Raw genomic sequence first — 72,089 nt, forward strand, 5'->3', positions numbered from 1 at the left:
AAATAGCATGAATATAAAAAAAAGTAGATACATTAAGAGTAAAATATGAATACTTTTATGCCTCAATATTTAAAAAACTCTAACGTATCAGCAAGGCAAGGCAGGGACGTACGCAAGATTTTTTTCTTTTTTGGGTGGGGGGTGGGGTCTTATTCTTTTAGTGGAGACGTAAATTTTATATTTTACTCAGAGCATAAATTTCAAAAACACTAAACTTGAAATTGTTTCTTTTGCCCCTACTTCACCAATCTTTATTTAACCAATAAACTTAAAGACTCAATCTTCTCTTCGGGAGAAAAGTAAAACAGTAACACAACACAACGGTATGTTACATACTTTTTACTACAAATTTATTAAAGTTTATTAGGGATAGTGCTGTCAGACTGTAGTCCTTCTTGATCGATCTCAGAAAAGACTTGATCCTCCTAAGAATATAAAAGCTTATTTCTGCATCACAGGTTGTAACTGGTAGGATGCAGTAGAGTGCAGTTTTTAGTAAGGTATCACTATCACACTTGTTCAGCGTAGATAAGAGATAAATTGGCGTATCGAATGAGCTTTTCCACCTTATTTTTCACATCTGAAGCTCCACTTCCAAACTTTCGAATCTTGACAAATTTTTTGTGCAGATACACAACTATTGGATGAGATCTAGAAGATTACTGTTGTTCCTTTTGGTAATAAGGTCGCCCAACAGTTCAAAAAAGACTCACTATGACAACATTTCATGGCTTGGAGAACCTGGTACACATTTTTCAAATGACTCTATCCAAAAGTAGAATAAAATGGTGATTTCGGCCTATTCTTTTGGGCTTAAAGCAGGAGTGTAGGCCCAATATTTCTTAATGAAGTCCTTCTTGGTGCTTATTCTTCTCCTTCAACCTCTCAATGAACTGAAGAATGCCTGAGTACCTCGAATCAAATAATTCATCCATCCCACTTATCATCTTGCTCAGTTCATCCAATGAATTGTTGATTTTCACTAGACAGAAAAAAATATACAAATCTCTCTTTGCAGTTTCACTGTGATACCCTTCAACGTCTATCGAATGTTTCTTAGTGATATAAGGGATGTGAAATTTTCAACAGTTTTTGATGAAAGTAACCATAATTTATCTATCACAGTTTTAGGACTCCTCTAGTAAAGATTTGAGCTTTTCATAGTCCAAGTATATATAAATCATGACTCCCATGCCAGAATGTAACAGGGGTTACCAGAATGGACAGATTTAAAGATGTATATTGAGAAAAGTTCCCCTTTTCAAATGTAAAAACGCTTAATGACCAAATTGACATTTTTTATTTCACCTTAAAAAAGTAGCTAACCGGTTGAATTACCAAAATTATTTTTTGATCATAGTCAAGTTGACTAATTTACCAAAATGTAGTGTTATTAAATGTATTATGTTTCAAAAGGTTCATATCTTATTCTTCGAAGCAAATTATGCACAATTTAATGATACAATTGTTTCCTTAATATTATATAATATATTTGGTAGCAGATAAATAAATGATTTTTCTTTTCTAAGATTTACAATAAAAAAATCTTTCGGAGAAATGACTAATTTATCAAATAGTTATTCAAGAAAAAATCAAAGTCTGGCATATAAAAACTAGATGTTTAATATGGAAGAAATTATTGTACATATTGGTAGTAAAAAATAGTACGCTCCACATCTATCCTAGGCTATTAAGTACCTATATTTAAAAAGAAAATGACAGACAGGCATTTTTTGTTCACTGAATTATATCAATGATACTGAACTACAAAAGCAAGCAGCTGAACTATTTACTTGAAGCTACATCAAATGGTGTTTAGGAGTGTAAACTTGTATGGACATCAGTCTTAAGACGATCCAACGCTACTTATTATACAAACTTGCAATGAAAATGATTTCTAAAGAAATACTGGTAAAAATTTGAAAATTTAAATTTTACAACACTGAGATGATTGTATTAAATATTTAGTAAATACTTGCATAAGTTTAAATCTTGTCTGACATACATTATTTTAAATAATTTATGATGAATAAAATATTTATTATTTTATTCACCAAAATGAATAACAAAAGAAAAAAAAGAACCATTTCAAAATTAATTTATCCTATTTAACAGATTTTAGTGTGAAAAAACAACTCCATCTACAACGCCAATTTCAGTTAACGTAGATTTTTCTTTTTTCTTGGGATAAAAAATTGAAAAATTATTTATTTTTAAAACAGTTTCAAAATTCGATAGGAATTTTAAAAAAAAATTAAATTTTTTCCAAAAAATTTTACATATTAAATTTTTGCTGCCTTGCTACTCAATTTACTAGAATTACTTTATTTTTAATAAATGAAAACTTTTTACCCCTATTTTTGCGTAAATTTTTTTCATCCCGGCCAAAACAAATTATAGTAACAAGTAAAAATTCCTTATTTTTTTTTTTGGGGGTACATCCCCTCAATCCCACCCCTGCAAACGTTCGTATAATAGCTTCTTCTGAATGCGATATCCACTGAGCTATGCAGCTCCATTGGAGATGTTATTACTCGGGTTTAATAATAAATAACTTTTTAATGGGTCATTTTTCCTAAAAAAAAAGGAGCCTTACAATTGAATGTAACAAAATATATTACGAGGGTTTTTTTTCTGATGCATTAACTTTCCTTGTCGATATTCCAATAATAGAATGAAAGAAGCAGCTTTATTCTAAAACTCTCTTCAAATTGATAAATTACCTTAGAATTTGGAAAGCTTGAAAATTACTAAAAGCATGGATATCTTTGTTCAATAGTTTATCACAGTCTTTACATGAAGAGTTAAAATAAATTAACTCCAAGTAGATTTGGCATTTTATTGTTCTACACTTTCTTCTCAAAATGCGTATGCTTTGGACTCTTGCTTAAGGTTGTTAAACGCCCCCCACTAGATGTTTAGATACACATGTTACGTTTTTATTATGTAAAAGTGTATTCAATTATTTTTATTATGTTTTAAATATAATTTAGAAATTATTTTTTCGGATAAAGTTAGTCGTAATTAAAGATTTCATTTAAAAAAAAAAGGAGTAGGCGGTTAAGTTAATATCAGTTGCTGGCTAATTGATTTTGGAAAAGAAAATGAATTACTCCTTTAAAAAATAGGCCCTTCTACATTTAGAATAGCAATAATGCATGGAAAATATTGTAATTATACTTAAATTCATATATATTAATTTTATAATGAAGTTTAAAAACAATTTACACCGAAGATAGGCAAAAATGCTTACTTCAGAGACAGAAGTTAACACCACGACGAACTATACAATAATGAACAAAAAAAGAAGAATGAAAACATTCACTAGGGATAAATAATGACATCCTAACTTTAGCTTATAAATTCATATCTTAATGTAAGGTCTTTGATATTAATGATATTAATTTAATGATAACCTTATTTTAACTATATTTCTAGTAAAAGTTTATCTATGAACAATGATGTAAATTATATTGTAATTTTTAATTATTTACAATGGTATATCATTAGCATACAAACAAATTGTTAAAGGAAATTTAGAGAATGCTAATTGTCTGCATGAATTCACATATCAGTGCTGTAATCACGGTTTTGTGATTAATAGGCCAATAATTAATACTGTTGAAAGAAGTATTATGGGACCTGCATCATTTTGCATTGGAAAGAATAGATCATTTTTAACTTTGAAAATAATAGTTCCGTTTTTGAATAGGTATTCAACTATCAATTAATATATTATTAATTATCAGTGTTAGGCAGTAATTTTTATTGGAAAGGGTCTAACAGGAATTACTGCTACATTATGTTTTACTGGACTTCAATAATCGGCCCTTATTTTCTGTATATTTGTCAAATTTACAACAGATCATTTAGAATGTAAGTTAGGTCTTCAATTAACAGAATATATATTTATTGAAATGTATTTCTATGTGTGAACAACTATTAACATCTTGATAAGTAGGAAAGAACAAGGGCGTTTAAAGTAAAATCCACTTTTTTGGTATATTACTTAGCGTGTAGAAAAGATATTATTATGATTTTATTTTTCTGCAAAGTTCAAAATGATACTCGACTTTTATCAGTAATTTATTGTTATAATTAAAACATAATTAAATTCGCCATATTTAATTCTTGATGAACTCATAATTTCAAATCATTTTAGCTTGAATTGCTGTTTTCTACGTCATAAATAATTTAAAAATGGGAAATATACTTCCTGTTTTTCCTGGAATGCGTATGTCTCAAGTTGCTAACACCTTCAACGGTGCACGAAACCATGCATATGGTTACATAAGGAATAGACTATGAAATAAGTCTTCCATGTACTTATAAATCTATGTTCCATTAATTTAATAATAAATCTTCCAATAAATTTTTTAATGTATTTATCAATATTATTACAGGTTACGCATGTATTTTTATCTCCATTAATAAATTATTCCTGTTTGTCACGCAGGGTTAAGATATTTTCAGTCATTCATGTTTTTTTGCATGTATTTTTGACGCGCATCAATCCTTTATGCCCGTCAATCATTGTCTTGAATTTTAGCTTTAACTACCGAGTTTGATCAAATTTGAGTTTTTGACTATTGAGTCAAGTCCAGTACGAGTAAAATCATAAAGCAAAGAAAAATGTTTGTATTTTTGATTGAATTAATGAAATCTATGTTCAAGAATAGGGTATGAATAAAGTAAAAAATTATATAGAGTCTGCTAGGTGGTCTGATATTCTGTAGTTTAGGCGTATAACAAAAATAAGCTAAAGCTGAAATTCAATCATAGCAACCTTTTATAATAAGGATTTACTGGGATGATTGTGAGTTTGTCTCTTGTGGATAATTCAGGAGGGGCTGGAAGAGACACTTGGAGTCGATTATTGGACTGAATGATAAGGCCAAAATATCAAAAAAAAAATAAAGTGCCTTATAAAAGAAGATGTGATCTTTTCCTGTCTCAACCCTAAGTCAAAGTTTCTCAATTTGTTTACAAACTAATGAAAGTAAACAACGCTTATGCCTCATAAAGTCAGTTTAACTACATCTATAAGGAAGTCAATCACACTAGTCACACTAGTCAACAAAAATGTGCCCCTAATTTGTTTTACCTGGAAAAACATGAAAATTACCTCTAGTACATGGACTGAAAAGTCCAGGCTTCGCGAGTAGATGGTGCTATTTTTTTAAAATTCAGCTCATTTACAGTTAGTATCGACCCTCCAAAGACAGCTATCAAAATTATATGTGAATTTCATCTTAGTTTGTGAGTTAAAGAGGAAAATGTGACTTGTAAGGAATTATATATATCATATTATTATTTGTTACTAAATATTCTTTAACTATATCAAAGGATAAATGCGCCCGACAAGTTGTATTTATATTATTTTTACCTTCAAATATTTTTTTTCATTAGACTTCAGATTATAAATATTTTTTTTCTCTAAACAATGTATATACTTGTTATAGTAAATTAAGTCATTTTTAGAAATGTCGGAATAATCTCCTAAATACATCTTTAATATTTTAAAATGCAAAATAAAAATTTAAATTTGACGTTTAAAATAGCAATATACTTCATAAAATAATCTGTTCAAAAATATTTTATTAACCTATTGAAATTTCTAAATTCATATAATTATAGTAATTAATTATTAATTAAAAATTAAGATTTTAAAAATAAAAATATTTGAAGAGGCATCTATGTTTTTAACATACCAAACTATTACAATTCGAATGTTTGTGTAAACTGTTTTCTTTTTCTGACGGTGCCAATTATTCCTTCACTATATGTATTTTATGAGTCAACATATATACCCAATTTTGATGATAAGTATTAGATTGGTCAAAATAACTGATTAAACTGCAATCTTATCAGTCATGTATGAATTAATTTAGTCAGCTGTAGCACCAATCATTATTCAACTCTTGTAATTGTTCAATATATCTGAAATGTCGTCTACATATTTCACAATTCCTTAATATTTAATCTCGACTAACTCTGTCAATATCAACATCACAGTATTTTTATTTATCTACATTATCGTAGATTTGCATAAATAGAAATAAAATATAAATTTTTTATTCTGTTTTTCTATTTTGAAATAGTCTAATATACATTTTTCTAACTTAAAAAAAGAATTAAAACTTAATTGGCGTTATTTTTTTGTTATTTTAGGAGAAAATTTTCAATTATAATGCAACTGCATGTTGATGTATGTAGTTCTAAAATCAGCTCAATATATCATTTCCACTTTATGAGTAAATACTTTTACTCGTAAAAGGAAGAAACTATTATATCATAAAAATGAGTATGATATAATTGTTATTATGAGATAGTTGTTTCATTGATTAGTTTCTCAAAAAGGTATTTATTGTTAGTAATTAACAATTTGACATAGAATATCGACTAAGATAACTATGGAGAGGAAGTGAATTTTTCTCCCACAAAATAACTGCGTCAACATATCGTAGTGTTGCCCTGTTGCACTACACGCCCTACAAAAATAAAAAATGCGTTTGTGGTTCTATTTTTCCTCTTAAAAAAATGCGTATAAATACTCAAAGTATCAAGACTAAAAATATTAGTTTTTTAACTCTAATTCAATCAACATGAAAGTAAGTAACAATGGGAAAGCAAATCCTCAAATTTGAATAATAAATTGACCATACTTTATTTTTCTTGACAGTCCTTCATTGCCTTATCTGCTCTTTTGGCTGTTGCCATGTCCGCTCCCGCTGATCCCTACAGACCAGCTCCTTACCATCCAGCTCCTGCTCCTTATCATCCTGCTCCAGCCTACAAACCCACTCCTTATCACCCAGCTCCTTCCTACAAGGAAGATCCCGCCGTCTACCAATACCAATATGCCGTCAGTGATGAATATGCTGGACTCAACTTTGGAGCTGATGAGGCCCGTGATGGATACTCCACCCAAGGAAAGTACTCTGTTGCACTTCCTGACGGTCGCATCCAAACTGTGTCCTACGACGTTGCTGATGCTTACTCTGGTTATGTTGCTGACGTTACCTACTCTGGAGAGGCCAAATACGAGCCATACCACCCTGCACCATCTCCTTATAAGCCTGCTCCCGTCTACCATGCTGCTCCAGCTCCCTACAAGCCAGCTCCCGTCTACCACCCTGCTCCCGTCTACCACGCTTAAGCTTCATTCTGATAATATTTATTAGTTTACTTATTTATTTTTAATGCTAAATAAATTTATTTCAAACTAATTTGATCTCTTTAGTCATTAATGTAACATGTAAAAAAAGTTTTCTTATTTTTCGAATGCTCAAGTGGTGTTTAATGATTTTATACCGTGATTAATCAGTTTTCAATACTCAGTATTTAGAGTGAATTTACATATAATTTACACTTATAGTTTTTTCATAGAAAAACAGAAACAGACACTCTATTTTTAAGGATCAGTCATTGAATTCTAGAGTCAAAGAATGTTGACTTATAATTTTCATTCCACACAAGGGGAATCCAAAACAAAGGATGGGTTAAAAAATGAAAAAAATATAAATATAGTTTCAAGGTCAAAACTTCATGGATGATCCAAAAACATTATTTTTTCAATTTTCTTAATTACTAACTTGATTTTTTAACAGTTTCAATTATTCTTTGGTATAAAAACAGTTACAATAAAATACCATCCTGTATTTACGTGTAACTTAATAAAAAGCTACGGAATTTTGAAATGTCAAAATAGATTCCAATATTACCAGACAGGCTATTATTTGCGTTTGAGGCAAACCAGTTGTTTTGAAAATTGTCTATATTTTGGGCGTGTTAAAAAAAAAAACTGAATCTCAACCTGGCAACCTTTATAATTTGAAAAATGATTTCAAGGAGAACAGCTTAGCTGGCATGACGTTTCATTAGGTCAACTATAATCAGCTGTGACAAGTAAGGAGGGAGAGAAGAACCTAAACATAAAAGAATAAATAAATTACTTTCTTTTTTTAAGATTTACAATAGAAAAATCCTTCCGAGAAAGGATTAATTTCTCAAATAATTATTTAAGAAAATCGAAGTCTGCCATATAAAAACTGGATGTTTGATATGGAAGAAATTATTCTACATATTGGTAGTAAAAAATAGTACGCTTCACATTTATCTAAGGCTATTAAGTACCTATATTTAAATTAAAAAAACCTGACATACCAGCATTTTTTGTTCACTAAATTATATCAAAGACAAGGATTCCTCACTGAACTGCAAACAAGCCTTACAATAGAAAATAACCAAATATATTAGGATGTTTTTTTTTTCTGAAGCATTAACCTTCCTTGTCGATACTCCAATAATAGAATGAATGTAGCAGCTTCTTTCTAAAACTGGATAAATTTGTTAAATTGTTGAATTACTGCTACATTATGTTTTACTGGACTTCAATAATCGGCCCTTATTTTTTTGTTTATTTGTCAAATTTACAACAGATTATTTAGAATGTAAGTTAGATCTTCAATTAACAGAATATATATTTATTGAAATGTATTTAAATATATAATTAAATTTGCCATATTGAATTCTTGATGAACTCATAATTTCAAATCATTTTAAGTTGAAAAGCTGTTCCCTACGTCATAAATAATTTAAAAATGGGAAATATACTTCCTGTTTTTCCTGGAATGCATATGTCTCAAGTTGCTTACACCAACTACATTTGTAATTTAGCACCTACTCATTAAATACTCGGCCAATTACTCAATTAAGCTCTTCACTAATATATTTTTCATTTTCATTTACATTTTTTTTTAAAATGCTTTTCAGTTTCGTCCTAAAACGTTATTTCTGATTTTATATAATTCTTTATTATCTTGATAATGACTTTTTTGCATATTTATCAATATTTTAATCAAGTTCTAGTGAATATAATTTACAATGTCAATACATATTTCAGAAGAAAATTAATACTCATGAAAAATTAAACAAAGATTGTAAATTGAGAAAATATGTCACAGATCAGGATCGGATGAGCAAAAGCTGAAGGCAATAAAATATTATTATGTAGTTATTATACGAAAGACCTAGATCGGGACTTGAAGAAACTTGTTAGAAAATTAAAGATTGCCTACTTACTCCGTATACCAACTATCCCTGCTACGACCCTTTATAACGAAGATGTACATATATATTTTAGAATAACATTCATAAAGCCAAACAGTTCCAGTGAAGGATCATAGATTCAAACTATATTCATAAATTGTATAATCATTTTTGAGATTAGATTTTAACAAAAGAATATAAAAACACGCATTTACTTGCATAAATTGCTAGTGAAGTAAGACAACAAGATGCATTGGAATAAAGATAATGCCCATTTACTTGCGTTTCATTTAGCCGAACTCATTACCTAAGCCACGAAGTCAAACAGAGGTTATGTTGTTGAATATGTTTGATTACTCATTAATCACCAGGATTACAGCAAAATTTAAAATTGATTTTCATTTCCAACTCGGTACAAAGATTATATATGCTCATAGTAATATGCTTTTAAATTTTGAGAGCTGAAGCTCAAAGAACAAGGTCAAGGTAACACAAACGGTAAAAAATGGATAACGGAAGTTTTGTAATTTAGCAAGTGCCTTTTTATAGTTCCCTTTGTTATCAGAGTCATATTTCGACTCAAGCCATTTTTTATAGAATATTTGTACATTCTGAAGCTTTACACTTAGTAAAATCGTTTGGAAAAACCATAAATTGTAAATATCAAAAGTGGATCTCACTGAATTATTTTGTTGTAGCTCTAACTTCGACCTTGGCAAAGTCTTTAGTCAAGAGCAATATGAAGCTTTCTATAAATTATTATTATAGAAATAGCTAAGATTTATAGGAGAGAAGCTTGTAAGTAAAAAAATATCGCAGAAATAAAGGTCGAGAAGCTTGATGCTCTAATGATAACCAAATTTCCTTCAAGTTTTCCTTGAGCAGTGATTGAAAATACTATTAAATGTTTGTATTCCTAAAATTAAAACTAGGATTAACGGTATAATAAAACACCATAGAAAGATTAACAGTTGACATAGTAGATATGATTTACAGCAAAATTGGCCAATACAAGAACTGGGATTGTAAAAACAGGGTATACATAAGATATATCCACTCTGCTTTTAGAGAATTTACAATTATCATATTGCTAGGGATCCATATTTTTGATTTCCAAAAAGAGACATCCGGTCCAATTAATGTTGCTTACGGTGGGAAAAGACGAATATTCTAAAATTGGACAAGCGAGCGCTACATTATCCCTTCTTTAGAAAAAATTCTCGGTGATCTTACTTAATGATTATAAACAATGATCAATCTATATGCAAATCTGGTATCATATATCTCCAGGTGCACTTTCCTGATCATAAAATTATTTTAAAATAGTTCGATTGCAAAAGTGACATAATCACACTCTGCTGTGGACAAAAAAAACGTTAAAAGGTCTCTTCAATACATCCTTTAACTAACTTAACCAAATTGTTTACCGTACAATATCAATTATACAATAGGTGTCATGAAGTCTCTAAGACCATGTCACAAAATGTAAATGTGCATTTTTGTTGATAATCTTAGATTTGAAATTTAAATATAAATTTTATTTTAATCCTTCTTTATTTTTAAAATGACCTATTTTATATATGTTTTTTTATAACTGAATATCCCTATTGTAAATTAAATTAGGAGACTAATTGTTTCCTTCTGTACAGGCCTGTCGTCTTTACATACTGCGCATAACAAGGGGTAATGGGATATGGAACCCGTTTATTTAAATTTCATTATATACCTATGTTATTAATTTTACCCTCCAAATAAAAAAATATTTGTTGAAATGTCCAAGTAGTAGGTCAAATCGGTTAAGATTTTGATAAAAATAATACAAATGACAATGTTTGCGTAAAGTTGAACAATGATTACAAGTACTTGAACGACCTCCAAATTTTTATTAATTCCCAAAAAATGTTTATTTTGAAAAAGTTAAATTTCAGATTAATTTTTATTCTTAATATTTTATTGAATCTAGCTATTTAATGTCGACCATTTTAAAATAAATTATACAATGGATTATATTTTTGATGAAAAAATATGAATTTATTTCTCAAAAAAACATGTACCAATTAGTGGCATATATTAGAGGAGAGTTATTTTTCGTTTTTATTAAATTAGGTAAAAAAATTGAATAGGAATTAAACTTTTTTCCATTTATCCCATTATTCTAGAAAAAATACCAGTGATGTCAATTATTAATCATCTCATCACTAATTTGTAGGAGTAAATAACAAATATATTTACATATGCTTTCACCTTCAACGGTCGAAAGTTATTTAATATTATTTTTTTAAGGAATAGGCTACTGAAATATATTTTATTCAAAATAGTACATGAGCAAATTAAAAATAATAAATGTTCCTGGTAATTCGTTTAATGTAATTTATTAGAGGAAAAAAGGGTATTTTATTTTGAAATTAGTTAATCTCCATTAATTTATTTAAGATATTTTTCATTCATATTTGGTCATTTTCTTTATTTTAATGTACGCGCATCAACCTATGAACTACCGAATCAAGTTTTATTTGAAATTTCAAAATTAGTATTTATTTTTATTTTTATTTATGTTGAAATGGTCCAAAGTAACACAGCTTAGGTCAAATCGGTTCTGATATTCTGTAGTTTGATACAAAATAAATCTATTGTCCATGAAATGTCCAATGACAAATTTTATAAAATATACAAATGAACAATGAACAATGATTAGAAGTACTTGAACGACCTCGAAGTTTTGAAAATTTCAAATTAAAACAAAAGTGATTTCTTTTTCAATTAATGTGAAAACAGTTAACGACTAAGCTTTTTATGTTTTATGTATACTCTAAGAAATATGTTTGTTGTTTTGAGAAAAAAAAGTTCATTATATACCTTTATATAACCTTCTAAATATGCAAACTGTATGTCAAATTGAGCTATGTTTAGAGATAGGTCGACCATTTAAAATTTAATAATTTATAAAAATAAGATTTCACAGTCAATTATCATCAATATTTTTTTGTTTGCTTTCCTGCAATACATATTTTATTTGTTTTAACAAATCATTATTTATATAAAAAATATTAATAATTTATACCTTATGAATCGTTATTTTTCGTTTTGCTTCCAGAAAATTTTTCTAACTTTTAAAATTAATATTTCTTATTTTTTATTTCAATTAATATTTTCTTTTGGATGCCAAACTGACTCGACTGCCAAAAAACTCTTAAGCTAAAAACTATAAGTGCGTGTAACGTTTTAAAATGTCATTTAAAAAAACCTATTGATTTCGGAATAATTATCCAGTGATGTCATCCAATTCAATTAATTAAATGGATCATCTGAGGCTGTAGGAGTAGAGATTCAAGCTTTTAAATATATTTGAACGATAAAGATATAAATATTCCGCTTTCATCCTTCCTCTTTTGAAGTTGATTTAAACAGCGACTTAAATAAGAAAAAATTTTAACTACATAAAAAACGACTGTAGTGCATTGGACCGGCTCATATAAATTTTATTCTACATCTTGTAGTACCAACATGAAATATTTTCAAAAAATTATTTCTTATCATCTCTTGTAAGAATTTGTTGAAGATGTTCGTTGGCAATAATTTATTGTCGTATATCTTCAGTGTGACATGTTATTTCACACTGTATAAATATTTATGCAACTCTTGTAATTGTTCAATATCTCTGAAATGTTGTCTACATATTTCACAATTCCTTAATATTTAATCTCGACTAATTCTGTCAATATCAACATCACAGTATTTTTATTTATCTACATTATCGTAGATTTGCATAAATAGAAATAAAATATAAATTTTTTATTGTGTTTTTCTATTTTGAAATAGTCTAATATACATTTTTCTAACTTAAAAAACAGAATCAAAACTTAGTTGGCGTTATTTTATTTTTACTTTAGGAGAAATTTTTCTATTTTATAGCCACTGCATGTTGATATATGTAGTTCTAAAATCAGCTCCATATATGATCATTTCCTCTTTATGACTAAATACTTTTACTCGTTAAAGGAAGAAACTATTATATCATAAAAATTACTATGATATAATTGTTACTATGAGATAGATGTTTCATTGATTAATTTCTCAAAAGGTATTTATTCTTAGTAATTATCAATTTGACATAGAATATCGACTAAGATAACTATGGAGAGGAAGTGAATTTTTCTACCACAAATTAACTGCGTCAACATATCGTAGTGTTGCCCTGTTGCACTTCACGCCCTACAAAAATAAAAAATGCGTTTGTGGTTCTATTTTTCTTCTTAAAAAAATGCGTATAAATACTCAAAGTATCAACACTAAAAACATTAGTTTTTAACTTTAATTCAATCAACATGAAAGTAAGTAACAATGGGAAAGCAAATCCTCAAATTTGAATAATAAATTGACCATACTTTATTTTTCTTGACAGTCCTTCATTGCTGTATCTGCTCTTTTGGCTGTTGCCATGTCCGCTCCCGCTGACCCCTACAGACCAGCTCCTTACCATCCAGCTCCTGCTCCTTATCATCCTGCTCCAGCCTACAAACCCACTCCTTATCACCCAGCTCCTTCCTACAAGGAAGATCCGGCCGTCTACCAATACCAATATGCTGTCAGTGATGAATATGCTGGACTCAACTTTGGAGCTGATGAGGCCCGTGATGGATACTCCACCCAAGGAAAGTACTCTGTTGCACTTCCTGACGGTCGCATCCAAACTGTGTCCTACAACGTTGCTGATGCTTACTCTGGCTATGTTGCTGACGTTACCTACTCTGGAGAGGCCAAATACGAGCCATACCACCCTGCACCATCTCCTTACAAGTCTGCTCCCGTCTACCATGCTGCTCCAGCTCCCTACAAGCCAGCTCCCGTCTACCACCCTGCTCCTGTCTACCATGCTTAAGCTTCATTCTGATAATATTTATTAGTTTACTTATTTATTTTTAATGCTAAATAAATTTATTTCAACCTAATTTGATCTCTTTAGTCATTAATGTAACATGTAAAAAAAGTTTTTTTATTTTCGAATGCTCAAGTGGTGTTTAATGATTTTATACCGTGATTAATCAGTTTTCAATACTCAGTATTTAGATTGAATTTACATATAATTTACAATTATAGTTTTTTCATAGAAAAACAGAAACAGACGCTCTATTTTTAAGGATCAGTCATTGAATTCTAGAGTCAAAGAATGTTGACTTATAATTTTCATTCCCACACAAGGGGAATCCAAAACAAAGGATGGGTTGAAAAAAATGAAAAAAATATAAATATAGTTTCAAGGTCAAAACTTCATGGATGATCCAAAAAACATTATTTTTTCAATTTTCTTAATTACTAACTTGATTTTTTAACAGTTTCAATTATTCTTTGGTATAAAAAACAGTTACGATAAAATACCATCCTGTATTTTACGTGTAACTTAATAAAAAGCTACGGAATTTTGAAATGTCAAAATAGATTCCAATATTACCAGACAGGCTATTATTTGCGTTTGAGGCAAACCAGTTGTTTTGAAAATTGTCTATATTTTGGGCGTGTTAAAAAAAAACTGAATCTCAACCTGGCAACCTTTATAATTTGAAAAATGATTTCAAGGAGAACAGCTTAGCTGGCATGACGTTTCATTAGGTCAACTATAATCAGCTGTGACAAGTAAGGAGGGAGAGAAGAACCTAAACATAAAAGAATAAATAAATTACTTTCTTTTTTTAAGATTTACAATAGAAAAATCCTTCCGAGAAAGGATTAATTTCTCAAATAATTATTTAAGAAAATAGAAGTCTGCCATATAAAAACTGGATGTTTGATATGGAAGAAATTATTCTAGATATTGGTAGTAAAAAATAGTACGCTTCACATTTATCTAAGGCTATTAAGTACCTATATTTAAAAAAAAAAACCTGACATACCAGCATTTTTTGTTCACTAAATTATATCAAAGACAAGGATCCCTCACTGAACTTCAAAAGCAAGCAGCTGAACTATTTACTTGACTCTACATCAAATTGTGTTTAGGAGGCTAAACTTGTATGGACATCAGTCTTAAGACAATCCATCACTACTTATTATACAAACTTGTAATGAAAATTATTTCAAAATCAGTATTGGTATAAATTCAATTATTTAAATTTTACAACACCGAGATGATTGTATTAAAAATCCAGTAAATACTCGCTTAAGTTTAAATCTTCTCAGGCATACATTATTTTAAATAATTTATCATGAATAAAATATTAGTTTTTTCTTTCCTAAAATGAACAACAAAAGAAAAATAGAAAAAAGAACACTTTCAAAAATAATTTATCCTATTTAACGGATTTTAGTGTGAAAAAACCATAAATAGTAAATATTAAAAGTGGATCTCACTGAATTATTTTGTTGAGGCTCTAACTTCGACCTTGGCAAAGTCTTTATTCAAAAGCAATATGAAGTTTTCTATAAATTATTATTATAGAAATAGCTAAGATTTATAGGAGAGAAGCTTGTAAGTAAAAAATATCGCAGAAATATAGGTCGAGAAGCTTGATGCTCTAATGATAACCAAATTTCCTTCAAGTTTTCCTTGAGTAGTGATTGAAAACACTTTTAAATGATAGTATTCCTAAAATTAAAGCTAGGATTAACGGTATAATAAAACACCATAGAAAGATTAACAGTTGACATAGTAGATATGAATTATTGTTAATTGGTCAATACAAGAACCGGGATTGTAAAAACAGGGTCTGCATAAGAGATATCCACTCTGCTTTTAGAGAATTTACAATTATCATATTGCTAGGGATCCATATTTTTGATTTCCAAAAATAAACATCCGGGCCAATTAATGTCACCTTAGGGCGGGAAAAGACGAATATTCTAAAATTGGACAAGCGAGCGCTACATTATCCCTTCTTTAGAAAAAATTATGGGTGATCTTACTTAATGATTATAAACAATGATCAATCTATTATAGTCGAACACCGTCAAGAGATCTGACGTTCGATTCGCAGGTCTCTCGAGACCTACAGGAATCTAGGACCAATTTGAGCTAGTATCATTTATCTCCAGGTGCACTTTCCTGATCATCAAATCAATTTTAAAATAGTTCGATTGCAAAAGTGACATAAAAAAATGTTAAAAGGTCTCTTCAATACATCCTTTAACTAACTTAACCAAATTGTTTACCGTACAATATCAATTATACAATAGGTGTCATGAAGTCTCTAAGACCATGTCACAAAATGTGAATTTACATTCTTGTTGATAATCTTACAGTTAAAATATAAGTATAAATTTTATTTTGATCCTTCTTTGTTTTTAAAATGACTTACTTTATACATGTTTTATATAACAGAATATCCTTATTGTAAATTAAATTAGGGAGACTAATTGTTTCCTTCTGTACAAGCCTGTCCTCTTTTTACAGTCTGCAAAGTACCGTTTATTTAACTTTCATTATATACCTAGGATCATGGAGGTCGTTAGCTTCTTTTTAATAGAGCTCAAGCTCTACCCCTCCAAATTAAAAAAAATATTTATTAAATATATATTTACATATATTCATTCTGTAAGATTAAAAAAAAATCCCAATTCCGATTCCAATGCAATTCATATAAAAATTCCCAATGCCAAATACCATTCCAATTCTTTAATATTTAACTAATAGTTAAAAATACCTTTTTGGCAATCAGGGTCGTCCACAGATTATATTTTGTGGGGGGACGATGGGCTTAGCTTTTAGAATTTTTTTGAAAAAAAAAAAAATACAACTATTATATTTTTTCTAAATGATATTTATTGGTAAAAACATTAAATCAAATTTCAAATATTAAATTTTTTGAGAAAAATTTTCAAATATACGATTTGATAATTAACTTTTTTTTAAAACCCACGATTATTGAGAAAAAATAACATTTTTTTAAATTTCCCATTTGATACAGAAAATAAATTTTATAGAAAAAAAATTCCAAACCCTTAGTTGTTCTCAAGAAGTACATTTAAAAAAAATTAAAAATCCCCAGGCGTTCTTACAATAGTAAATATTTTGGAAATAAATTTGAAAAACTTAATTTCTAATATATTTAAAAAAAAAAAAGATTCAAATATATTATTTTTCCAAAAATAGTAGTGCCTTATAAAAGAAGAGGTGATCTTTTCCTGTCTTAACCCTAAGTCAAAGTTTCTCCCAACCCTCCAAAGACAGCTATCAAAATTATTTGTGAATTTCATCTTAGTTTGTGAGTTAAAGAGGAAAATATGACTCGAATTTTGTTATTACCAAAATAATTATTCAAAAACCATTTTTGATTTAATAATTTTACACTGATTCTGAATTGGAAAAAATAGTGTTAAAGCACAGCAATGGGGTAATGTTTATTTTTAATTTTGTTGAAATGTCCAAGTAGCTAGGTCAAATATGTTCCTTTTGATAAAATAATACAAATGACAATGTTTGCGTAAAGTTGAACGATGGTTAGAAGTACTTGATCGACCTCGAACTTTTGAAAATTTCAAATTAAAAAAAAAGTGATTTCTTTTTCAATTAATGTGAAAACAGTTAACGACTAAACTTTTTATGTTTTATGTATACTCTAAGAAATATATTTGTTGTTTTGAAAAAAAAGTTCAATATATACCTTTTTTTTCAGTTCGAAGATTTTAAGATTTTTCATGTAATATTTTCATTTTGTTGAATTGTTGAAGTCATAGAGTGACAAGTTTTTTTTTCTTTTTGATGTAAAATATTCAATATATATAATATAAAAATATGCAAACTGCATCCCAAATTGAGCTATGTTTAGAGATAGGTCGACCATTTAAAAACTAATAATTTATAAAAATAAGATTTCACAGTCAATTATCATCAATATTTTTTTGTTTGCTTTCCTTCGATACATATTTTATTTGTTTTAACCTAGCATTATTTATATAAAAATATGAATAGTTTATACCTTATGAATCGTTATTTTTCGTTTTGCTTGCAGCAAATTTTTTTAACTTTTGAAATTAATTTTTCTTATTTTTTATTTCAAATAATATTTTCTTTTTGGATGCCAAACTGACTCGACTACCAAAAAACTCTTAAGATAAAAACTATAAGTGCTTGAAACGTAATTAAAATTCCATTAAAAAAAACTATTGATTTTGGAATAATTATGCAGTGATGTCATCCAATTCAATTAATTAAATGGATCATCTGAGGCTGTAAGAGTAGAGATTCAAGCTTTTAAATATATTTGAACGATAAAGATATAAATATTCTGCTTTCATCCTTCCTCTTTTGGAGATGATTTAAACAGCGACTTAAATAAGAAAAAATTTAAACTAGATAACTAAAGACTTAAATGGATTGGGCCGGGTCTTATAAATTTTATTCTACATTTTGTAGTACCATTATGAAATATTATGAAAAAATTATTTCTTATCACCTCTCGTAAGAATTTGTTGAAGATGTTCGTTTGCAATAATTTATTGTCATATATCTTCAGTGTGACATGCTATATCATACTTTATTATTCCAGGCTCATTGTTAGTTGTATCTACCGATTACCACCTTTTTTAAATCTTTTAAAGAGTAAAACCTCGGAAGAAGAGTTATCTCCATTGTATACTTTTCCAAAAAACTTAATATTCCTTTAATAGTAACATTTGATGATTACTGGATACTCTTTTTGAATTGAAAGGATGAGGTAGGGAAAAGCCATTTGTGATTAAAGCATTTCATTTCAGTCAATTTTGGTAACATATACAGCAAAAAAATATAACTTACTTTTATATTTTGTTGATTACTCCGTAATGTCCGACTTTTCACTTTGGTATTTACACTACTTATTTTCAATAAACTACGATCCAACATGACTTTTCCTTTATTTAAAAATTTTTATATAATATATTTCATTTCTGTCTTTGTTCAAATTCGAATCAATTTGTAAGGAATTATAAATCTATTATATGTTACTGAATATTATTTAACTATTACAATGGATAAATGCGCACAACAAGTTGTATATATATTGTTTTTACCTTCAAATATTTTTTTCATTAGACTTCAGATTATAAATATTTTTTTCTCTTAACAATATATATACTTGTAAAAGTAAATTAAGTCATTTTTAGAAATGTCAGAATAATATCCTAAATCCATCATTAATATTTTAAAATGCAAAACAAAAAATTAAATTTGAATTGAAAAATAGCAATATACTTCATAAAATAGTCTGTTCAAAAATATTTTATTAACCTATTGAAATTTCTAAATTCATATAATTATAGTAATTAATTATTACTTAAAGAATTACGATTTTCAAAATAAAAATATTTGAAGCAGCATCTATGTTTTAACATACCAAACTATTACAATTCTCATGTTTGTGTAAACTACTTTCTTTTTTTGACGGTGCCAATTATTCCTTCACTTTATGTATTTTATGAGTTATCATATAAACCCAAATTTGATGATAAGTATTGGATCGGTCAAAATAACTGATTAGACTGCAATCCTATCAGTCATGTATGTATTAATTAGAGTCAGCTGTAGGACCAATCTTTATGCAACTCTTGTAATTGTTCAATATCTCTGAAATTTCGTCTACATATTTCACAATTCCTTAATATTTAATCTCGACTAACTCTGTCAATATCAACATCACAGTATTTTTATTTATCTACATTATCGTAGATTTGCCTAAATAGAAATAAAATATAAATTTTTTATTGTGTTTTTCTATTTTGAAATAGTCTAATATCCATTTTTCTAACTTAAAAAAAGAATCAAAACTTAATTGGCGTTATTTTTTTGTTATTTTAGGAGAAAATTTTCTATTTTATAGCCACTGCATGTTGATGTATGTAGTTCTAAAATCAGCTCCATATATGATCATTTCCTCTTTATGAGTAAATACTTCTAGTGGTAAAAGGAAGAAACTATTATATCATAAATATGATATGATATAATTGTTATTATGAGATAGATGTTTCATTGATTAATTTCTCAAAAGGTATTTATTCTTAGTAATTATCAATTTGACATAGAATATCGACTAAGATAACTATGGAGAGGAAGTGAATTTTTCTCCCACAAAATAACTGCGTCAACATATCGTAGTGTTGCCCTGTTGCACTACACGCCCTACAAAAATAAAAAATGCGTTTGTGGTTCTATTTTTCTTCTTAAAAATGCGTATAAATACTCAAAGTATCAAGACTAAAAACATTAGTTTTTTAACTCTAATTCAATCAACATGAAAGTAAGTAACAATGGGAAACCAAATCCTCAAATTTGAATAATAAATTGACCATACTTTATTTTTCTTGACAGTCCTTCATTGCCTTATCTGCTCTTTTGGCTGTTGCCATGTCCGCTCCCGCTGATCCCTACAGACCAGCTCCTTACCATCCAGCTCCTGCTCCTTATCATCCTGCTCCAGCCTACAAACCCGCTCCCTACCACCCAACTCCTTCTTACAAGGAAGATCCCGCCGTCTACCAATACCAATATGCTGTCAGTGATGAATATGCTGGACTCAACTTTGGAGCTGATGAGGCCCGTGATGGATACTCCACCCAAGGAAAGTACTCTGTTGCCCTTCCCGACGGTCGCATCCAAACTGTGTCCTACAACGTTGCTGATGCTTACTCTGGTTATGTTGCTGACGTTACCTACTCCGGAGAGGCCAAATACGAGCCATACCACCCTGCACCATCTCCTTACAAGCCCGCTCCCGTCTACCATGCTGCTCCAGCTCCCTACAAGCCAGCTCCCGTCTACCACCCTGCTCCCGTCTACCACGCTTAAGCTTCATTCTGATAATATTTATTAGTTTACTTATTTATTTTTAATGCTAAATAAATTTATTTCAAACTAATTTGATCTCTTTAGTCATTAATGTAACATGTAAAAAAGTTTTTTATTTTCGAATGCTCAAGTGGTGTTTAATGATTTTATACCGTGATTAATCAGTTTTCAATACTCAGTATTTAGAGTGAATTTACATATAATTTACACTTATAGTTTTTTCATAGAAAAACAGAAACAGACGCTCTATTTTTAAGGATCAGTCATTGAATTCTAGAGTCAAAGAATGTTGACTTATAATTTTCATTCCCACACAAGGGGAATCCAAAACAAAGGATGGGTTGAAAAAATGAAAAAAAATATAAATATAGTTTCAAGGTCAAAACTTCATGGATGATCCAAAAACATTATTTTTTCAATTTTCTTAATTACTAACTTGATTTTTTAACAGTTTCAATTATTCTTTGGTATAAAAACAGTTACAATAAAATACCATCCTGTATTTACGTGTAACTTAATAAAAAGCTACGGAATTTTGAAATGTCAAAATAGATTCCAATATTACCAGACAGGCTATTATTCGCGTTTGAGGCAAACCAGTTGTTTTGACAATTGTCTATATTTTGGGCATGTTAAAAAAAAAAACTGAATCTCAACCTGGCAACCTTTATAATTTGAAAAATGATTTGAAGGAGAACAGCTTAGCTGGCATGACCTTTCATTAGGTCAACTATAATTAGCTGTGACAAGTAAGGAGGGAGAGAAGAACATAAACATAAATGAATAAATAAATGACTTTCTTTTTTTAAGATTTACAATAGAAAAATCCTTCCGAGAAAGGATTAATTTCTCAAATAATTATTTAAGAAAATCGAAGTCTGCCATATAAAAACTGGATGTTTGATATGGAAGAAATTATTCTAGATATTGGTAGTAAAAAATAGTACGCTTCACATTTATCTAAGGCTATTAAGTACCTATATTTAAATAAAAAAAAAACCTGACATACCAGCATTTTTTGTTCACTAAATTATATCAAAGACAAGGATCCTCACTGAACTTCAAAAGCAAGCAGCTGAACTATTTACTTGACTCTACATCAAATGGTGTTTAGGAGGCTAAACTTGTATGGACATCAGTCTTAAGACAATCCAACACTACTTATTATACAAACTTGTAATGAAAATTATTTCAAAATCAGTATTGGTATAAATTCAATTATTTAAATTTTACAACACTGAGATGATTGTATTAAAAATCCGGTAAATACTCGCTTAAGTTTAAATCTTCTCAGGCATACATTATTTTAAATAATTTATCATGAATAAAATATTTGTTTTTTCTTCCCTAAAATGAACAACAAAAGAAAAATAGAAAAAAGAACACTTTCAAAAATAATTTATCCTATTTAACAACTCAAAAAATTTTTTGTTCACTAAATTATATCAAAGACAAGGATCCCTCACTGAACTGCAAACAAGCCTTACAATAGAAAATAACCAAATATATTACGAGGTTTTTTTTCTGAAGCATTAACTTTCCTTCTCGATACTCCAATAACAAAATGAAAGAAGCAGCTTTTTTCTAAAACTCTCTTCAAATTGATTATAAATTACCTTAGAATTTGGAAAACTTGAAAATTACTAAAAACATGAATAAATTTGTATACAGGAATTACTGCTACATTATGTTTTACTGGACTTCAATAATCAGGCCTTATTTTTTGTATATTTGTCAAATTTATAACAGACTATTTAGAATGTAAGTTAGTCTTCAATTAACAGAATATATATTTATTGAAATGTATTTCTATGTGAAAAAGCTATTAACATTTTGATAAGTAGGAGAAACAAGGGCGTTTAAAATAAAATCCACTTTTTTGGTATTTTACTTAGCGTGTAGAAAGGATATTATTATTATTTTATTTTTTTGCAAAGTTCAAAACGATACGCAACTTTTATCACTAATTTATCGTTATAATTAAAACATAATTAAATTCGCCATATTTAATTCTTGATGAACTCATAATTTCAAATCATTTTAAGTTGAATGCTGTTCTCTACGTCATAAATAATTTAAAAATGGGAAATATACTTCCTGTTTTTCCTGGAATGCATATGTCTCAAGTTGCTTACACCAACTACATTTGTAATTTAGCACCTTCTCATTAAATACTCGGCCAATTACTCAATTAAGCTCTTCACTAACATATTTTTCATTTTAATTTACATTTTTTTTAAATGCTTTTCAGTTTCGTCCTAAAACGTTATTTCTGATTTTATATAATTCTTTATTATCTTGATAATGACTTTTTTAGGACTTATTTGCATATTTATCAATATTTTAATCAAGGTCTAGTGAATATAATTTATAATGTCAATACATATTTCAGAAGAAAATTAATACTCATAAAAAATTAAACAAAGATTGTAAATTTAGAATATGTACATATCAGGATCGATTGTGTTCATCACTTTCAAAGAGCTGAAGCCAATAAAATACTATTATGTAGTTATTATAGACCTAGATCGGGACTTGAAGAAACTTGGTAGAAAATTGAAGATTGTATACTTACACCATTTACTTACTAGCCCTGCTACGACCCTATATAACGAACATGTACATATATATTTTAGAATAACATTCATAAAGCCAAAAAGCTATATTCATAAATTGTATAATCATTTTTGAGATTAGATTTTAACAAAAGAATATAAAAACACGCATTTACTTGCATAAATTGCTAGTGAAGTAAGACAACAAGATGCATTGGAATAAAGATAATGCCCATTTACTTGCGTTTCATTTAGCCGAACTCATTACCTAAGCCACGAAGTCAAACAGAAGTTATGTTGTTGACTATGTTTGATTACTCATTAATCACCAGGATTACAGCAAAATTTACAAATTGATTTTCATTTCCAACTCGGTACAAAGATTATATATGCTCATAGTAATATGCTTTTAAATTTTGAGAGCTGAAGCTCAAAGAACAAGGTCAAGGTAACACAAACGGTAAAAAATGGAAACGGAAGTTTTGTAATTTAGCAAGTGCCTTTTTATAGTTCCCTTTGTTATCAGAGTCATAGGTATTTCGACTCCAGCCATTTTTTATAGAATATTTGTACATTCTGAAGCTTTACACTAAGTAAATTCATTTGTAAAAACCATAAATTGTAAATATCAAAAGTGGATCTCACTGAATTATTTTGTTGTAGCTCTAACTTCGACCTTGGCAAAGTCTTTAGTCAAGAGCAATATAAAGCTTTCTATAAATTATTATTATAGAAATAGCTAAGATTTATAGGAGAGAAGCTTGTAAGTAAAAAATATCCCAGAAATAAAGGTTGAGAAGCTTGATGCTCTAATGATAACCAAATTTCCTTCAAGTTTTCCTTGAGCAGTGATTGAAAACACTTTTAAATGATAGTATTCCTAAAATTAAAGCTAGGATTACGGTATAATAAAACACCATAGAAAGATTAACAGTTGACATAGTAGATATGATTTACAGCAAAATTGGTCAATACAAGAACTGGGATTGTAAAAACAGGGTCTGCATAAGAGATATCCACTCTGCTTTTAGAGAATTTACAATTATCATATTGCTAGGGATCCATATTTTTGATTTCCAAAAATAGACATCCGGGCCAATTAATGTCGCCTTAGGGCGGGAAAAGACGAATATTCTAAAATTGGATAAGCGAGTGCTACTTTATCCCTTCTTTAGAAAAATTCTGGGTGATCTTACTTAATGATTATAAACAATGATCAATCTATTATAGTCAAACACCGCCAAGAGATCTGACGTTCGATCCGCGAGTCTTTCGGGACCTACAGGAATCTAGGACCGATTTGAGCTGGTAGCATATATCTCCAGGTGCACTTTCCTGATCATAAAATTAATTTTAAAATAGTTCGATTGCAAAAGTGACATAATCACACTCTGCTGTGGACAAAAAAAACGTTAAAAGGTCTCTTCAATACATCCTTTAACTAACTTAACCAAATTGTTTAACGTACAATATCAATTATACAATAGGTGTCATGAAGTCTCTAAGACCATGTCACAAAATGTGAATTTGCATTCTTGTTGATAATCTTACAGTTAAAATATAAGTATAAATTTTATTTTGATCCTTCTTTGTTTTTAAAATGACTTATTTTATACATGTTTTATATAACAGAATATCCTTATTGTAAATTAAATTAGGGAGACTAATTGTTTCTTCTGTACAAGCCTGTCCTCTTTTTACAGTCTGCAAAGTACCATTTATTTAACTTTCATTATATACCTAGGATCATGGGGGTCGTTAGCTCCTTTTTAATAGAACTGAAGCTCCACCCCTCCAAATTAAAAAAATATTTATTAAATATATATTTACATATATTCATTCTGTAAGATTTAAAAAAAAATCCCAATTCCGATTCCAATGCAATTCTTATAAAAATTCCCAATGCCAAATACCATTCCAATTCTTTAATATTTAACTAATTGTTTAAAAATACCTTTTTGGCAATCAGGGTCGTCCACAGATTATATTTTGTGGGGGGACGATGGGCTTAGCTTTTAGAATTTTTTCGAAAAAAAAAAAAAAAAATACAACGATTATTTTTTTTTTTAAATGATATATTTTGGAAAAAAAATTAAATCAAATTTCAAAAATTAAATTTTTTGAGAAAAAAATTTCAAATATACGATTTGATATTTAACTTTTTTTAAAAACCCACGATTATTGACAAAAATTACATTTTTTTTAAATTTCCCATTTGCTTACAGAAAATAAATTTTATAGAAAAAAAAATTCCAAACCCTTAGTTGTTCTCAAGAAGTACATTAAAAAAAATTAAAAAATTCCCAGACATTCCTAAAATAGTAAATATTTTGGAATAATAAATTTGAAAAACTTAATTTCTATATTTTTTTTTGAAAAAAAAAGATTCAAATATATTATTTTTCCAAGAAAAATTTCACAATGACATAGTTATATTCAAGAAAATAAATTTTATGGAAAAAAAATTGAAAACTTAATTGAAATCTGAATATTTAATTTTCTAGAAAAAGGCAAAAATTTCTTTGATTTGTGGGAGGGCTATTTTTTGGTTTTCATAACTTAGAAAGGTAATAAATAGTTAAGTACCAGTAATAAATAAGAATCAGAATCGGCAATTAAACTTTTTGTTCCTAATCCCGATCCCAATTCCAAAAAAAATACCCAATTCTCCGATTCCAATTAATCAACCCATTAATAATATAAATAATCAACATATTTACATATGTATTCAGGTTTTAATAACTTTTGGGATTAAAATATATAAGCTAGCAAAACCTCAGTCCAGAATAAACATATTTTGATTTCCAAAAATAGAACATGTGATTCAATTAGTGTAGTATATTAGGGAAGAGAGTAAATATATATTTTGAAATTAGTTAAATTTCAGATTAATTTTTGATTCTTGTTTATTTTCTTATTTGGTCTTTCTTTATTTTAATGTATTTTTCATTATTATTATAGAAATTACATGTGGAACATTATATGTAGTAGGGAGATGAACCGTTTTCTCGGAACAAACATGTACCAATGTTTACCGGACATGTCAATATTAATATAACAAAGTTTACTGGAAATTCTGGGAAGGATGTAGAAAGAGGAAAGGTATAGGGAAATGAGGACAGTTGGTTACACGATATCTGAAGGTATATTATTTTTAATTATGGAATGTATATGTCTCAAGTTACTTCAACGGTGCCGAAACCATACATATGTTTATATAAGGAATAGGCTATGAAATAAATATTCCATGTACCTATAAATCTATGGTCCATTAATTTAATAATAAATCTTCCAATAAATTTTTAAATGTATTTATCAATATTATTAGGTTACCATGTATTTTTATCTCCATTAATAAATTATTCCTGTTTGTCACGCAGGGTTAAAAGGGTATTCATGTTTTATTGCATCTTTATTTTTTTTCATTCATGTTTTATTGCATGTATCGTCAATCATTGTCTTGAATTTGCTTTAAGTAAGTTTGATCAAATTTGAGTTTTTTACCATTGAGTCAAGTCAGTAGAGTAAAATCATGTCAAAGAAAAATGTTTTATTTTTGATTGAATTAATGAAATCTATGTTCAAGAAATTACGGCATGAACAAAGTAAAAATTGAAGTTCAAGGTGCTAACCTTTTATAATAAGGATTAACTGGGATGATTGTGAGTTGTCCTTACGGAGAATTCAGGAGGGGGGGGAAGAGACACTTGGAGTCGATTCGTGGACTGAAGGATAAGGCCAAGATCAAAAAAAAAATAGTAGTCTTATAAAAGAAGATGTAATCTTATCCTGTCTTAACCCTAAGTAAGTGACCCCCAAACCTAATAAGATGTAAGACACAACCTCACAACTGCATCTATGTAAAGCAATCTTCCATTGTCTTTTTGGGATCATCGAAAGAGTAGAGAGATCCCTCTCCTCAAACTCCAATAAAATATATTCTTCGCTTTGCGAAGTTATGTTCATATTACTGAAAAGGTTGCAATAATTGAATTTCGAAATATTAACTGCGGGTAAATTTATAGTGCACCCTTTTTTATTGGATAATATTATCATTTAGGGAGTGACATTATTTTGCCGCAAGGGAGCGTCAATTTGTTTACAAACTAAGGAAAGTAAACAACACTTATGCCTCATAAAGTCAGTTTAACTACCTCTATAAGGAAGTCAATGACACTAATCAATAAAAATTTAGCCAATGGACTTGCAAAATGTGTCCCTGATTTGTTTTACCTGGAAAAACATAAAAATTACCTCTAGTACATGGACTGAAAAGTCCTGGGCTTCGCGAGTATATGGTGCTTTTTTTAAAGTTCAGTTCATTTTCAGTTAGTTTCAACCCTCCAAAGACAGCTATCAAAATTATATGTGAATTTCATCTTAGTTTGTGAGTTAAAGAGGAAAATGTGACTCGAATTTTGTTATTACCAAAATAATTATTCAAAAACCATTTTTGGTTTTAATTTTACACTGATTCTGAATTGGAAAAAATAGTGTTCAAGCTCAGCAATGGGGTACTGTTTATTTTTTATTTTTGTTCTTCAAGTAGCTAGCTCAAATCTGTTCCTTTTGATAAAATAATAGAAATGACAATGTTTGAGTAAAGTTGAACGATGATTAGAAGTACTTGATCGACCTCGAAGTTTTGAAAATTTCAAATTAAAAAAAAAGTGATTTCTTTTTCAATTAATCCTGAAAACAGTTAACGACTAACTTTTATGTTTTATGTATACAAAAGAAATATGTTTGTTGTTTTGAAAAAAAGTTCATTATATACCTTTTTTCAATTCGAAGTTTTAAGATTTTTCATGTAATATTTTCAATTTGTTAAATTGTTGAAGTCATAGAGTGGTAATTTTTTCTTTTTGATTGTAAAATATTCAATATATATAATATAAAAATATGCAAACTGCATCCCTAATTGAGCTATGTTTAGAGATAGGTCGACCATTTAAAAACTAATAATTTATAAAAATAAGATTTCACAGTCAATTATCATCAATATTTTTTTGTTAGCTTTCCTTCGATACATATTTTATTTGTTTTAACATAGCATTATTTATATAAAAATATTAATAATTTATTTATGAATAAGTATTGGTTTTGGTCAAAATAACTGATTAAACTGCAATCCTATCAGTCATGTATAAATTAATTTAGTCAGCTGTAGCACCAATCTTTATGCAACTTTTGTAATTGTTCAATATTTCTGAAATGCCGTCTACATATTTCACAATTCCTTAATATTTAATCTCGACTAACTCTGTCAATATCAACATCACAGTATTTTTATTTATCTACATTATCGTAGATTTGCCTAAATAGAAATAAAATATAAATTTTTTATTCTGTTTTTCTATTTTGAAATAGTCTAATATACATTTTTCTAACTTAAAAAAAGAATCAAAACTTAGTTGGCGTTATTTTTTTTTATTTTAGGAGAAAATTTTCAATTTTATAGCCACTGCATGTTGATGTATGTAGTTCTAAAATCAGCTCCATATATGATCATTTCCTCTTTATGAGTAAATACTTCTACTCGTAAAAGGAAGAAACTATTATATCATAAAAATGAGTATGATATAATTGTTATTATGAGATAGATGTTTCATTGATTAATTTCTCAAAAGGTATTTATTGTTAGTAATTAACAATTTGACATAGAATATCGACTAAGATAACTATGGAGAGGAAGTGAATTTTTCTCCCACAAAATAACTGCGTCAACATATCGTAGTGTTGCCCTGTTGCACTACACGCCCTACAAAAATAAAAAATGCGTTTGTGGTTCTATTTTTCCTCTTAAAAAAATGCGTATAAATACTCAAAGTATCAAGACTAAAAACATTAGTTTTTTAACTCTAATTCAATCAACATGAAAGTAAGTAACAATGGGAAACCAAATCCTCAAATTTGAATAATAAATTGACCATACTTTATTTTTTTTGACAGTCCTTCATTGCCTTATCTGCTCTTTTGGCTGTTGCCATGTCTGCTCCCGCTGATCCCTACAGACCAGCTCCTTACCATCCAGCTCCTGCTCCTTATCATCCTGCTCCAGCCTACAAACCCGCTCCCTACCACCCAACTCCTTCCTACAAGGAAGATCCCGCCGTCTACCAATACCAATATGCTGTCAGTGATGAATATGCTGGACTCAACTTTGGAGCTGATGAGGCCCGTGATGGATACTCCACCAATGGAAAGTACTCTGTTGCCCTTCCCGACGGTCGCATCCAAACTGTGTCCTACAACGTTGCTGATGCTTACTCTGGCTATGTTGCTGACGTTACCTACTCTGGAGAGGCCAAATACGAGCCATACCACCCTGCACCATCTCCATACAAGCCTGCTCCTGTCTACCATGCTGCCCCAGCTCCCTACAAGCCAGCTCCCGTCTACCACCCTGCCCGTCTACCACGCTTAAGCTTCATTCTGATAATATTTATTAGTTTACTTATTTATTTTTAATGCTAAATAAATTTATTTCAAACTAATTTGATCTCTTTAGTCATTAATGTAACATGTAAAAAAAGTTTTCTTATTTTCGAATGCTCAAGTGGTGTTTAATGATTTTCTACCGTGATTAATCAGTTTTCAATACTCAGTATTTAGAGTGAATTTACATATATTTTACATGTAAAGTCTTTTCATAGAAAAACAGAAATAGACGTTCATATTTCTATATTTTTCAGAGCTGTGCCACTAAATATTAAATTGTCGATATTTTTAAGGATCAGTCATTGAATTCTAGAGTCAAAGAATGTTGACTTGTAATTTCTATTCCCACACAAGGGGAATCCAAAAGAAAGGATGGGGTGAAAAAATGAAAAAAAAAAGAATATTCAAGATCAAAACTTCATGGAGTATCCAAAAAATATTATTTTTTAATTTTCTTACTTACTAATTTGATTTTTTAACCGTTAAAAATTATACTTTGGTGTTAAAATCAGTTTTAATAAAATACAATCCTGTATTTAAATGTGACTTAATAAAAAACTACTGAATATTAAAATGTCAAAATAGATTCAAATATACCAGACAGGCTGTTACTCGTGTCTGAGGCAAACCAGTGGTTTTCAAAATTGTGTGTATTTTGGCCATGTTAATAAATAACCGAATCTCAACTTGGCAACCTTTATAATTTGAAAAATGATTTGAAATTGAGCAGCTTAGCTGGCATGGCGTTTCATTAGATCAGCTACAATCAGCTGTGACAAGGAAGGAGTCCGAAAAGGACTTAAAACTGTAACTATGCAATAAATACTAAAGGTTACTCTCCGTCTTTTATGAGACCATACGAATATTTAGTCAGGGTTTGAATATAATTAGATCTATTTATTTAAGGCAGTTCACTACTCAGCAGTTAAATAATAATGACAAGTACTAAGGAAAATAAAATTCTTTCTCCAGATTGCTAAATCTCTAAAAACAGACCAGTTAAAAAATACAGATGATTTACACCACTACAAACCAGTACACCGTAATTGGTGTCTCTGTTTAACATTATAAACAATGTAAATATTGTTTAAAGTAAAGTTTCCAAATATTTGTTATTAGAAAATATATTTTTATAAGATAATACCTCCTAATTAACGACATTCTACATTGTATAAGCTGTTCACTGATTTTTTTAAAGCATAATTATTAAAAGAATTCACTGTTAAAACACTTTTCAGTGTGGCAATTTTATTTTCTATTTAATTCCATCACTAATTAGTAAAAAAAAAGGGATAATGTCAAGTTTTGATGTCATTAACTTGATTTAAAATAGAGTTTTTTGAAAAAGGGCTCAATTGTCTCAAGATATTTTCGCAATTTTGGCTTGAAAGGATTTAGATCTTGAAAGAAAAGTGTTAATATAAATTAACATTTTGAGATATTAAGCAATATAAAATAATTGCTGAATCTTAATTAATACAAATTAAGTGAATATGACAATACAATAAATGTGATTCAATGAAGAAGCATCGAAGAATAAGTAAATTAGTCCTTTAGTGATATTAAACTACTAAATGAATAATTAACCAATATATAGTTTAAACTCATTTGCTTTAACAAAATTTGATAATGGTATTTCACAGAAAAACATTTAGCATATATACGAACAAAAGTAAATATCTTATGGACAGATCGTTCTCTCTCAAATATAATCATTTGAATACATCAATCACTGATAAATATCGTGTTAATTCATTAATACGATCGAAAATTTGGTATCCCCATACGTTATGGAAGTAAAACATTTTTCTTCAACATGATAAACTTGTATCATCAGTCTATCGTGTTTCTTTCTTTCACTCCACGCCCTTCAGTAACAATAAATAATTAGGCAGGGTCTGCGTCAAGCGTTATTATTATTATTATTATTTTCAAATGCGTATAAATACTCAAAGCATCTAGTATCAAGATATCATTACTCTAACTCCAATTCAATCAATATGAAGGTAAGCAACAAATGACAAAAAAACCTCAAATATGGACAATGAATTTACCATTTTTTTCTACTTTTACAGTCCTTCATTGCTTTTTCTGCTATCTTGACTGTTGTCATTGCTGATCATCCAGCACCCGCTCCCTACCACCCTGCCCCTGCTCCTTATCATCCTGCTCCAGCCTACAAACCCGCTCCCTACCACCCAGCTCCTTCCTACAAGGAAGATCCTGCAGTCTATCAATACCAATATGCTGTCAGTGATGAATATGCTGGACTCAACTTCGGAGCAGATGAGGCCCGTGATGGATACTCCACCCAAGGAAAGTACTCTGTTGCCCTTCCCGACGGTCGCATCCAAACCGTTTCCTACAACGTTGCTGATGCTTACTCAGGCTATGTTGCTGACGTTACCTACTCTGGAGAGGCCAAATACGAGCCATACCACCCTGCCCCAGCTCCTTACAAGCCTGCTCCCGTCTACCATCCAGCGCTGCAAGCCAGCTCCCGTCTACAAGCCTGCCCCTGTTTACAAGCCTGCTCCCGTCTACCACGCTGCTCCAGCTCCATACAGGCCTTCCCCTGTCTACAAGCCAGCTCCCGTCTACCACGCTTAAGTTTCATTCTGATAATATTTACTAGTTTATTTATTTATTTTTAATACTGAATAAATCTATTTTGAACTTATTTGATCTCTAAACTCTTGAAAGTGAGTCGATATGAATTGTTTTCTTGTTTAAGGTAGGGTTAAATGGCCATAAATCATTTCTACCTTAATTAACTATGTATTTGACGTTATATATATTACTAGAGAAGAATATGTAGGTATATTTGTATTTGAGGAAAAATCGTATTCAGCTAATTGAAAGTTTTAGAAAATGCAATTAGCATATCTTTCATGTTGCCATCATTAAATAGATTTATGAAAATATTTAGCCACCATTAAATACCCAAAAAAAACTTGGACCCATGAGCTAAGAACTGCGCCTCGACTTAGAATTGAATGACATTTCATTTTTTTACTGGATATAAAGTACTCTTTGAAGTATTCATATATTTCTGATGACCTGAACTGGACTAAATTAAAAAATTCAAAGACTTGTACTTGCAGTATCAAAATTATACCGAAAAATAAGCACAGCCACAAAAAAATCATCAGAGCGTTGTAAGTTTTTTATCATTGGGAGGGGGGCTTTGCCCCAAAAATTATCAACACCGTAATATAATGATAAATATATATAGAATCATTTTATGTGTATTTATGAGGTTTTTTTCAGGAAGTTGGCCATTGAGCCCCCCCCAACTTAATGGTCAAGCGACACCCCTTCTGATAATTATATATTTATACAAAAGTGAACATATATACGAAACTGAGAGTAAGAGAAATATGTTGGTGGCGGGGGGGGATTATTAATGTTTCTTAATCATTAATGTACCCGTCCTTAGTGGATGATATATTACAAGCAGCAGAAGCGGAAGGTTTGAGGGTTTGGCATCAGGCCTGCAGAGTGTAAGTGGGTGTGGGGGGTGTCAATAAAGAGTTCAAAAATAACTCAAATGACTCATTGAAAAGTGTCTTGCAACGGAGGAGATGTTTTTTTTTTTTTCATTGCTGGTGACTCTCTGAACTATCAGCTGTAAAACCCCAAGATCTTTTGCATAGGCAATCATGGACTTAAGGGGATTGGCATGGGATGTTTTCTTTACTCCTTGGGTCCAGTTTGGCTTTTTTGAGAGATCCCTCATTCATCTCCAACGTTTTGGACTGGCTGACAGGGTATACGGTGGTCTTGGAGAAGCCCAACTTCTTCGAGTGCGGGAATAGAAATTCGTCGATCATGATCAAGTGTAGTTTTCTCGACTTGTATGTTAGCTAAAGAGCTCATATTTTTTTATTTTTTTTGGTAACTAATTACGTATACTTTAATTTCTCGAAAAAATGAACGAATTTCACTCAACTATTGATTATCAATTATTGAATTAATAAGTTTTCAGATTTCAATAGACCACCTGTTATGCTTAATAAACAAAAAGAAACTAGTATAATATTAATGTTCTCCATGTTCCAACAGATCTTTTTTAGCTCTTTTGACTCAGTTATTATGTCTAAGATAAACTTATGTTCAATCCATAAAATAAAAAAAAGTCACCATCCAAGATAAAAATAATGAACCATAAATCTTTGAAATAATTCACCATTTGGTATCAATGCTAAACCATCTTTAGGATTGAAAACAGAAGTGACCATTAAAGAAAGGACTAGTATAATATCAATTGACAAGTTTAGGCGTTAATGGAAAAGTGATGAAATATAATTAAGGGGCAAAAGTTTTTGAGAAAGCTCAAACATAAATTAGATATAAAATGTGTACCTACAAAAATAAGAGAAGAGTAGATGGAAAATGAAGTTAGTATTAATCTTAAAAAATGATATATTTGTGGAAAATATCCTGCATTCAAAGTAAAATTAGTTTATGCATGTCCTCAACAGCTTTTCTGTAAATATCTAGAGTGAGTCATTATGTTTTGCTCTACATATTGCCTAATATTCATATGTTCTATAAATCAGGTCTTTCTTTTCTTCTTTTTAATCCTGAATATACAATATTATGATAAAAAACTTTGTAGTAGCACAAAATGAAAAAAAAAATAAGAGAAATATCTGTTCAATATAGGAAATTATAAAATCAACATTCCATCGAAAATAATGAAGTTAAAATCTATGGTTTAATTTACTATTAAAAATCAATAATTATAACAATTATGGTCATAATGATTTGTTGCATTAGAATAAGCAAAATGTGGACTAATTCATTCATATCATGTTAAGCAATCCTCACTTAGGTTCTTAATATATAATATAAGTTTTAAACTCCTGAGTTTAAAAGAAATATATTCAAGCAGATTTACTCTATATATATGTATGTATATGTACGAAGAAGGATGAGACATCCTTGATAACAAATTCTTCAAAAATGAACCACAAACATATACTCATCTTGGAAATCAAATAAGAAACACTATTTTTAACACTTTTAATCAATTAGAAAGGAGAGATAAAATCAATTTTAATGTGAAGTCATCCTTAGATTAAACAGGTTCATCAAGAGGTGCTCGTCTCCGATAGAAGAAAAATATGATGAACCACGAAGGAACAGAGTTTATATTTTATTTTGTAGTCAGGTGTCCATTTTTTTCTACATTTTCCCTTATCATTGTTCTGAACATTTATAGAATTATAAAAAACTCTTGTTGTATTGTGAACAATTTTCAACAACTAATAAAATAATAACTTTATATTTGGTACGAATTTGCAACTCATAACAACTGATTTTGTATATATTAGGACGGAAGGTTGCGAGATACGATAAAGGAAGCAACGTGGTCAAATGAGCATAATCACACTAAAAAATAGAGGGTTGGCAAGCAATATTTTGACTCGAGAGGTTGCTTTAGAAGTACTTCAATAATTTTTTATTTAAAAAAAATAAAATATTTAACTCTAAGACCATTCAAATATAGGGCCGTAGGATGCAATTTATAGTGAGGGGAGGTTCAAAAATTTGACACGGGAGGAGCGGACTGCATATACTTTTTTGGGACATAGTATGAACAATGTAATAATAAATACTAAAAACCAAAAGCATTGTCTTTTGTGTGTGCGGCTGCTCCAAGTTCCTTCGGCCACCCAAAATGTGCTGTAGGAGCACTAAATTACGGAAAACGGGATTCTTGTGGAATCAAGATAAGAAAACTCAAAAACAGTTTGTAATATATTAAGCTATATTTTTATTTAATATGTCATCCTTCACAAGCAATAACAGTCTAGACACGCTGGCTAACAGATCTCCAGCTTTCTGATTAAGGCGGTGTCCAAAGCGTACCATGCTTTCATTATGTTTTCTCCGAGTAAATTAAAATTTTGAATTGGGGAGCACCAAACATTCTTATTCAAAACATCTGAAATTTTAAATTCCCGGGGTTGAAGCCAGGGCTAGAGGAGGGCCACATAGCGGCAGTTGAGAAGTCAGCCATATTGTTACTGCAGAAGTTTTGGCTTTTTCTTGGCTGTATGTAGCTATAATTGGCTTTTTGATGTTGTTGGTAGTCTGGATGAAGATGTCAAGACTATTTGCAACTTTCCCGACATTGACATCGGCGCGGAGGAGATTGCACATAAATTACATTTTTTTAAGGATCCGATATTTTTACACTTAGAGACATGATATACCAACAATACTTGTTTATTTTTGTTTCAGCTGTTATTTAGTTTTATGACAAAACCACGTAATTAAATAAAACGAGGATAAAATCATTATTAAATAATAGTGCATGTTTTGGGTCGTCACACTGTACAATAATTTTCTTTAAGGTAAAATGAATCTATCACACATAGAGATAAAGAGCCACAAATTTAAATTGTTGTTCTTCCAATTTGGATAAAATAAACTCTATAACTTTTGAAAATTGGGATGAACGAACCTCAATGATCTCATCCTTAATCGTGGGCTACCAAATAATCAGTGCTTATTTGTACTATACATATATATGTTGATACAAAAATATAATTACTTAAGAGTGACTCAGCGTGTTTATACGTATGTTGATAGTATTTACCTACTTATTTATATAACATACAAGTATTGTTAATAATTAACGCTTATGTAGCTTTGAGGTATGATGAATGTTTATTCTTCATATTTGTGTCGAATTAATAAGGCCTAATAACAGTTAATAGTTTGCCAGTTTTTCCCAGCTTTGGGACTACTATTCATATACATTGTGCGGACACTTGATTTCCTTTTTCCAAAAAGTAATACAGTTTAATAAATTCAAAGATTTGTATATTGGGAGAACACATTTTAAGCAAATGTTACACAGTTTTAAAAATCATATCAGATAGGTGACGTTCTTCTTATTATAATTAATAAACCGAGATTCATTTTTTTATATGTGCTCTGAACGTAGATTGGTAAATTCTTGGTTAGCTCTTGTTAAGCTCCCCATAAATATTGAATAATAATTCTATAGTCGTGCAGAATTGACCAACTGATTTTGGATATTCTTCCCATTTGTTTTTGGAATTCTTTTTTTTTGGAAGAAAGGTTGCAAGAGATACAAGAAAGATTAAGATTGTCTTGACTTGAAAAGTATTGCCCATCGGCTACTAATTTTGAGCATTTTTTCTAGATACAAAGAAAATTTACTTTAAATAATGTGAAATATGAGCAGTTAGTAGAACATAAATAATATTATATAATTGTGTATTTATTCATAAGATTTTAAATTTTGTGCACGGATCAATGTTAAATCTACAAAGCACAATGATGAATACTTTTTTCCTAATAAAACACTACCTGTAACGTTTTACCTAAATATCACTTCCGATTAAACAGTAGTAAGTATTAATGGTTAACAGACATCAAACTAATCAAAAGGAAATCTAAAGATAAGATATTGTTTTTCCCCAATACTCACCCTTACTTTCCTCTGTTACTCCTGAAAAAAAGGTCATTTAACAACTCTTTGGCTCTTTGAAAATAGGAAAAAAATAAAGCTAATACTAATAAAGTTCAAAGAGAAATATTATCTAAAATTTAAAAAAAACGTTCGGAACAATTTTCCTTATGACACAACCTCTCATTCCAAAGTTTTATGAATAAAATCCGATTTTTCCGGATAATCATACGAGGTTACTTTTTTCAGAAAACTAAATAGGGACTTTTGAAAAAATTTGGTTCATTTCTAGTTGAATTAGTTTTTTTATAGATCCAAATGTTTTATTTTATTTTTTTAAAGAAATTTACTATTAAGTCATTTTTATTAGAAAATTGTATATTTTCTTTTTTTTAAAGTATTTCCAAGGTTTTTTTTAAATCATTGGATTACTTATTTTAGAATGTTTCATTTTTATTGTCTTAATTGAATATTCAAAAGTATACATAACTTTGAACAGATATTTCAGTCCAGACCACGAACTGACCCCGTAGACCAAAATTTATTCTTTTTCAACAGGTATGCCAATTTTTTTTATATTAATAGATATACCAATTTTAATTTCTGAAACTAGGAAACTACATTAACTAAGCTTTGTAGAGATGTTAGAATATGCGTTGCTATTTTAATAGTCAATATAGCTTCCACAGGGGAGTCTGCAGGAATCTGAAAATAATTTTGTTGACCTATCTCCACAGACTTCCAACAAATTCAGTTAGTACCATGATATATATATATATGCATTTAGAAATCACGGAGGAGTTCCATGGATCAATTCCAAGTGGAGGGGCTGTAGCTTCCCCTCCAAATTAGTGTATTTTCGTTTATTTACAAGATTTTTTTTGGACAGGATGACAAAAATTTACGGGAAAATAAGGGTTACGTTTTGTTTTTTTAAGGATGTATTTTCTTTTAAAAAATCCCTCGGCCAAATTATGCAGCAGATAAAAAATTTAATACTTAAAATTATTGAAAAAAAAATTATGAATATTTGTAATTTTTTGCAAAAAAAAATAATTGGTTTTTGTGAATATAATTGGTTTTTTGAAATTTTTTATTAGAAAATTTAATATTTTTTTTCCAAAACCTAATATTTAAAATTTTCTCCAAAAAAAATTTTTCTTTGGGAATAGTTGTTGATTTTTAATTTTTTTGTGAATAGATATGGATTCAAAAAAAAAAAATTAATATTTGTAATTCCATCTTTGATTTTTTTTTCTCTAAAAATCTAATTTTTGTAATTTTTTTGAATAGCTATGAATTTTTAGTTTATGAAAAAGAAAAATTCACCCCCCTCAAAAAAGAAAAAAATAGATATACATATCTAATCCTGCGGACACCCCTGTTCCATCGACTTTGATAATGACCTCAATGCATCGTTGGAAGCTCTAGAATGTGGACTCATAAAGTCCCAATGCTTATTAACAGAATCATTGAGAGGTGTGAGACTCGGTACCTTGGTCCGGCAGGTCCAATGTTTGTCATACTGCCAGAAGGAAAAGTCTGGGGGGTTTATTGTCCTTCTTGACGTTATAAATACTCTGCTTGTTTGCCACAGTCAAGTTTCGTATCTCTGTGCATGTGCCTTCCAAGCAAAGTAAAACAGTAATCTCCATTCTATGTCTCTTTGTGACGCCATATTTCGATTGATTGTGTTAATTTTGATGGAAGGGGTTGGGGGGTGGGGGTTGTCTGACAAACAGTTTGTCAGACGATGAGAGGAATTATCTGTATAGGTGTCTTGATTCTAACTATGGACCCACTACGATCTTTGCAACATATTTAGTTTCATAAGAAGTAATTTTAAATTTTAAAGCACTCTTTACTTCATCAAAAATTCATTTATATATTTGGCCTCAACATTATTTGTAGAAGAGACTAAGTGAGACCAAATTTTTTCTTTGAGACCAGTTCAGAAAAAATATTCTTTAATGGACCGAATAAGTTGGATTTTACAAAAAGCATAGCTCTCCCAGACTGAGCCAAGATTTTCAGACCGAAACCAACAATAATATATATATATATATATTAACTGTATAATCAGAGCAATATTATTTCAAAACTTCTTAATTTATAACTTTTCTGAACTTTTACTCCTTTTGATGTATGTTTTTAAATGCATTCAGCGTTTCTAAAGAATATTAACATTTCTTTTTTCTTTTTTGGTTTAGGAATAAATAATTGTATTATTTTAATCATTTTTTGGTTAAATTATACCAATAATAAATTTGGATAGAATGCAAGCATATTTTCCTATGTGAATTTGCTAAAAGGAACATTCTACATTGATCTCGAAATAAAAATGGACAATAAAGTAAATTTTTATTTTTAAAGAATTATGCACATCCTTTGAATGATAATAAAGTCTTTAATTGGGTATTATTACCTATGTATATATAGGTATTCATAATTGTAGGTATGAAACAAAATAAAGAAATATAAAACTAATTGCAGTACCATTATTCCCACAAAGAATAGTGAGAAAAAAAAATTGAGGAAACTTAAATATGTTCAAGATCATGGGGATTGTATAACTTGCTCCTTATTGAATTATGTATTATTATTTCAAGAAATATATATCAGAATGTATAAAGACGATTAAAGCTAGTTCAAGGACGAAAGTTTCTAACCTCAACTTGAAGATGGTAGCACTCGTAAATAAAAATGAGTCACATTCATCTGGCATCTGTTGACAGTTGCTTACCAAAGTTTCAGTCATTTTGGACGCCCAATTGTTATTTAACAGTCGTCTGAGTGAGTCGATTAAAGTGTTTTTGTGGAAATGGACGAAATGGAGTATTGACATTTCATTAATTTATTTAATGTATAAATTATAGATTCAAACAATAGCAGACATATAGAGGTTTCTGTTTGAAAATTTGACGTGTATATGTAACCCCAAGTCGGAGTAATTGTACCGAAAACAAAAAGTGTCTTGTGTACAATTATTTTACAGAATAAAGCGCTGCGAACTATTTTGGCGATTTATAAAGATGGAAGCATCGCTGGGAGATGTGTATAGAGTTACAAGGAGACTATGATAAAAATAAATATAAGAAAAATGTATTGTACCTTGGTTAGTTCGGAAACTTTTCAGATCCCCTCGTATACTTCCTTCCCTAAGAACAACCAAAACGTGAGCCAACGCTAATTAGGTTCAAGAGAATGATTTCCCCCGATCGCATTTTCTATTAAGTTACGTTGTTCCACAATACATTTAATTTCATTGATTCCATCGCGCACCCGCGCCGGAATGTGTTTTAAAGAGGCAAATTATATACTGGTAGTTGCATAAATACGCAGACTATTTGTGGCAAATAATTAAATGTGTAAAAAAATTCGTATGACGTATTTTTTTTGAGAATTATACAATAGAGAATTTATTCTGGTATAAAATTTAATATAATTACTGAATATAACCACCATCAGCTGCTATGACACCCTCCAAGCGCCACCGGAAGGCCTTGCACACATTGATGATGTAATGGTCTTCCATGGCTGTCCATTGTTCATTGACGCTGGCCTTCAAATCAGGTGATTGAGGTGGCTTAATGTTTTTGTTCCAAAATGGCATGTTGGCAGCGAGCCAATCCTGAGTCATTCCAGAGGTATGGGCAGGTCTTTCAGATCTTTCCCCTCCTTGACAAGCTTCTGGACCTGGAACACAGTAGTCCTGGATAGTCCAGTGTCCTTCATTATCTTCTTGACAGACCTACCGGCTCGGAGGAGAGTGGCAACCATATGACGTTTGGCCTCGTCATTAATCGTTAACGACTTTGTTTGATGCGAGTAAGAAAAATAAAAAAACAAAGCCAAAAGATTTACCAAGTGACTTGTGCTGGAATTTTTTATTTCCAGTCACAGAACCTCAAGATATAAGCGTTTAAAAATTAGTCTGCGTATTTATGCAACTACCGGTAATAGTGACGTCAGCAGGGATCTGTAAAATTATTAATTGGGGTGTCGGAGAGCCAGATGGAATTTCACTGGTTATGTATAAGTAGTATTACATTCACTGCATCTAACCTAGAAATCGTCTTAGAAGTCCAACTACACTTAGTAATTTTCCTTCTCTACGAACAGCCTAAGAACATTGAGTTCAAGAGAATAATTTCTCCCGAGCGTGTTGTCCGCTGAGCTATGTCGTTCCACGCGACATTTATCAGAATATGGGGAATCTAATCCGTAAGGGTGTTAACTATTGATGATTTTCTTGCTTGATTAAGTCTATTAAATAGAGAAAATCTAGCAACTGATGACCTGAATGAATCAGTGGGCTGACATAACTTGCAATGTGACAAAAAAATACTTGCATGAACGTGTTGGTTGATCGTTTGGAGGATGAGAACATGTTCAATTTTGTTGTAAGCTCTCAAGCAAAATCCTTATTTTGAAAAAGTGAGCAAATATACAAAAGTTATAATTTTATTTTATACTGTTCATGAATTATATATCTAAGTAACATCATTGAGTTTTTTTTTTTTTTTTGTTTAAACTTATTCTTCTAGACTAAAACATTAGGTATATAAGTAATTTTATATATAGTAAAATTTTCAAAAAACAAAAACATATTTTTTAAAGTGTAAAGGGAAAAATAACTACAAAATAGTTACCTTTAACTAATGTATAGTCATATTTTTACTGTTCATTAAATTATTTTTTATTGTCTGAAAACAAAATATGGACAAATTTTTATTTGATGTATACAAAAAAGCAAATAAAAATAAACAATATCAATATTTAGTGTTTTGGTCATTTTTTCTGTCAAATCAAGCTGTCTGCGTCATCAGGAGCCCCTCAGCACTTTTACTTTCTTTTAGGAGGAATGGCTGTGACAAGGATATATGTTTGGAAAAAGGGGGTTTCGACAATTTTGATAGTCTTTTTTATAAATGCTCAATTTGACAAATAAATTTTAAAATATAATAATAAAAATCTCAAAATAAAGACGTTTAAGATTTTTTAAACAATACGAAAAAAATTATTAAATAATAGTATTACCCATAAATTGGTGGTATATTAAAATTGAATGTAGTTTTGATTTTCGCTCAGAAAATCCTGCACTGCTCTGTGACCGTTTTAGTTGACCAAAATAATTTGATACTAAAAATAATATTACTTTGAACCAGTCTGAAAGAAAAATTTGTTCTCTGCCGACTCTATTGATGACATCATGTGTGTTTCCAAATTGTGAACATCGACCTGCAAAAACTTCACATGAAGCTTACAATTCAAAAGTTGAAAATAGTGGATAAAACATATAATTTACATCGGGCACACGGCGTTATTTCGTTTACAAAAAAATATCCGGTTAATTTTTGTTGTTAGCTGTGGATTGCCTCGTCTCACTTGATATGTTATCGCTATTTCATCATTTACTCTTTATGATAAATAAACGAAGCAATAAATTATATATGATCTGTTTCTAAAAGGACTGGAATATAATTTTTTGTTGTTCCAACGTATTTGTTGTATATATATTGTCAATTATATTATTTTTATTAATGATGTGTCACTAACAAAGCTGGTAGATTGGTACTCGAGTTTTATGAAGTTAATAAAAATAGAGACAAAAACTCGATTCGTGAGCATAAAAAACCAAGTGTTATTCAGAACTGGTCAAAAGCTCGGAACTCGTCCAAACTTGTGATTATCTGTTTTTCTTTTTCGAGCCCATTAGAACATGTAAATCTTCCTAAACTGACTTCCTTTCTTACCTAAATTTAGGTTTTATGTTTACCCCAAATATGTTAACTTTTGTGACATGTATACTCTTAATTCCAGTTTGTAATAAAAGTAATCTTTGTTTGAATGCTTTGTTTAAATATTAGTTACATCTTAATATGAATAAATAATAAAATACGACAAAATTGTCTGTATTGATATGTCATTAAGCTAAATGAATTTTAAACAACTGGTCAAATTTGATTAAAAGCTACAAATGGTGAAAAGCATAATCTGTATTCCTCTATTAGCATTTCAGTATTAGCTGATCAACTTTGTAACTATTTATTGTTTTTGTTTAAATAGTAGTTACATCTTGATATGAATAAATAATAATAATAAATAGGCCATTAACATTGTTAAAGATGAGAAAAGTAATGGTGAAGAAAGTGGCTCTAAAAATAGTTAGACCATCCTGGTAAATCTTATACCAGTTATAACAGGTTTTAATTGAAATTATGGAAATCATTCCTTTCCTACCCATACTCTATCAGTTAGGAGAAGGTAAAGGGTAAAAATAGCATTGTTGATAATTTTTATACTAGATCTAAGAAGTATGAAAATATTGGAATTTACAGTCTATTCAACCAAAATATGATAGTTTATCGCGTCGACTGTACGACCTCAATCAAACGTCACAGTCGCTTTAAATTATAAAATAATTAGTTGCACTATCAGTCTATAATTATGTTCAGAAATAAAAAGTTGTCTGGGTCTCAATAAGAAATGCTTGATCGAATGGTAGCTATGATTCCGATCAAGGATCTAAAGAAGATTATTTATTGTTTCAATAATTATTTACAAAAAGTAATTTTTTTGAGTGACAAGTTTTTTAGTGAGTAACAAGAATTCAGGGGAGTAACGAGTATTCAGGCGAGTAACGAGTATTCAGGCGTGTAACGAGTATTCCGGCGAGTAACGAGTATAACTAGTAATTCCTTGAGTGTTTTTTAACTCGAAAATACTCATGCAACCAAATTCAGCTCACGGCACATCACAAATTTCTATGAATATTTTTTTCTTTAATATACATAAAGAAATATATAGCTACGCTTTTAATAAAATATCAAAATACAGTATCGAATAAAATAATATATATAGGATTTTAAAATTATGAAGGAACACAATATAATTTTAAAAATTAAGGGAAGCAATATGTCAATGATAGACTGGGAATATTAAAGATATAAATAGTATTTGTTGTGATTGATTTATTTGGCTAACTACCAGATGATTTTGGGCCTATTTTCCATTTTTCTTTTGCTGAAAGGTTGCGTGATATAATAAAGATAATCCCGATGGCAGTAATATGATAACATTTATTATTAGATATAAATAATCATAATTCAAATTTCATTGACCTATAACTTCTACTTTATTACTACCTCCTCAAGTATAGTGATATGTTTATTTTTAAATGATAGACCTGTTCTGAATGAGGTATGAAAAAATACAAAAAAGTTAAATTAATTTGTCCTCTCGGAAAAGAAAGTAAATAAAAAATATCATTTCAAATTTGGAGCTGGTCATATTTAATGATTTCAAAGATAAATAACTTATAAAACTTTAATCTCAAACTAGTCAATACATGACAGACAACTTTTAACACATTATTAGTGAGAAGTTCATTTTAATCATTCAAAAGGAACTCAACTTCATTCTATTTCATCCTATAGCCATTTCAAAGTTATTAAACAAAGAAAGAAAATAATCATTTTAGATTGAAGATACTTCCTTGGGTACCAAAAATATTTTACCTCCCCAAGTTTACATTAATTTATCATTTTCCTCTTGACATGTGCAATTTTTTTCTTTTGCACAATTTACCTTGTTAATACTCAATTTTAGTGGATGAAGGTTACTTAGATAGTTATATAGTGTGCAATGTAAAATTGTGGACTTTACTTTAAATCAATCTGAAGGTAAAGGATGTATGATTTGCTCCACGCCAAAGTGAGGGTCGAAGAGTTTAAAAGGATGTATGGTGCTTCCAGAGTAGTTTTACCATATTAAAAACATGGCAGTCTGACGTCAGAGCCTTGATAGGTACACTGGCAGCAGGAGACGCCGGAAATGTGGCGTCATGGAGGATGTGGAGAACACGATCAACAGAAATCCGTCCAAGTCGATGTAAAAACACTCCCAGGTTTTCTGTGTCAGTGATATAACTGTAAATAGGTATGTGAAGGATTGGAATAAAACATCGGCATCGGCAACTGATTTCAACAGCAAACAAGGCCAACTGGGTCAAGAGATAGGAGAAGTGGTTGACTTAGTTAAAGAATAATCGTTGGGTTGGACACAATCCTTCCCAGACTGTCTCTTCTCGACTCTGCTATAGTCGAAAAAAAGACACTTTGCTACCCTTCACTGCAATTTGGATGACCTTAAGACCTCGTCGAGCCGTAGTGGAAGCCAATATCCGAGGTATTTTTCAAGAAATGCTGCAGCACCTTTAGGCCCAGGTTGGATGCCATGGTAGTAGTCAAGAGAAATCATTCTTAAAAATTTAAAGATATATTAATAAAGAAGTATGTGATGAAGTCTTAGTGTTGTAATCCTTTAGAGTTGTAGAAAATATGACTTTAGACTAGCACGATACTTTTTATAGTTGGAGCTTAAACAGTGTTTTTTTAATTTTCCAAAGCTATTATCTTTTTTATTTATCCTTGAAGAGAGAACATTGCTTATAAAAGACGGAGAATGACGTACAGAATATGTTAAGGAGCTGTAAATGTAAGTCCCCGTTGGACAACGGGTAATTCTGGCCATTGTCTATGTAAGGAAAGGAGAGGAATTTGTGTTTATTTCCTTCATCTTCTAATTAATTAAAACTAATTTAATGAATTCTATTACAGCTGAGCTTTTATTTTTCAAAACATTCTTCAAATATTCAGGATCAAAATGTTCAATTTTGCTTGTTTTTTTTTTCTATATCGAAAGGTCATATTTTCGACAGTTGAAACAAAAATAAACAAGCTTCGTTTTTATCCCATGCCTATAAGTGAAAATATCGAAGCAACAACGAAAAGGCAACATGTGTGCAATCTTCTGCACGCCAGTGTAAGTACCGAGAAGACTGAAGAGCCCCTCGGCATCTCCATCTGGACTTTCAACGACATCAAGAACTCCAGTCTAGTCCCATACACCTAAAAAGAACCAGATGTTATTTAGCTCTTCTCCAGCCCTAACCTACACTCCCTGGACTTTGCATTTTGAGGGGAATTACAGAATAATTTTTGCCACTCCTCTAATTCAAATATGTTTCTGTTCAAGACTGCCATGGGCACGCCTTCATTGTCAAGAGCTATCAATCTGTTTACATGCAAGTCGAAGTTTTTTTGTCATACACTTTTAGTACCCTAGCGTACAACAGAATATTGTCTTAGATAACTAAGTTTTGACAAAAATTGACTTTGTGGTTAATGACTTGCTTTAAAATCTTGGCGCACATATCCATTTATGATAAATATATACCAAGATATAACAGATATACCATTTATAGAGAGTGAACCCCAATTCTAAAGTTATCCATGGATCCATCCAATATTTACATTTATTATATTTTTTTAATAGCATTTTGTATACCCTTAAGACATTTACTTCCTGCTATTTACATACAATGCATGTATCGATATATAGCAATTACAAATGGATATTATTAAAAACATGCATATTTATATTTCATGAGCAATCCTTCTGAAAATTAAAAGTTCAAGAACAAGCCTTTTGACTATTTATTTATTTATAGTTTATATCATTCAAAATTCCATAAAGGATTGTATTCTTGCCAATTAGAGAACTTGTTTTCTTTAATTAATTCAATCTTACTTATTTTCAACTTGGAAATGCTAATGTAGTCGTATTTACTATCTATATTAATAAAGCAAAGCTTGTCTGTCTGTATGAATATATGACAACGACTCACTGGATCCATAGTCTACTCTTATAGTGCTTCATGATGTATATTTAGATCTAATAAATAATAATGTGGTCTTATGAATGAAATATTGCAGGCGTGTGCATATAGCATCGAATGTGTACATAGGGCGCACTATATATAGAGCATCCTTAGTTGAATTATATAAATATTTTTAATATAAGTAATGTATAGTGGTGTTAATGGAATATTGTAGGCGTGTGCATGGGTAACAAGAGCAATAGTTAAGTATGTTTTTGATTATCTTATGTATTTTACAATTCAAGTGTATTTTCAAAATATATTTAGATTTGAACTAAATATTAACCCTGTTATGTTAAAATGAATTTTGTTTGTTTAATTAGTAAGCTCTCTATTGCCCTGATATATAGGTATATTATGGCCAAAATATACCTTCTCCCATATAACTTAACGAGCTCAATTCAAGAGCTCAGAACTATCCAGACAAACGTAAGGGATTCTTGAAAAGAAAGGGCTGCTCCTAATAAGTGTCGTAATAATTTCTAATGGGGGGGAGGAGGTTGAGTCAACATGAAATATCCTTAGACGGAAGGAGTGTGTAAAGATGAAATATACAGGTTGGTCTTTTAACGGAACTTATTGAAAAGAGCTGATGATAAAGTATGCGCGGGCGGTATTTCAAAGTTCTGTTGTAACTCAAAAACTTATTATTAATGAGGTTAGGAATCCCACATTCTGCTCCAAAATTAATATACGATCCTCACCGAATTGTTCACCGTTGAATAGCAAAAAGGTATCTGAATGGACTGGCAAGGTTTATTTGAGAGGAATTATGTATGAACTCTGTCAAGTAGGAATAAGAGGAACTTTGTTTGTCGCCAATTTAGTGTACTCCTCGACAAGGTTGAAGTGCTCGAAAGTAAAGCTAAAGTGGCTTCGTCTAAATTTGCTATCACCTAAGAGAAAAATTGATTATAAAAACTTCAAGGGAAGTTGAAGCCCGAAAAAATAAGTGCAAAGTTACATTTTTGCTATCATATATATATGAAGGCTAAACTTTCCGGAGCGAAACTTCCCCGGGCAAATTTTACGGTCACCCTATTATTCATGGAATATTTAACTATTGCATTATCCTCATCCCAAGTACTCTTCACTTAAAATTATTCACCTCCTTTTTTGGCTGCAACTTGTACAATTTGCTTATACAAGTAATAACTTGTATAGAATCACAATTTATATATAGTATATATAAATAATGGATTTAAGTAAGTAATAAAGTAGATGATGCACTTTTAGATTTGTTACCAGGAAATACTCATTTATATGGCATGATGACATATTTATATAAATACCAATCTCATATTTGTTTACGTCAAATGAATTATAATTTACAATTCCTCATAATAATCATCCATACATATATTATGTAGAAAAGTGAGTAACTCTCTTACATCATTCATTGTCGTTTGCAAATTCCTGAGGAATGACATTAAAAATTTGCAAATATGTGTTATAGATTGCACGGGAATGACAATGCAGGTTTGAGTGTTATCTTTTATAGTAAATTTCTTGCACACATTAATATAGAAAGGGCCCAAAATATCTGCACTGCGAAAAAGATTTTTTATTATGTTTTGAAACGTAATTTTGTATTCAACCACTTATCAGAAAAAAAAATAAAACCATATTCTGTAACCATTATAAATTCTGGTTTATTTTATTCAATACATCCAGCCTGATATAGTTTCTATGGTAGGCCATAAGCTCGAGCAGGCCTTCGCCACTTGGTTTCTCAGCAAATCCTGGAATTCCGACCTGATCCAACTGATAAGTTCGTCTTTGTTGTTGCAGGGGTTTGGGTCGTTTTATCATTTATTGTGCCTCATACAAACAACTCCAATGGATTAGAGATCCAGAAAGTTTGTAGGCCAAACTTTCGGTGAGATGAAGTAGTCAAAATTGTCTAAGAGTCCTTTGAAACTTTTTTTTCCCTAGTTGTGGCAGGGTGTAATGTATTAGTCTTTTCTTCCCCCTTGTTCTTTTCTCTTATTTTCTTGTATATATATATATATATGTAAAGTACATTCTTTTACCTCGTTTTAAGTATAAATAGTTTTGTATTTTATGTATTTATCAGAGTAGGTTTTTGTATTTATAAGAATGCAGATGTTTTATAAATAACCGTTGTGTTATTCATCCACGCCTTTCCTTCTCCTCACTTCTCTCGGTCGTCCTGGATCTCTCCACCTTTAAATAGTTTGTGTCTCCTCAACCTCGTCAAGACACAACACAGGGAGACAAGTCCTTCCATATATAAGCTTTCTAATCTTCCGAATGAACGTCTTAATGAGTCCATAGTTGGAACAATTGTTACGTTGTCATTCCTGGTCCAGATTCAAAGGAGGGGTCCGTTACTTTTCCAAATATTTGGGAGAAATAATTCGAGAATTGATTTAATTTTTTTCTAACTGGTGCAAGTTTGAACAAGCTATATATAAAAAGAAATAGAGCTGCCTAATGTTTGCCAATGAGAGAGTACCAACGTGGTAACATAGATAGCTTGTGAATCCTAGAGAAAGAACAAGTAATTACTTTCCTCATTGATGACAGAAAGACTGGTTTTAGAGTGAGGTAGGTCTGATCTTAAAACATATGTAAGGGTTTTCTTTTTAAACATATTGCATATTTTAAAAAGTGCAAAATATTTTTGGATCTCGCCCACTCCTCACCTTGTATTCACAATCATATCAACCAAGTTTGGTTTTAAAAGCACTTTACCAAGCGTATCAAGCGAAGACATATCTAGGAAAAAATTACTTCGACATCTATCCTAAGTTATACTCCGTATATGACAAGGATTTTACATTTATAACATAACTATTAATGTTAATCATGTTTATTTTATATATACTCAAATTTTTTAGATTTTCAAGAAAATTTATGTGGCAATTTATAAGGAAATGCATATTTCATGTCTTATTTTCAATATTTTTATAGGCTCAAAAATAAAAGTTTGTACTACAATAAGTCGAAATATATATTTGATTAAGGTTTTTGTTAACATTATCAAGGTGAAATTAGTTATTTTTCTAAAAAAATAATTTTTTATTAAATACAATGAAATCAAATTAAGTTTGTGAAAACATTAGTTTTGCACTACTTCAAATAATCTGTCATAAGCATGTTTCATGTTTTCCCTACAAAAATTTAAAGAAAATATAGTAATGGGGGAGAGACTGTACGTGTACAGTACATAGCACGAACTGATTTTAAGCCTCCTGCAATATATCACAAGGAAAGGGTTACATAGCGTTGCTCGGGTGCACTACATGGGTGTAGTGGGAAACGGGGAAGGAGGGACATGTCCTGCAATTATAATCTGTAACTTTAATTCGCTCCCTCCGTATTTACTACTTTTATGAAACTACATGCATTATATATCCAGAACGTAATTGCATCTGTTTAAAACTCCTATCTACTACCTATGGATCAGATCATGAAACTCTAGAGACCTGGAATAATCAAACAGACTATTTGTTCACACATCACTTATTTCCGAATATTATTTCAAATGTTTTACTTACAGCCATCCTCGTACTTATTTGTGACCAAATTATCAGACAATGTGTGCAGCAGGAAAAGTTTTAGTTGGGACATGTTTTCCTATGATCATCCGTAACCTCAATTCGTCAACTCTATATTGACTACATTTATAAAACGACATACAATATATATCCTGAACGCCATTTCCTCTGTTTAAAAAGCCAGTCAGTACCCACGGATCAGATCATGGAATTCTAGAGACTTTGAATAATAATGCAAAGTTTTTATTCCTACATGAAGAGGGGAAAATACTAAATGTCATTTTTTACTCCATTCTTCCAGAGTAGAAATAAAGAAAAACAAGCTAAACTGCATACATAATTATTCAAAATGCTAGAATTCCTTAGATCCGAAAAACTTTTGAGGATATAAAAAAGTAGGTAGGAGAGAGTGGGGCTAGTTGGCCCACTTTTTTTATATGGGGATATTGAGATGATAGGTTTTTTTTTGTTTATGTTTTGTTTCTTTGAAAAGTTCACAATAATATAATACTTTTTATAACTTACTTAACCGTTCTATTTTCAACTATCATATTATGAAGAGAATAATTTTTCTTTTATATTATAATATGATACACACACATTTTAATGACACATCTCTCGTCATGGCTTTGGATATTACTCTTAAACTGTGGATGATTCTTTCTGGTTAAAACTCTTATCACTTAAATTAAATTACAGATGTATCAAAGTCTCCTAATAAGGAAAAACGTGAGGCTGCAAAATTCTTTAAGGAAGGGATAACTACCCCACAAAAAATCCAAAATAAATGATCCTGAAACTTTAAATTCTTTGAGGCTGTATAAGAATTAGTGAATTAGTCAATGGTGAACTGTGAATGTTAAAAAATTATTCCTGAAACCTTGAAATTGCTCTGACCTTGAGTCAGGTAATATGCATATACATTATGCATGACAAAAAAGTACTATAAAGCTGTTTGAGGTGGTTCTGTGGGTAGCACAAATGCTTTGGCGGGCTGAAGTTTATTCAACCCTAATTCAGTGAAATAAATATGGTGCTCGACTCTGATATAAGGAGATTTCAAAAAAATTATACCTTTTACTAGACTGAATTTTTTTTTAGTTTAATGAAGGGTTTTTTAGAAATGTTACTTCTATATATTTTCTAAACAAAGTCATTTATCTAAATAAAGTTATCTAATCTTTTATCGAAAGGCCCTTCATTAATATTTTTATAGTCCAGCCGACATCCCATTTTTTCTGACATTTATTGGTGGGGTCACTCCCATAGAGTATCAGAGCCCTGAAGGATTTCCCCAACCTAAGGATTGAAGTACTGAACAAACACGAAATATTTATTTAATGTTTCTTAAAACTGCAGTTGCTAAAAAAAACACCATAAAATAAAAACGATAACAAAATATGTTTATGTCAATGAATGCAGGGTACTTAATGCATGGCTAAATTGATGCATAAATAAAATAAAACAGCAAGTGTGTATAAGTATGTATTAGTGTGTAATTTTCATTACAGAATGTAATTGTTTTAACAAAATGCTTAATATGTAGCGCATCCATTTCCTATCTATAAGATATGATAGAGACAGGGGTATTGCTAAAGTAGTAAAATCAAAAATGATATTCAAAATAGCTGCATGTTATTGTTATATTGGTTCTGATGGTTCGTAAAAAAACGAGAATGATCATGGTAATATTGACAACTTGTATAATGTTTTGTACTAGAGCATCTTATCTGTAATGAAGTTTCTTATTTTAGCTGTGGGGAGCTCTGGGGGGAGGGGAATAAACAAAATCTTACTCCTCATATGGCAAGGACATATAAGCTGAATTCTGCGCTTATATACAACAATAATTTAAACTTATGATCCCTCCACTTTACTTTCTGTCTTTCATGAGCACATGCACTAGTGATTATTTTATACATTGATTTTCCCTTCTCAAGAATGATAATAATGATAAAAGCTTGAGAAAATGAAGTATTATGTTTTGGGTGTTACTACAAAAGTAATTTTACTCATTCTACGTCATATTTTATACAAAACCACAGGGTTGTAACTTAATTAATATAAATACATACTCAGATCCAAAAACCTATGTATCTTCCAAATCGTCATGTTTTTCCTTTTGCCCCAGCTTGATGATGATTGATGACTCCACGCCCTATCCAAAAAATCAAATATTGACAGCTAATATGATGTCTCTCAAAAATCAAGGCTACCATATTTCTTATATATTTTTCCATGTGTTGTTTCCACAAGAAATTTAAATGCATTGCAATAATAAATAAATCCGTTAGGGGCTTAATTAATAAATATATTTGTTCCTTTAATTGAAGGTGTCCATCCTAATACGAGTAATAAGCCCAGATGAATAGTCACTTGAAACCAAATTTACTGATCAACAACTTTTTTTTGATTCATTATTTTCTATATGTTTTCATTTGTCAATGTTATTACGAATATATATATTATATGATTACGATCCTTAAAGGACTCTGTGCTTCAGGCGTATCAAATATATATGTATAAACATATAAAACAATAATATCAAACATCGTATTATACCATTATAAAACATTATATGTCGTTCTTTTTTCCCATTCATTGCCAAATCTAATAACCATAAATATACTGTTAATATTGCAAAATAAAAAAAAGCAACACAAATCAAATAAGTAATACATCTGTTGTTTTATGATATCGATCATTACTTTACTCTCAAACTAAGAATCAAATCAAATAATATATTTATATATATGGACATATTTAGGCATATACAAAATATTTAGTTGATCAGATCGATAAACAAAAAGTTCTTCTGGGAAAAAACCCTGGAGAATATTGCCATTCAAAATATTTCCAGTCACTTACTAACACAATCAGAATTCCTAGGCCCAAAACTTGTTTTTGTGTAACGGCAGGACCACCAAGCAGTTTAAAAACCACTACCACCACTTCACAAAGCATTTAAATCCCTCCAAGTACTTCAAAATTTACCTTGGGCTGATTAAGGCTATGGCAAAGACACCAACCAAGTTAAAAACCACTGTCATGACTTCACAAAATATTCAGGTTCTCTCAAATAATTCAAAATATACCGTGTGCCTGTGGGTTTAAAGTTTACGGCAAAGACATCAAGCTGGCTAAAAACTATGGGCAACTTCATTTTGAAGTATTTGGAAGAAGTCTAAATGCATTACAAAATGATGGTAGTAGGTTTTTAAATGCTTGGTGCCTTTGCTGTAGTCTTAAACGACCCATGGGCTCGGGGTTGATTTTGTATTATTTGCAGGGGGGGCTTCTAAATGCCTTGTGAACAGGCGGGGGTGGTTTTAAAACCTGCTTGGTGGCTCTGTCATTGCACAAAGCAAGTTTTAAGTGGAATTATTCAATTTTCTAATTCAATGCAAGAAATTTTCCCAACGGTAATTTTCTTCAGTGAAACTTTCTAACAACATCCAATATGGAATGGTTCTTATTACAAAAATTTGATATTGCAGCTATTATTTTATATAATACACGCTTGCTCATCAAAACTGACGAGTACTAGTTAGATTCCAAAAGTTCGCAAAAGTCATGAATAATTCATAACTAATTTTAAATGAATAAGCATAATATTAGGGACAAATTTTATTCTAACAAAGAACGACCATTGAATACATTCTATAGTTATAAACATTGCATATTTTGATTAAACCACAAATATATAATAACGACATATAAACTTCCTTAATTCAGATAAACAAATAACTTGCAAATATCTCTAAAGCAAAATGTCCTTCAATATGAACATCTCAATATGAAATAAATTTTAAAAGAAAAAAATAGTACCTGAACGGAATTTTTATAAATGAAAAGATGAACGAACAAAGTGTGAGCGGGTTCAAACCTAGTTTTATCACATGTTTCCATAAGGTCACCTAGTTTTTCTTACACAATATGCAATATTAGATTATTAAAAATTAGTAAATAATAGATGCAATTTCCCACACTATAACACAAATTATGCATTAATATTAATTAATGAAAAATAAATATCACATTTTGATATTAAATATACAAAATAATAAATATCAAATTTTAATAAAAAAATACAAAATAGTAATTTAATGAAGAACATATTCGGTACTATTTCTTAATATATTCCAAAACTGATACTACATAATGACAAGGTATAAGATGCTATTCATCGTTTTCAGAGATGCATATAGTCGAAAAAAGCTCATAAAGGTTTTTGAATGCCCCTTGATGACTGGACAACAAATTCAAGGGTTGGAAATGTTCTGATCCTGAATTATACAGGAGAAGTTAATATGCTTAAGATCAAGTATACGGAGAATAAATTAGTTTCTCCACACAGATTTAAGGTAGATTGACAATATTTTTTTTTCTAAAAAGAATAAATATTGATCAACTATTGGTAGTACACAGCATTGCCCAGAATTAATTAGGCGTTGACTAACATGCACACTTTGCTAAAATTAGTTACAAGATACCTCACAAACAAATCCTTGAGTTACTCTACGTTTTTCATGAGCACAACCACACGTAACTACTCACTCAATACTTTGACGTTCCTTCTCCAAGCATAAAATAATAATAATAACAGATTGAAAAAAAAATTTAATATGATATGATTAGCAACGGAAAACTTTAGTTCGCTGCGAGACCTCGATTAAGTATCATATATATTTTAAATTTTATGTCAAGTAATTCCCTTTAATATGAGTTGAAATAAAAGCCTCCCAGATTTTAAACAGTGCTCCCTGTATACTATACTTATTTTTGCCGTAAACTGTATTACTATATGATATAAATCAAGGAGCACTGTCTACGGTGCACCCACTAAGCTATTTTTAGACATTCATACATTATTTTTATCGCTAGTTGGATTTTGAGATGAATAAATGTTAACGTTTAAAGACTTTTTCACGACAATTAGTAAGATGTTTTGCAAAAGAGAAGATGTTTCACTTAATTCAGTCAAACTATATCGACTCATTGGATAATTAAATGGTGCTTATCTCATGCTCATATTATGAAATGCCCTATTATACTTAATGGGACATCCTTTTAGATTGAAGGAAGCATAAGTTGATGTTATTAATACATAAGTGTGAAATTTTGTATTATTTAACTAAAGCAATATTAACGACATTACTATGTCCTTGCGTTGCAATGTTAATCTTGTTAGCGCAACCATTGATAGGCAAGATAGTTCTAGAATCTAGACCTTTAAAAAATATAAAACGATCTTTTCAAAAACCCCTACGACGTAGATAAAATATAAATAATTTATCCAACACTTCTAATTGACTAAAATATGGAAAATGCTCCATTATTCTTTGTTCCCCCATAATTTTCTTATCCAATAAATATTAAGGGATTTCCATAAATGAGTAGCAGTATTCTTTTCTTTGTTGAGGCTTAAGAAAGTAGCCGTTCATTTTTTGACCTTTGAAGGCACCCAAGTAAGGAAAGAGTGACGTGTAGAAGATGAATTAAAATAGCTTTTTATAAAATATATTTTTCTGATATACTTTTTTTAAGTTTCTTTATTTTTAATTATACATGCTGGTATATTTTTACCAAATTTTAAAGTTTGACCCAACAGAAAACTGGATATTTCAATCGGACAGGATTTAAAAAGAAAACATGTCCAGCAAAAGAGGACTGTTAGTCAATGGATATCCTACAGTAAGAAAGAACCGACAAGAATATCAATAAGAGAGCAAGACTACCAGCTTGAATTTGTATAGGTTAAAAATTGGCTACTTACACTATGTTAATATTTAGAGTCTTTTCATTGATATGGATATGATTTTTGTGGAGGAAAAATATCAGAGTTACATAAAATATGAGCCAGTGTTTTAAAAAATAAAACAAAAAATGAGCGTGTTAATTGTGATAAATTAAAGACTGGGATTGGAAATTTTTCTTTGAAGTATTTTGCCTCAATACATTTTTCCTTTTACCATTTTGCCTTATAACATTTTGTCTAACAACCATTTTACCTCAAAGATATTTGGCCTTAATTTATATATATAAATTAAGTTTATAAATCGGTATTTTTATTTTTGGTTGAAATCAAAATATACAATTTATATTTTTTCTATAATATGCATTATATGTTTGTATTCTGTGAAAATCATGATAAAACTGTCGGTCTCATATGCCAAAAAACAATAACACAGACCTCTTTCCCGTGTTGTTAATGGGATTAGGATCAACTAGGACCCCGACATACATACTTGTTCTTCCTAACGACTAAGGAATTGCCATGACAGGTACCCGTCGACAATATTTTTTTTTTTTTTTTTGGTGTGATATGCGGCTAATTCTGAGTATTTTTGTCATACTTGTTTGTAAAATTGCAAACTCTCGATTGCTTGTGGAGAATAAAGCCAATGTTGTCTTATAAGTTAGCAAAAATCAACTTATGGCAGCTGCAGAGATTTTTTGGAATGATATCTCACCAAAAGTTTTAAGTTCCATAAAGGGGTTGAAGGCTGTAGTCTGTGCTAAAAGGTTACATATTGAGTTTAATATTTTTAATAGAAACCTTTCCATTGGACAATAAGTGGTTTTTAATTTACTTTTTGTCGATATACTTCCGTATCATGTACAAAACAAAGCTATGAACCAAGTGGGTAAACGATGATCATAAGAATAATGTTTATTCAAATATATTTGGCTACGAAATTACTTTCTTGTCAGCTAAGGGTGTTGAGAGTGCCATGAATAACAAAATATGCAACCTTAATGGATTCATCCCTTTAATTGAATACACTAAGGGAGTTCTGTCAAGGAAGGAAAAGTTGCACTGATATTATACGTCCTTACCTTTATTGTATCCTGCAACATTTCCTCCAAAAAGAAACAGAAAAACGCTAGTTATCAGGTGGTAGTTAGGCAAATTAGTCAATCATACCAACTGATATTTATATCGGGGGTACTCCCAGACTGTCACTGCAATTTTAAGACGTCCATTATTACGAACGGTAATTTTGCCTGAGGACATTTCCCCTTAAAGCCATTTTTCCTCAAGGATATTTCTCCTTAATATTTAAATAAATCAAGTTAATATGTCCTTGTTGTCTATTTTTGGTAGAAATTTATAACCCCTTTGAATAATTAAAATCAAAAAATTTGATATCCATTACTATTAAATGTTTGTTATCTGTTGGTATAATGATAAAATTATGGCCTTGTGTCATATTATCTTGTTCGTCAATCAATGAGTATTTTCTAGTATTTATAATACATATCTAATCATAATTACTAACAGGGAAGTGAACAGCAATTCTTTGTTCCGAATTGTTCCGGTGTTTATTTATCTTATTATGCTAATTTTATTAACTATTTTGTCTCTGGTCCGAATTCATCACATAATGAAATTTTGTGGATGGTTTCATCATTTTTCCATCAGAAAATAATCATATAATGCGTTGTATACCAATACAGGTTTGTGCGTCTAAAACTGAAAACTCCTATAAATTTTACGACTTGAGGGCTTGACGAGGGATTCTCTTGTAGACCTTAAGGCCAAGATCTTTCTTAACTCCATGGTCCGGTCCATATGGTTTCATCATTTTTCCTGAAAATAATCATATAATGCTGACGTTGAACGTTGAAATTAGAGAGGCCACTGACGCCAAGTTACCCTGCCTCTCTTGTGGAGAGGCCCTCGACAGACTTTTCAAGGCAGCAACCATTTCGTCCGACCTTCAAAGCCTTGACTTAGATCCTGTGGTCGCTTCAGGAGTACCTTTAACTGTAAACGGTGGTGTGGCTGCAGTTAAAAACATTGGCAATTTCAGAGGGAGTTTTTCCTAGCGCAGAAAGTTCCAAAATTTCGACTCGACGTCTCTCCATATTATGGACTGTTGTTTCACTGTTGCTATTTATATTTAGCTCGAGTTTTGTTTATAACTAGTCAAGACCCTTGCCTCAAAGAATAAACCGGGTTCAACTCAATAAAATCACGAATATGTGCATGGCGTAAGATTTAAAGGAGTGTTCAGTTTTAGACGCGCACACTTGTATAAATTACATATTTTGACAAAAAAAATGATAAAAGAACACTCATTTAAACCCAAAATAAATAATAACGACAATTAAATCTCAATTATTTATATATTAAGCGGATATATGCACCTATAATGTGAAATGGTTTTAGGCAAAATATTCCGAGGCGCGTTAGTTTAAGGCAAAATTATTTGGCACCTTTCATCCAAAGTATGTAAATGAGTGAGTATAAGTTTTTTTTCATGTGATTGTTATTTTAAGTTTTGTTGTCTCTTTTTTCATTAAATTATCCTTAGGTCACCCTATGAAAGCCTATTTTTCTTCTCCTTTGAAAAGAGAGGAACATACATAAATGGTAAAAAATATTATTTTGTGAGCTATGGGTTTAATACATCTATTGCATAAATACATATTTAAATAATTGCAAATCAAAAGATGATTTCCTTTCACGATTTGTAGACGTATTTTTTGCATAGATATTTTATTTTTTTTGAATAGAACGTTTTAAATAAAGACACTTTACAATGAATTTAATTGTTGTACAGGAAGGTTTCATGTATTTCCATCTTTTGGAGTGTGATGATTGGTGTCAATTGAAAAGTTTTATTCGAATAGGGTATGTCTTGCCTCATATGTGCTCTACAGGGTGGGGGAAAATAAACTTAAATCACTTTGATGCTAATTTAAGCCATCTGACAACCTTTTTTTCAGTTTGGCTACTGCATACAAATGGAACACAATACTTTTTCTTTCTTCTCCCGAGTTTTTTCGGATAGCTTAAAAAAATAAATTCATAAGATAAAAACCCCGGATAATCACTTATAATCATTTTCAAGAGCATATTTGGAAATTTTCTAAGCTTGAGAAAGGCCTGGTTCTTCTTAATTTCCAGTTGTTAACCTTCTGGACTATTACTTGTGGAACAATGTGCATGACTCCCTCATGCCAGAAACCTGGGAGGCATGGGAGGTACTGTCCATGGAGGAACTTGCTTCATCTTGCTCCTAATTTCGGATGCTTTCGAGTCTGTCATTTCAGCAGTGAGAAAATACTTTGAATAGTAGATATTTTACCCTCAATTTACCAACTTTCAATTCAATTATGTAAATATATTTTAAAATTATGGCTGTGAAACCATTCATAGGTTGTTTTTTTAAAGTTTTTTCCCTGTATGTGTATACTTATAACGATCATAAAATCAATCATATATTAGACATGACGATTAAGAAATGTGTAAACACATTGAAATGTATGTAGTTATTAATAAAATTGATTAGTTTCCGATCCTAGAATGTAGGTAATCTATAGAAACAATCGATGATATTATTTCTTTAGCTAACGAAGTTGAATGGGTAATATGTTTTTGCCCTGTTTGTTTGTTAGTCACGAGGATTACAATAAAAGTTAGAGATCGATTTTGATCAAATTTGGTAAGAAGGTTATATATAGTCACAGTAAGAGTTTATGAAATTTTGAGAGGTCAAGGAAATACAAAATGGGAAAATGCATAATCTACCATAACTTTGGAACAAATTGATATACTGGGTGGTCCATGAAAATGTAATCATTAATATTTCAATAATTATTAAAGGTAGAGATATTGAAATAATTTCATATTTCGATATGTTCAAACATCAGCAATTAGTTACAAAACAAAACAAACTGGAGCTATCAAATCAATATATACATCAGAGAATAATACTAATGAATTAATACGACTACAATGTTATTTCTTATTTCAAAATATGTTTAAAACATTCATCTGAGGTACAATATCCAGTACATCTGTTCACTTGTTTTCATCTACTCCAACATTTATACAAACCAAAAGACAAACCTTGTTTTATTAATATAGATATAGTTGTTTCATTTTAAAATATATCTCTGAATCGAAATTATACTCGAAAAACCTTCTTTTTTTTTTTTAAATTGACTGTAAATTTTAATGACCATTTTCTTGTTCTATGGCTTAAATATCAATAATAATCATTAAAAAATTCAATTATCTTTATAAGTACTAGATTAAATAACTAATTATACCTGAACCGTTTGGTATGTAGAATTAAGCAGATTTTTTTTTTCTAAAAAATCTAAAAATCACATGGATATTTTTACAGCATATAAAATCTGGCATATAATGTTAAAGTTGTAGAGTTTGGTACTCACCCTATTATTTTTCTAATGATTAACTGCCTCTTATGGTGGTTTTTGGGATCAAGAAAAAATACTCAATACAGGAATTTGGGTTGTACGGGGATTTTTTTAATACTAAAGCCAGTAAATGGTAAAAATTATTTTTCATATTACACTTTTTACTAACTTTCCTTTGTTTTCATGATGAATTATTAAAAATAATAAGTTCCCTTGAAACAACTGATCCAGCACTAAAGAGACAGAGCCAGTGATTAAGCCTGCTGATAAAGTACCAAGGATTGTCATCACGGATTTTGAGGAATACACTGAGTCATCAAAGGAGCATCTGAACAACCCAATCTACTAGAAAAAGATTAATGTGAAAGAACTGAAAATCACTAAGTCAAGGATCTCGCAAGGCTTAAAGGGAATTGGAGTCACAGATTGCATTTCCAAAGAAGATATCAAAGCTTTCGATCCAAAAGAAAATAATCTAGGCAGATTGTACCTTCTTCATATGGTTAACAAAGCAGTAAAGACAAAAGTTCCCCTTCAAGACTAGTCATTATTGGGAAAAACCCTATCACTGAGACCATGGGTATGCTTCTAGATCACTCTACAACTTATCTAGTAAAGGATATCTCAGGCTATATCAATGATACTCCAATCTTCTCAAGGGACTTGGAAGAAAGCAACAAAGATGAACTATTTCCCAACAATGCCCTCCCTGTGTCACTGGCCTTTATTCCAACATACCCCCATGAAAAGGAAATGAAATGCTTTGAAGGAACCTTGAAAACAAAAACGTCAAATCAATTCACGTACAGCAGTTCTCATCTACAACATATTTGAGTTCAATTAGGAGTTGTTCATTCAACTACAAGGGACTGTTATGGTAACAAGGGTGGCACTCACCTATGCCAATATCTTCATAGCTCATAGAAAAACGTATTAAAGGAGTAACCGATCTTATTCTTGTAATGCCTCTCATAATCTACAAGAGATTCATTGATGACATCTTCTTGATATGGATTTGTACAGGGGAAGAATTCAAGACCTTCATGCATAACTTCAACCTCCAATAAAATGTACTTGTTCATATGACTTCCAGAATAAATCCACAACTTTTCTTGACACTACTGTCTCTATATAATAATGCAAGTTGATGAATGACCTGTACAGGAAACAATGTGACAAAGTTCCTTACCGGCGTCCTTCTTCCTCACATCCCGTTCCTGTCACTAACAATATCCCTTAGAGTCTGGCCCTCAGATTTGTAAGGATATGCAGTGACTCTGAACAAGGGAAACAAAGAATGCAAGAACTGAAGGAGATGTCGATGAGTAGAAGTTACTCTCGAAGAATTGTTGAAGATAGTCTGAGTAGCCCATGGCCATACCAAGCGCAGAAACACTCAAACCCAGTGTCAAAGTGGAGTGTAATCGAGTTGTATTTCCCATGACATGTGACTGTGAGACAACTAGAGTAATATATTGCATTACTTGCTCAAACCCCAAATGCGGAGTCCAATATGTAGGACAAACAGGAAGAAAATGAAAAGAAAGATTACATCATTAGAGGAGAAGAAGTTACTGGATTAAATTTCACCGGTGCCACAAGATGAATTATATCGAAGTACAAATAATTGAAAAAGTAGCCGCTACAGAAGTAATGAGATTGACCAGATAGGGAGAATGGATTCGGAAATTCAACACAAAGAGAACAGTACAAATAGGAAGTCCTTTGCGTTCCTTTATAAAAGATTAAATGTTTAACTGGCGGATTGTGTATTTCTTTAATGTGTAATTTTTATAATCAGTTATGATTGAAATTTATTCCAAGAAATACATTTTGTATTCAGAAAAAATTAGTTTTTTTTTCTCCTAAGTGCAACTAAGAGAATTGTTGGTTGTCTTACTCCAAAATTAATTTCCAAAATAATGTATGCCCGACAAGATACTTCTAAAATAATTGTCAAATTTAATCTTAGTCGGGCATTTATTACTTATTTATATAAATCTTGTTATTTTAATACTGTAAAATTTTATTTATTGCAGGTTTGTATAACATGTCATAACCAAAAGTTTTAAGTCCCGGTATCAAATCAAATACATACAGGACACTCCACCTATGCAAAATTATATGTACACTTCTATTTGATGAATATATTGGCATACAATAAACTTACTCATCAACAACTACAAAATTTATTGTTTACCTCAATATATAGTTTTTATAATTTATTATCACAACATAAAAAAATACAATATAGGGGGACTTCCTGCATTTATAAGAAACGAGAGGCTTAAACGATAAAAAATAAATTGGATTGCTCTATATTAAAACATTACAAGGCTAAGGTATTTTTTGGTTTTTTTGGTTATCGATTGACATTTCTTATAATATAAACATTTGTTCGAAAAACATACCTACATAAATTTTATTTAGATTAAACTGAATTTTGGAGGATTGCTCAAAAAGTTACTGAGTCTTATATCTAATCATTTATTCAATACTCTGCAGTAACCTGAAAAATATTCAAAAAAAAAATTTCATATTGGAAATAGGAAATTGCATAAAAAATGAGTTGACCCTTTTTTATAAGTATAAATTCACTCTCTTCTCTTTTAAATGAGTGATAGAGAACATTAAATAAAAAGAGAAATAAAAACCCTTAAGAAACGGAAGAAATGCATTTTGATTTCATACTTCCGTCCTGATACATCTAATAATTATCAACGCCCATACAAAAAATAAAAGTGTGACCGTTTGTCACATTATCTTTCCTATAAAAATCTTGGAATCTCTCACTGAAGCATTAATTCCACTTCAGTAACCACAACAATCACAAACAATATGAAGGTAAACTCAAACTTCATACTTCATTTCATTGACGATTAAATATTCTTGTATTCAGATCTTTTTAGGATTACTTGCTCTGTTGGCTGTTGCTCTTGCAGATCATTCACCAGCTCAAATATATTCTCCTCCACCAACCTACAAACCCGCCCCTGCTCCAGTCTATCCCGACACTCCTCCAAGATATAAATACCGATATGCTGCCAAGGATGACTACGAGGGGCTCTACTTCAACGCTGATGAATCTCGTGATGGATACGCCACCAATGGAGTCTACAGTGTCCTTCTACCTGATGGGCGTGTCAAAACTGTGACTTACAACGTAGCTGATGCTTACTCTGGATTCGTTGCTGATGTGACTTACTCCAAGCCTCCTCCAGATTACAAGCCAGCTCCACCTTCCCTATCTTATAAGCCTTCTCCAAGTCCATCCTATAAGCCTGCCCCACCTTCACCAGCCTACAAACCAGCTCCTCCTCCCCCATCTTACAAGCCTGTCCTACTTCCAGTTCATAAGCCTGCCCCTCCCCCAGTTTACAAGCCTGCACCCTCTCCAGTCTATACGCCTTCACCCATTCCATCTTATAAGCCCACCCCATCTCCTATTTACTACAAGCCCCTACCAACCCCTGCATACAAACCTGCTCCTGCCTATAGTGCTTAAGTACCAATCTGTTATGTTTTTGATATATTAATATATTTATTGTTGCAAATATACTAATTTAACTCAAAATTTGTTATATGATTTATTCTGAAAGATATTTTTTTTTACAAAAAATAGAAAAAAATAAACTAGCTCATATATTAGGGGTAGTGAAAAAACCTAAATTTATGAGCATACAGCTGCACTTTGTAATCATTTTTTGTGCAAGTGTAATAACTGCCTTTGACCATTGATTCTGCCTTTTATTCATCGACCATTTACTAACTATTGTGGCTACATTGATTAAAATAGAACTTCAATAAATTGTTCTGGGGGAGGGGGGGGGGTATACCAATTTGGTTTGACTTATTGTTCGACATGCCAAAATTTGTCACAACAATCTTCCTGTTGTTTGAACTAATTTGTTTACAAATCATTTGTTATAATTAAAAGTAACAACACCTAAAAAAATTGATATACAAAACGAGACGTTTTAAGGTGCAGAATCAATTATTCACTCTTTTAATGTATTATAATATATAGCAATTTAACATATAATAAGATTTATTGCTTGACCTAACAAACATGCCCTTACTTTTGTCAAGGAGGATAAAAAAAATTCCTTAAGAATTTCCGATTACGAGGATAGAGAGTGGAACTACGCAGAAACCATGGTTAAGTTTTTCTCACAATGGTAATGTAAGCTGTATTCAACCTAAAGTGTTTAGTAAGTCCATATATGATTATGAGGATAGCAGCATAGAAGATACACGAAGGGTGTTATAAAAGAGCTATTTTTTAATATTTTCAAGAAAATTTGATTAAAATAATGATTTTAATTGTTTTGTTCATTTTGTACCTGTAGCTTTTTATATATTTGAGAAATGTTTTGAATGTTTGCCAGGTTAAAGAAAATAAAAATCTTGAATTTAGGTAAGAAATACTTGGATACAGTATAAGTAAATTTGTATTATCCGAAAAGATCTTAGGTCCGGGCCTGCTTCAGTTACTCGAACTTCTTAAAAAAGATCCAACAGATTTTTCGGATGATAAAAAGCTTGTAGTTTGGTTTTTAATAGAACATCCTAGTTATAAAAAAATATATTATATATAATGAGCGAATATTTGAATAGTGCTTGGAGCCACATCCATGTTAAGTAATTTTATTGTGAGGTTAATACATTCTTAGCTAACAAACAAAAAATGTACATTGTATTGGGTTGTCCGCTGTCAATTTTTCTCCTAATGAGGGATCTTAACATTGATTGGTGGGATACAAGTTGGTTCTGATTAAGTTGTGTACAATTATCAACTAGTGTTGAATAGTAATTCCGTATTTGGTAAAATTTCCAAATTACAAACTGATTTAGGGAGTTTTCTGTTTCTTTTAAGAGGATAGAATCTTAATCCATTGGATAATTCCATCTAGGCGAAGATCACGAGAACTACCTGCAACAAGCTTCATGGGTATTTGATATCTTCGGAAGCCGCCATCAAAGCAGTATGGGCTTACTTGTCGTACGACTACATACAGTAGGTTTTTTCGACCTTCAGGAACAGAGTATAGGCTGTCAATGAGGCAGAGGGAATAAATAACGTCAATTTCAGTTATAATTCACTGGACATAAACTTAATTTTTTTCTTACTGTCTTGGCAAACTACTTTTTAATAAAGTTTGAAAAACAATCTTCTGTGTTAACTTAAATATGACGCATGGGAAATATATTATATTGGGAAATGGCAACCTACAGCCAATCCAAGTCGAGTATAAACTCTTTGCTGACAAGTCATAGACCTTAAATATTGTTTTATGTTGTTAAATATAATTTTCGTAAATATCTATGAACTGCTTAAACTTTTTTTTTAATTTTAAATTTTTGATACTTTTTTCCAAATAATTCTAATAACCAAAAATCCAAAAAATATATTCCTACTCTTATGTATTTCCCCTTGCATTTTCTGAGGTTTTATTACTTTCAACATAAGAGGATGTTTTATGTGAATCCTACCAATTATTTAAAAACATGACAGAAGAGAATGAAAGAAATACTCTATTAAGGAGAGTTATAAGTAAATATGCATTCACCTACAGGGACAAAGATGTAGGTCCTTACAACGTAATTAATGTGGAAAGAATAAAACAAATAAAAAATACTAATTTTCTTCTTTTGTATTTTATGAAGAAGAAAAAAAAAATCCACAATTCGGGGGAGAATTGGAGGGGTTTTGATTACATACAAAAAATAAAATAAAGGGTATTGGCAAAAAAGTGAATCTGAGAAGCTATTCATTGGAAATGCTAAGGCTATATAATGCTCTACTCAAAGTTTATGAATGATAATATCATGCCATTTTGCGTTCAATCAGAATAAAAAAGTAATGATACGCTTATATTAACAAGTTTTTTTTTTAAAGAAACTCAATGCTCTTGAATTCGTAGGTAGATATCAAAATGTATATTTACTGGAAGTGCTATAAGTACATATACATAAATTAAAGAGGGTGCAAACAGGGTGCAAAGACGAAATTGGCCAAAACTGTATAAAATATCTCCTGGATAACAAATATATAAAATCTGGTTACTATGCTGTTAAGAAGCGAAGATTCTTAGTGACCTATTACTAGAGTTGACATATTTGTAATCAAGGAACTATCTTTAAAAATTAAAAAAAATTAAAAAAATGGTTGTTGTAAGTGCCATTTATTCTCTTTTTTCATTATTGAACATGTCGTAGTGGTGTTAATTTTTTCCTCAGAAGTTTGTATTCTCGTATATTTGTAGTATAAACTGACTTAAAATTAAATATTTATAAATTTAAATATAATTGTAGTATTTTCCCTGCAAAAAGGCTTTTTAAATTTAAAAAATTCTTCTCTTAATAGCAGAAATTAATTTTCTCCCTCCAAAATCGTCTCATGAATTAAACTTGCAGCTCTTTTTTTCCTTACAGAAATTTGAGCTCTACTTAAAGGGACTGTTTTATTTGAGGCATGACCTACTTGCAGTTGCACAGCGCTACTACAGTGTCAAAACATTAGTTATGACTAAAAACATTATGAAATATTCATTCTCAAAGAAAAATTTATATCACAAAATATAATGACACGGAGTATTTTGATTTTTTTATAGAAGTTCGACAGTTTTTGTAGTGTTGAAAATTTGTAATACAGACAGGTTTTTGTTAGATAGAGGGCGCCCTCGGGGCTATTCTTGTCTCTATATTGGGTGCAGCAAAAAAATCTTTACACTTTCAATCTATAACTTTATCATGATGTATTTCAGCAACATGTTGTATTAGAGTATGTCAATAAACTAAACTAAACTAATATGATGACTTGGCTATCCTATTCATCGATGTAGCCCCTTTGGCAACAATGATGGCTTCCAGATGGCCACAGAAGGCCTTGCACCGATTACACATGTAGTTTTCAGACATGGCATCCCTGTACTGGTTGGCAGTGTCCTTGAGGAGCTTGATATTTGGGTGACGGACGGTGCAGGCCTTGGACTTAACAAGTACCCAAAAAGTGAAATCCTATTGGTTGTTATCTGGTGAGTAGGGGTGCCCTATTTACTTTTGCCAGGAAAACAAGTTATCCTCCAACCACTTCTGGGCCTTTTTGGACGTGTGTGCAGACGTACCGTCCTACTGGAATACCAAGTTCATGTCTGTGTAGTTGGTCTGGACACAGGGTAAAATCCAATCTCTGTTGTTTTCTGGCCAGCATCCTATACAACATGTAGTTTTTTTTTGTATTTTTCATATTTTTAGTATTTGACCGGAAAATTTTTATTGCATTCATAAAAACCTTGATTTATGTAGCAAAAACGAAGTGTAAAGATTTTTTCGACGTACCAGGTAAAGGGATATTTAGTTTACCATAATAGCTCAGTTAAATGAAGAACAAGAGAAAATATAATTCAATGAACAAGAATACAGATCTGCCGGGATCACGATTTTGGAGACCAAGAAAGGCAAACCAAAGAGGTATCTGAGATCATATCAGTACCCTGGAGAACCGTACAGAGGCCTAAAATGTCAGAAAAGGCACCAATGATCCTGAGAAGTGATCAATAGGAGGATCAAAGTGATGGTTGGTAGGGAAATATGACTGTCTACTGTTTTAGTCTAGATCTTAATCATATGGACTATTTTATGTAGAGCCGTTTTGTAACTTATTCAAATAAACATCATTATACAACTATGTTCTTTCCATTATTTCAAGAGCAAGATGCCGAAATGGACAGGAAGCTCGAGAAGTCTTTACTTTCTTCAGAAGCAGGCTTGTGAAGGTTATTGAGGTTGAATTAAATCATTTCACTTAAATGGATGCAAGACATCATCATACAATGATGGTAAATATAGCAATGTATATAAAATCTTTAGAAATACGGATTTTATGCATTTTTTGTAAAAAGGGTTCTTAGCACCAATTTCATAGCTGTAGCTTGTGTGTTATATCATATTAAATGCATGCAGACGTTGTATCATCATGATTGAAATCATTCAATACTAAGTTGAGTGAGGAAACATTATATGTTTGAAACGTAGGAATTGTTTTTTTATTGACTTAAATGATGTTATCTAATTAAAGATTGTCCGTATAAGGACAATAAGATATATCACACCAGAAAACTCTTAGTTTTATTTGATGTCTTATTTCGTTTCATTAAAACATATTAATCTTACAATTACATACATTGAGACCTTAGTATGCATATTTATTACCATATCTCTTGATGGAAGGAAGTAGCACTGTTATGATTATTACACAGTATTTATGCGTCAATAACGTCCACGCCCATGGTCTATAAATAGTGCAAAATAACCTTAGAGGTTCTTACTTAAATTACATATTCCCTTTTTGCTATAAATACTAAGAGATTTTAATCCACAAACATCAGTCACTTTATCAACTGCAAATCAACATCATGAAGGTAGATCACCAATCAATTACTATTTTCAACGATATTAAAAACTAATTTTCCTATTTATTTACAGTCCTTCATTGCCTTGTCCACCCTCATGACCATTGCCTTTGCTGACCACCCAGCACCTGCTCCATACCACCCAGCCCCTGCTCCTTATCACCCAGCTCCATCTTACAAACCCGCTCCTTACCACCCAGCTCCTTCCTACAAAGAAGAGCCTGCAATCTACCAATATCAATATGCTGTCAGTGATGAATATGCTGGACTCAACTTTGGAGCTGATGAGGCCCGTGATGGATACTCCACCAATGGAAAGTACTCTGTTGCCCTTCCCGACGGTCGCATCCAAACCGTGTCCTACAACGTTGCTGATGCTTACTCAGGCTATGTTGCTGACGTTACCTACTCTGGAGAGGCCAAATACGAGCCATACCACCCTGCCCCAGCTCCATACAAGGCTGCTCCCGTCTACCACGCTGCTCCAGCTCCATACAAGCCTGCCCCTGTCTACAGGCCAGCTCCTGTATACCACGCAGCTCCAGCTCCATACAAGCCTGTTCCTGCCTACAAGCCTGTTCCTGCCTACAAGCCTGCTCCCACCTACAGCCCTGCTCCCGCCTACAAGCCTGCTCCAGTGTACCATTCTTAAATATAAGTTAAAACGTATTTATTTAAATAAATGAATTATATCTTTTTTCAAAAGCACCTATATGACTACTTTTAAAAACCTCATTGAGATATTTATTCTATATTCCATTGAAATAGGCATAAATTATATTCGAGTACATTTTTTTAAATGATGAGTCACCTTTTAAAGGATGTGCCCGTAGATTTATATTTTCTCCCAAAAAGCACAAACTGTCAAAAATAAGTTATTTATTACCAAGCTTAGGTATTCATGTAGATATATATGTATATATAATTTGTTACATTATTTTTTTTTTTTCTGCTCAATTTTTCCAAAAATATGACTTTTTAAAGCACATAAGGACAGTATATACATAGCTCTTTAATCTGTACTTATTTAAAAATAATGAGGGATTGATACAAAATTATATATAGCCACTCTATCATCATTAGCTTGTACTAACAAAATAGCAAAGGTGATGGTTAATAAATATCGAACTATTAATTATTTCCACTAATATTCTAAAAATCAATCTTTAAAAAAAAAAAAACGTAAACGCAAATTAACAATCATGAAATACAAAAAAAGATTAATACAATAGGTGGATATTTGTAAATGCACAAAAAGAATTTATCATCATTTATACCCCTCAGAGAAGACACTGTTCTTCTTTTCCAACTTATAAGATGCCCAAACGCTTACTATGCAACTCCCGGAGTCCATTCAAAAATTCATCAAATCATAGGAGGAACATCTTTCCAGGCCATGGTCATATAAGTTTCTAAAAAAGAACTTTTATTTATATTTTGTCGAATTATATCAATAGTTGAATGATTTCCGAAAGCAGTTATTCTCTGAGCGAGGTCCAAACTAAAGAAATTAAAGAAGTAATTTTGGTTGGTCAGATTGGTCGCCATCATAAGCCAAATATACATTTCCCGGTTCTTGATAGTTCTTCTCCATTCTACTGATAAATTTCTAGAAAGATCAACAAAAATTTTGAGTAAAATTTCGGGATATACAAAATAGGGGCTGCTCCATCATTAACCTATTTTTCTACTTCTAAAATAGCATTTTCAACTAGTTATGGACTTGCTGTTGCCATATACATATAAAATTAAAGGTGTTAACATAGTGTTTTAAAGTTAACTCTTTTTTTTAAAGGTTGAATCTTTCCAAAAAATAGGGGAGTAAATTTTTTGTTTTTAAAAGTAATAAGACTGAATTTGATTGGTTATATTTTGATTAATTATTGAATACATTACAAATGGGGGAGAAATGAGGAACTTTTCAATTATATACTCGATTTAGGTTTGTCCCAAGGTTAATAGAAATACAAGGTTAGACAACAGTTTTCGGGCTTGCTAGAATTTTCAATTTGATGTATCATACCGACTGGTGGGCAAGAGAGGGAGATTTTGACGTCATAGAGAATAGAAAGGGTACCAAATACAAATTCATAAAAGGCCAAAATTAAGAATTGGGATTACGTTGTGGCCCAATAAAGAGAAGTTTGGTATTCTTGGAGTGTGATATTATATTTATTTACATTTTACAATAAATATATTATTATTATTACGATAATAAAACCTATTTGCCATTGAGAAAACATTTAATGTATTCGAGCAATGCAACTGTCAGTTGTGAGTTGCCATTTGTGATTCTCCTAACAACATAATTTATCATCGTTTTCCAAAGGATCCCTTAAGGAGAAAAAAATGGGAAAGAGCTTTTCATCGGAGGGACCCCTTAGGAAAACACCCTAGAACTTGCGACAAACATTTTGTGGAAAATGCTCATAAAAGGGATTTAAAAGGTGAATTGCTGGGACTATTTTTAAAAATAAAATTGAAAGAATATGCTATCCCTTCCAGAGGTCTCATACCTGGAGAAGGATTGTATCAAACTTCAAGGAAAAAGAAAAGAATTAAGATAGTGGACCATTTGGAAGAAGATTCTAATGAAGTATATTTGGAAACTTTCGAAAAATCATCCCAAACTAATGTAAAATCAACTCAAACTCTCGTATTAGAAAAGGTTAATGCATCTAAGTAAGCATGTGCATTCCAGATTATACAAATTGGTAGGGCTTCTAATACCAGATAAGATCCAATCATTCTAGAAATCGAGTTACTAAGGAAACAACATACACATTTATACAAAAAAGTGTAAATCCTTCAATCGCAAAATAGAGTATTAAAATCCAAATCTAATTTTAAGGAAGCGATGAAAGGAGAACTTAAAAAGAGATTTACTAAATCTCAATGTAAACTCATTATCAGGTGGAAGAGGGTTGGAAAATGGAATGAGGAGGATTTTGTTAAAGGGCTGATACTGAAGTATCTTTCCTCAAAAGGCTACCGTTACATTC

At 30.6% G+C, this 72,089-nt stretch overlaps 7 protein-coding genes across 7 annotated transcripts; all 7 read left to right on the forward strand.

Moving 5' to 3' along the window:
- Nucleotides 1-6,582: 6,582 nt before the first annotated feature.
- Nucleotides 6,583-7,229, forward strand: LOC139904679 (cuticle protein 8-like). Its single transcript, XM_040718493.2, has 2 exons — nt 6,583-6,611; nt 6,683-7,229. Exons 1-2 carry the CDS (start codon nt 6,606-6,608, stop codon nt 7,157-7,159), a joined length of 483 nt encoding a protein of 160 aa, XP_040574427.1. The 5' UTR covers nt 6,583-6,605; the 3' UTR covers nt 7,160-7,229.
- A 6,130-nt stretch (nt 7,230-13,359) lies between these two features.
- LOC121123373 (cuticle protein 8-like) lies at nt 13,360-14,000 on the forward strand. Its single transcript, XM_040718494.1, has 2 exons — nt 13,360-13,382; nt 13,454-14,000. The coding sequence occupies exons 1-2, from the start codon at nt 13,377-13,379 to the stop codon at nt 13,928-13,930; spliced, it is 483 nt and encodes a 160-aa protein (XP_040574428.1). The 5' UTR covers nt 13,360-13,376; the 3' UTR covers nt 13,931-14,000.
- Nucleotides 14,001-20,215: 6,215 nt separating this feature from the next.
- Nucleotides 20,216-20,873, forward strand: LOC121123298 (uncharacterized). The gene is made up of 2 exons (XM_040718422.2): nt 20,216-20,255; nt 20,327-20,873. The coding sequence occupies exons 1-2, from the start codon at nt 20,250-20,252 to the stop codon at nt 20,801-20,803; spliced, it is 483 nt and encodes a 160-aa protein (XP_040574356.1). The 5' UTR covers nt 20,216-20,249; the 3' UTR covers nt 20,804-20,873.
- An 8,334-nt stretch (nt 20,874-29,207) lies between these two features.
- On the forward strand, nt 29,208-29,855 carry LOC121122925 (uncharacterized). The gene is made up of 3 exons (XM_071890408.1): nt 29,208-29,239; nt 29,311-29,713; nt 29,769-29,855. The coding sequence occupies exons 1-3, from the start codon at nt 29,234-29,236 to the stop codon at nt 29,783-29,785; spliced, it is 426 nt and encodes a 141-aa protein (XP_071746509.1). The 5' UTR covers nt 29,208-29,233; the 3' UTR covers nt 29,786-29,855.
- A 1,887-nt stretch (nt 29,856-31,742) lies between these two features.
- LOC121122926 (uncharacterized) lies at nt 31,743-32,453 on the forward strand. Its single transcript, XM_040718003.2, has 2 exons — nt 31,743-31,805; nt 31,875-32,453. Exons 1-2 carry the CDS (start codon nt 31,800-31,802, stop codon nt 32,451-32,453), a joined length of 585 nt encoding a protein of 194 aa, XP_040573937.1. The 5' UTR covers nt 31,743-31,799.
- Nucleotides 32,454-63,492: 31,039 nt separating this feature from the next.
- Nucleotides 63,493-64,247, forward strand: LOC121123058 (uncharacterized). The gene is made up of 2 exons (XM_040718140.2): nt 63,493-63,517; nt 63,573-64,247. Exons 1-2 carry the CDS (start codon nt 63,512-63,514, stop codon nt 64,176-64,178), a joined length of 612 nt encoding a protein of 203 aa, XP_040574074.1. The 5' UTR covers nt 63,493-63,511; the 3' UTR covers nt 64,179-64,247.
- A 4,755-nt stretch (nt 64,248-69,002) lies between these two features.
- LOC121123407 (uncharacterized) lies at nt 69,003-69,795 on the forward strand. Its single transcript, XM_040718528.2, has 2 exons — nt 69,003-69,096; nt 69,161-69,795. The coding sequence occupies exons 1-2, from the start codon at nt 69,091-69,093 to the stop codon at nt 69,737-69,739; spliced, it is 585 nt and encodes a 194-aa protein (XP_040574462.1). The 5' UTR covers nt 69,003-69,090; the 3' UTR covers nt 69,740-69,795.
- The last annotated feature ends 2,294 nt before the right edge of the window (nt 69,796-72,089 follow it).

The sequence above is a fragment of the Lepeophtheirus salmonis genome, chromosome 8 (assembly GCF_016086655.4).
Source record: "Lepeophtheirus salmonis chromosome 8, UVic_Lsal_1.4, whole genome shotgun sequence".
Classification (NCBI taxonomy): Eukaryota; Metazoa; Arthropoda; class Copepoda; order Siphonostomatoida; family Caligidae; genus Lepeophtheirus; species Lepeophtheirus salmonis.